General features: G+C 46.5%; 1 protein-coding gene across 1 annotated transcript; it reads left to right on the forward strand.

Moving 5' to 3' along the window:
• The first annotated feature begins 28,873 nt into the window (after window positions 1-28,873).
• Window positions 28,874-47,347, forward strand: LOC130127655 (heparan sulfate glucosamine 3-O-sulfotransferase 2-like). The gene is made up of 2 exons (XM_056297359.1): window positions 28,874-29,361; window positions 46,729-47,347. Exons 1-2 carry the CDS (start codon window positions 28,874-28,876, stop codon window positions 47,345-47,347), a joined length of 1,107 nt encoding a protein of 368 aa, XP_056153334.1.
• The last annotated feature ends 24,742 nt before the right edge of the window (window positions 47,348-72,089 follow it).

Below are 72,089 nucleotides of genomic sequence, written 5' to 3' on the forward strand. Positions count from 1 at the left end.
ACGTTTTGAGTTACAAGCATTAAATCAATGGTGGCTTTATTCCCTTGGAGCTTTCAACACGTTCTTAAGGTTTTAAATCACCTGTAATTCTCCTCAGCATCAGCCGAGAGATATAGGACCAAAGGTGGAGCGTAAGGCGTGAACACAAATTGTATTATCAGCACATAATGGTGTATCGTCTTAATTATCTGCACATATAGAGTTTATTCATTTACACTCTCTAATTCTCCAGTGCCCGCCTACCTATATTATTACAATTTAACCTTCCTCACCCTCAACCTTTCTTTACTGCTGGTATTGTCGTGTATTGTGTGTGTCCTGCGTATCGTCTAGTGTTGATCCACGTGAGCCAAATCCACGCAAAGCTGTGTGTGGAAACATACCTTGCCTATAAATATAATTCCGATTCTGATTTAAGTGTGGGAATGAAATTCGACATTCACATCAACCCAAGTGATGACCCTGAACGTCAGAAGGTTGCGTAAATCAGGACGCGCGCTTTCCGCCAACCAGGGGGGTCCGGGGACATTGAAACGGGTCCAAAAAAACAACAACAGTTGCACGCTAAGCTTGAACATTGTCGCTCGTTTTAACAACAATGGGGACAAATGCAGCGTGAATCTTAATATGTACGCAGGCTGAGGATTGGGTCAGCCTCTGCCTTTATTAAAACATAGCTCTGGGAACTCTTGAAGCAGCCATTAAGAAAACTCATGAGGGAACGCGTTCTAAATATAGACTTTTTAAAATGCTCCACCCCGCACAACTCCCCCCCCCCCCAACACACACACACACCAATACATGCATATTCGCTGCAACTGCACAGATTGAAACAGCCTTCGTCGGATATGAAAAAAAAAGTTAAAATTTAAATGATAAAACTGTACAGGGTTTATCATTATGGAGTTTCTTAAACACACCAAATGTCCTTCCTTTAAGGCTCTCCTTTGCCAACCCATGCATTATGGGTAATGAGGCATCACATCAGTGTTGCTTTATCAGAGTTATGGCTTCTGGTTGTGGGTCTCTCCCAGAGCACACAGAGCGGCGTCTCCATGAGAGTTTATGATCCAGACACATGATTTGACAGCCCAAATGATTAGGTCAGGGGAAAAAACATGTACTTTAGGAGGCCTCGACGCACCAGCAGACAACACCGACGCATGCCTCAGCCTCAGACACACCACGGAGCTCAGAAAAACCACGGAGCTCAGACACACCACGGAGCTCAGACACACCACGGAGCTCAGACACACCACAGAGCTCAGACACAACACAGAGCTCAGACACACCACAGAACTCAGACACACCACTGAGCTCAGACACACCACGGAGCTCAGACACACCACTGAGCTCAGACACACCACGGAGCTCAGACACACCACAGAGCTCAGACACACCACAGAGCTCAGACACACCACAGAACTCAGACACACCACAGAGCTCAGACACACCACTGAGCTCAGACACACCATGGAGCTCAGACACACCACGGAGCTCAGACACACCACGGAGCTCCGCCACACCACAGAGCTCAGACACACCACGGAGCTCAGACACACCACGGAGCTCAGACACACCACGGAGCTCAGACACACCACAGAGCTCAGACACACCACGGAGCTCAGACACACCACGGAGCTCAGACACACCATGGAGCTCAGACACACCACGGAGCTCAGACACACCACGGAGCTCCGCCACACCACGGAGCTCAGACACACCACGGAGCTCAGACACACCACGGAGCTCCGCCACACCACGGAGCTCCGCCACACCACGGAGCTCAGACACACCACTGAGCTCAGACACACCATGGAGCTCAGACACACCACAGAGCTCAGACACACCACGGAGCTCAGACACACCACGGAGCTCAGACACACCACTGAGCTCAGACACACCACGGAGCTCAGACACACCACAGAGCTCAGACACACCACTGAGCTCAGACACACCACGGAGCTCAGACACACCACGGAGCTCAGACACACCACGGAGCTCAGACACACCACGGAGCTCGGACACACCACGGAGCTCAGACACACCACGGAGCTCAGACACACCACGGAGCTCAGACACACCACGGAGCTCAGACACACCACAGAGCTCAGACACACCACGGAGCCCAGACACACCACGGAGCTCAGACACACCACAGAGCTCAGAACAGGGAGATTTTTTTTCTGGATTTTCAGCTTATTTGAACAAACTTGTTGGACTTGTGTCCTGTCATTTCATAACCGCAAACCACCATACACAAAGCCCACGGGACTTTTCTGTCTCTCGCTTCACATCATATCCTGTTTATGCCGATGCTTTGAAACAATTTTTGCCATATCCGTGACCCTTGACCTATGAATGACAATGGGTTTTATTTGATGCAGGGTGGGGGTTGTCTACATTGAAATGACTAGAATGCAAATCAGTGGCTTTAATTTCACCGATTGTGATACGTCATCCCAGTAGCGCCACAAAGAAGTTATCCAGGAGAAGGTAAAAAGCATTGCTTTTGCGGGGCGTCCGGGTAGCGGATGGTCTATTGCGTTGCCTACCAACATGGGGACTGCGAGTTCGAATCCCCGTGTTACCTCCGGCTTGATCGGGCGTCACTACAGACACAATTGGCCGTGTCTGCGGGTGGGAAGCCAGATGTGGCTGTGTGTCCTGGTTGCTGCACTAGCGCCTCCTCTGGTTGGTTAGGGCGCCTGTTTGGAGGGGAGGGGGAACTGGGGGGAATAGCGCGATGCTCTCACGCACTCCCCCTGGTGAAAGTCCTCAGTGTCAGGTGAAAAGAAGCGGCTGGCGACTCCGCATGTATCAGAGGAGGCAGGTGGTAGTCTGCAGCCCTCCCCGGATCGGCAGAGGGGGTGGAGCAGCGACCGGGATGACTCGGAAGAGTGGGGTAATTGGCCGGATACAATTGGGGAGAAAAAGGTGGAACATTCCAAAAAAAAAAGCATTGCTTTTGCAAATTTATTCTAGATATATGCAAATAACCTTGTATAACCTCATGAATAACCAATCCTTGATTACATTGAAGGCTTGGATATTTGTGAAATGGAACTGTTACGATAAAGTGCCTCCTTGAAAGTTGTTCAGAACCATGTTGTTTTGCCATAGGATGGTGAAGCTCACCTAAAACCGACAGGGGTTATGATGTTGAACCAATGCACGACAAAAAAATTCTCTGTTCTAGAACACAAAACGATTCCCATGTGGCGACTGCTTGAATCTGCCAAAAAAGGCCTCTGGTTGCCTTGACCCTTCACCCCCCCCCCCCGTTCTAGTCCTTGATCTCATCGCTACGACAGCCAAACAGCAATATAGCAAACAGTTTACCGCCTGTATCTGTGACAGTGTGCTGCATCTTGACTCGTTGGATAACCACTTCCATTTCTTGTGATCGTCAGCGTGTTTTCCTGTTTTTGTTTGCTTTCTCGGCAGGTGGGTTAAAAGCATGACTTCACCACTCATTTTTCCAAACCATTTCACTTGAGTATCATTCCCCTCCAAAAAAAAAAAATTTTTTTTTTAAAAATCCAAGTCCTCTGCTCGTATCCAGAGCTGGTTGCAGCCATGTAGATATTGATTACTCAATCAGGCCTGAGAGAAAAGCGCTCAGTCGTGAAAAGACAAATTAGCTGCAAGCTGCTGACCAATTGCCACAAACCAATCACATCATTGTATTGGCACGATTCTATCAGTGCCCCTTTCCCCACAGCCGAGTCACTTGTGTTTACGTGGGGGTGGTGGGGGGGGGCAGGAATAGCGGGTTATTTTTTTGGATAAACACATGGGGGGGGGGCTTTGGGGGGCCAGGGCTTTGCGTGGCTTGCACAAGGCCCAGTGAGACCTCATGTATTTTGCAGCTGGTCTGGACGAACGCGACGCGACCCAGGTGCAGCAGGGCTAACGTTATCTACTGTAACTATGACAACGCTGCATGGCTCCAGGACGTGGGGCTCGGGGTCGCGCGGCGGCGCCGGTATAGCGGAAAGCCCGCGTGTCGGGGGTGGGGGGTAAAATGTTAAGCCTCGAGCTCAGAGAAGTCCTCTAAATGAGACCCCAACCGGTGGCCCGGTCAAAATACGCGTTGTGCAAAAGGTGCCAACCTGCCTCACGAGAGCTGCGCCGTGTCGTCAGCGAGGCAGCCCCTCTAGCCAGATGTCGCTAATAACAGAATGGCCTTATTCAGCTATGCAGCTGCGCGCGCCACGGCGCACCTTCTCCGGGGCGCGATTGAAATTCTGAATAGGCCCCAATTCTGCACATGCTGCATTACAAGATGGCTTGCGTCCATCCTCTCCCCGTCCGGGCTAATGACAACACGACTCGGCCACACATGCAGCCTCGGTCTGCCTTTGTGGGGATGGTGGTGATGATGATGATGATGATGAAGATGATGATGTCTACGGAAACGTGTTATCGCTATTCCTTAAGATAACGGGCCGGGGGGGGGGTTTCTTTCTCTCCCCCCCCCCGACACCTTTTCACGGACTGTCGCGAAAAAGAGGAAAATAAAGAAATCAGCCGACCTCATATCGAGCCGGGCCGGGCCGAGCCGAGCCGGGCCGGGCCGGGCCGGGCCGGGTCCGGTAACCGCCGTTAAAGCGCATTAAACGTGTCGCTCGCTCGTCTTTCTGTTTCCTCTTGTGATATTTTGCAATCTCATCACATTCATCTGTGCAAACCGTCGTCGTCCCCCCCCCGTCCCCCTCCCTCCTTTCCCCCCCTCAAGTCTAATTGATTTCAGCGTTCTTAGGCAAACGCAATTATTACGACGGCCATTTCAGCCGCTTCCCCACCTGTATGTCCTGCAGAGATGGACGCTCGTACCCACCTCGGCGCTCCGGCGGCGTGCGGTCGACGTTTCCTCCAGTGTGCGCTCCCTTCGCCTCTCGTCGGTTTTCCAGCCTCGCTGTCTATCTCTCTATCTATCCATCCATCTATCTATCTATCTCTCTATCCGTCCGTCTGTCTGTCTGTCTCCCCCGTTTTCTCTCCCCTACATCGACTCGCTCGTTTCCAGGGTGAGCAGCCTCTTGTTCTTGTATTCCGCAGCGCCAACGCAACGAAGGGGGGCTATGGCGATGTAGCAGGTGAGGGATGAACCCGATCCACAGACGAGAGGAGGGAGGGGGGGGGAGGGAGGGAGGGAGGGGGGGGAGAGAAAATGAAGGGGAGAGAAGAAGAAGAAGAAGAAAAAAAAAGATATATATATATTTATACGCTCCTAACTCGGACGGTAGTCTTGGAGGACCGTGAGAATACGGGGGTTTCTCCCGGGGAGGGAGGGAGGGGGGGGCGCGAGCGTCTGGAGGGAGGTTGCGTCCGAGCGCGCCTGCTCATCCGCGGAGAGGCGCGTGCAGGCGGCAAACGCGACGGCGGCGCCCGCTGGGCAGAGCAAGCGAGCGAGCGGCGTCCGGCAGAAGCGGCTCTTTACGCACTTTCCGTATGTGCCGACCTGAATCCCACTAAATGAGCGCTGGGATGGGAGACGGGATGTAGCGGACCGGCTGCTCGTGGATGCGCCTGAGTTGGCTGTGGATGGTTGGTTGGTTGGTTGATCGGTTGGTTGGTTTGGCCCTGCATTTTGGCTTGTTAGGTGTGTGTTTCTTGCTCTGGTGACGTGTGCAGTCTTCACTCAGACTCTGCTGGATTTGGTGGCGGTGGGGTCCAAATTGTTGCGTATGGAAACGTACAAGTGACGACAAGTCACACAAAGTGGTTGGGTTAACGTACCCTTCCGTAATCAGCAGTTAAAAGGAACATAAATAAATAAAATGTCAAAGGCAACTCTCGCCCCAATTTCACGACTTCTTACTTTGGCCATTTATTGGTGGCAAGTGCATGCCGGATCACGGGTCAGCATGTTTCCATCAGCCCAAAATGTCTGCGAATGTGTTTGCAGGTCCAACATGATTAAATTACAGATGAACCTGTAGTTGAGGACGGCCGGTCAGAACTTGTTTTAACCCTGATTTACCCCCAACAAGGGTTAGAACCTGTATTGGCTGGTGTTAACCATATCCAAACATGACCGTCTGTAACCTAGCCCCTCATCATAGCCATCTCCAACATAACAGTACTAAAGCAGCTGATCTGAGGGGATGTCCTCAACAACGCCCTCATTCAGTGATATGTTGAAATGCATGGGACCGAACGTCATCTGATGGATGAACGTGTAGTCTTGCGAGGTCAGACGTATATATTTATGCGCCTGTACTGTCGTCACTCAGTGGCGTAGTCGCATGTGGCCCCACGACACTAGCTGCCATGCATCACATGCATGTGATGCGTGTGAACGAAATGGGGAGATTTCCGACCATGACGACATCAAGTTTAAATGGTCTCCAAAGCTGAAACTTTATTTTTGAGTATTTACCGCTTTGCATATTTCTAATTGCACTGCCCAATGCCAGCACGGGCATTTTGGTAATGACCACGAGCTAACGGAGAGTCTGGCAAGACCGATGAGGCTATAACCATTTTCTGCAGACTTTGCAACCATAGCTGAGGATTTAGTTGAACTCAGAGAGGCTCTTGGTGACAGACGGAAGTCTATGGGGATGGCAGCCGTCTTAATCCAAAGTTTTTTTTTTGGGGGGCTCCAGGAGAAAGTCTGGTGGAGCCCTGGAAAACTTTCCTCGGAAAATTGCTGAAGAAATATTGGCTGGTTATTGTAATAAAATAATGTGGGAGAAAAGGCTCTGGGACTTCAGCAGCTGTAGACTGCTCCATGTTATCCATTCGTTAACTGGGATGAATGCATGGTTCGCCAGACAGTGCTGGGCGGTGAAGATGCCCACCTCTTTTTCATCCGGCCTCTCCATGTCGATATTTGCCTTCTTTTACGTGTGTGTCCACATGCAGTATGGCAAGTCCTGTCTCTCCTCTTTTTACTGTTATTAGTTTTACTCAGCGGGTGAGAGAATGTCCCACCACAGTGTTGGAAACTGATGGGAAATTGGTCTTATTTAGTATTCTGTGCCAAACCAACCAGGCAACAAAACAAAAAAAATCCTCTGAATTACTCCTTCATTCTGTTTCAGCCTATAGTGTGTGTGTGTGTGTGTGTGTGTGTGTGTGTGTGTGTGTGTGTGTGTGTGTGTGTGTGTGTGTGTGTGTGTGTGTGTGTGTGTGTGTGTGTGTGTGTTAGTGTGTGTGGGTGGACAGGCAGAGTGATTCTGCTCTAAAATGACCCTTAAGATACTGTCTCCCCTTCATGCGTTCGGTATCTCCCTCGCTCCCCTCAGCTCCTCCCCTCCCATCCCGTGAATGCCGTAGTGAGCATTGTTCACTACCGCTCGCGTTTGCTGAAAGCCGCACAGCAATGAGGTCTCTGTGCCTTTTTGCCTCCCTCTTCCTCTCTCCCTCCGCCTCTCTCACTCTCTCCTCCACCCATCCCTTTATCTCTTCTTCTCTCGCCCCTTCTCTCTCTCTCTCTCTCTCTCTCTCTCTCTCTCTCTCTCTCTCTCTCTCTCTCTCTCTCTCTCTCTCTATTAAATTTCCAGTCACACAGTGGTGCAGAGGATATTCCTCCTTTCCCCCTGTCTCCTTCTTCCCCTGCTCCTCCTACCCACCCCCCACCCCCCACCCCTTCCCACTGAAATCTCAGCCGTCATCCCATCTCTACCATCCTGGCTCTCTCTCTCTCTCTCTCTCTCTCTCTCTCTTTGCTGCCTCCTCTCTCTTTTGCTCCTCTTCCCCCGGTAGATCTTTTCTCCCCGCAACCCCCGCGCCATTTAAAACGGTTCCTCGCAGCCGATGCCAAACCCACCTCCCGTCTCAGCTCCTCTTTTCCCCCCTTCTTCCCACACTCTGTCCTCACTGTGTCATTGCACGCTGCATGTGTATGTGCGTGGACTAATATGGGTGGGGGTTGGAGTGGTGATGGTGGGTCGGTAATCACAGAGACACACACACACACACACACACGCATGCATTCATGCTGATGTTAGAACGACGTGTCAGCACATGCATGTGCCCTGCTATTATGCAAGCGTGCAACATATGTAGCATGTGTGCATGCATACCTGAGTGTGTTTGTGTGCGAGCATGCGTCCATTGTGCGTGCGTGCGTGAGCGTGATTGTGTGTGTGTGTATATGTGTGCATCGATGTAGGGAAGAGAAGGAGGGGGCCGGCATGCATTTGTGCACAGTGCTCATCACTGTGTTTGCCTGTGGCATCATGGCTCCACGGGGCAGAAACACACGCGGTGGGGTACTAATCTCGATACCTATCTATTTACCCCAAGCTCCCAACCCCCCCACCCCACCCCAACACCCTCAGCGCTGTGTTAGGGGAGCGGAAGGAGAGGCAGAGATGAGAATTTGGCAGCGATGTGCTATCGCAGAGACATATGTGGCATGTTGATAGCGCAGGAGAGCTGTGGCTCACGCTGCGAAGAAGCACAAGATCGCTTCTGAAACGCATCCGCGGCATATCAGGGATGCTGCATGAAGGCCCCAGCAGGCCGATGGTGGGTGGCTGTTGTCGCGGTAAAATGTTCAAATCAGCAATTAAGAATAGGGCCGTTTTTGTTTTCTACTACCGGCAGCGCCAATCGTAGGTTTTGGTGAAGGGACTCGATCACCTCTTTGGTATCCCGGGGCATCAAATCCAGCTTGCTAACAAAACCCCATTTGAGGCAGTTATTTTTAGAATTGGGACTAAAAAGTTGGGACTAGTGCTCAGTGCCATCTGTGCTAGAGACTGAGCGATACTTGGTAAGAGTTTAAAGTTATTCATGGTTACAACTGTATGTGTGTGTGTGTGTGTGTGTGCGCGTGCACAAGTGCATGCATACATGTACACGCACACGTGTGTTTTAGCGATGGCGAGAGAGCAGGAGCAAGTAGAGAAAGAGAGGAAAAAGAGCAAGAAAGAGAGAGAAAGCCTAGTGTCACTGTATCTTAGCAACTGCCTCCATCTCCTTGGAGACAAGACCTGACATCATTTCCCGTCTGCGAGAAATCGCTTTTGGTTTGTTCCCTGTGTGTTTTGTGCTCATGTACTCGTGAATATACGTGTGCATGTGTTGGGGGGGCGGGGGTGGAGGGGCTATTACATGTGCACAATTTCATGTTGGCGTGCTCACATGTTGAAGTGCAGATGTGGGTCTGCAGTGTGTGTGTGTGTGTGTGCGACGATGCGGACAGGATGCGATTCGGTGTAACATGGATGTCACTCAAGCTGGGGTCTTCAAACACAACGTGGTATCGAAACATGACAATGTGATAAAGTATAGATGACGACAACGGCAGAAATGAAATCCCTCACCCTGCATGGACGAGCTCGTATTAAAGAAAGACGATTTCAGTGACATTGCTCTAATGTCATAGGCGATCACTAGACTTACTCATGATTATATTTGATCACATGAACACCATAAATACATTAGAAAGTACTTACTGAAATTAGAAAATACTTACTGACTGGTTATTTAAAACCTTTTAGGGACATTTTATAAATTGTTTGCTTGGTATAAAGTTGTGTCTTTCGGCACAGCTTCTAACCTTAAGTCCAGTATGAGCATCGTCCGGTCTGTAGGACCGCAGGGATATTGACTCCAGGCTGGAATGTGTGCTTGTACTCTGCCTACAGAGCTGAAAGGCAACTGACCCTGTGAGCACTGAAACTGAGAAGAAGAAGAAGACAAAAAAAGACGTCATACTTTATCCTGTCACACCGAAATTAACTTTGCTAAATCCCGTGTTGTATGTGATTTTGGTTGATGTAAGAGCTGTAGCCAAACGTGGCTCCGACCTATGACCTTTAAAACACACACGCACACACTCTCTAGATGCGCCGGTCTGCCTCTTCAGGGCAGATCGGGCCCGCTTGGTGCTCTCATAACGAGCATCACACATCTGGTGCTGGGAAGCTGTCGACATCAGGGTTATCTGGAGTCCAGGGCTGGTCGCTGTTGCGAGGGAGAGGAAAACGCTGTCCTCTGCTGCCATCTCATGAGAAGACTGCCAAATTAAAACCTTAGAAAGGTCCCATTCGTGGAGGAAAATGTGCCGGTTCGCTAAGTTGAAACTGGGTTAGGGTTCGCCTGTCAGTTTGTCGGGGTGAATCTGTAACTTTGTTTTCTTCCAACGACATCCTGCCCTGTACAGGTTTCTCTTCAGGAGTACCGTCCCCTCATTCTCAGCCTTGGGACTCCCCCTGGCATTTCTAATTTTGAGTTGGTGGTAGCCCTTAACTTTATGTAAAGTTGTCAATGGATTCATCGCTTGAGGAGAGCCGATGTGGAGATGGAGAGTCTTTAAAATAAATGATAAAGTCTTCACAGCACTAGTAACAATGTGATTGGTGCATCGCTATAGTATCAAAGAAGGTTGAATCAGTTCAGCTGGATACAAATTTTACTGACAGATACATTTCATCACTCATGTGACCTCTTCAGTCTAAACTGACTGCAGGTAACCCCACCCTTATAAACAGTGACATGATGACCGAAACCAACGACCAGTTTCATATGTGAATATGGGTGTGACCATTAACTAGAGTTTCAATGGCCATGTGTACTATTCACAGAGGATTTAGGGAATATTTGCAATAACAGCATTGTAAAATGGCGACAGATGTACTCTTAGCCACCACCCCCCCTCGGTTCAGGGATGGTCGTTCCCTATTCACATAGATGGCCTCTTTGAAACGTTCCCAAAACCACTCACTGCAGCTATCTCTGCAGAGCTCAAGTCTATGCTGCACCTCCATTCCTCCAACCCACACCATGAATCTGGTTGGAGTCGTGTTACCAAGGATGCAGGGATGGTAGTCAAGGTCATGGCAGCAGTAGAGACCAACCCGTTCACGGCAGCCACACCATCCCTGATCAGCATATCAACTGGACAGTGTGCAGATTCCACAGTCAAGGACAACCTGACGAGCGTGAAAGTACTGGGTCTGAAGGCACTGTCTGAGTCACTGTCCAGTGATCAGAAGAAGACAAGTATTGTGAAGGTTAACACCTTACACACACAAAACACGAAACCAAAGAAGTCTGGGGGAAAAACGTCTGCACCTGGCAAGAGCAATGAAGTTATTGCCCTTCTGTGCATGACACAGATCATGGCCAGTAGTGGAGAGCTCAACATTGTTGACTTCATAGGCAACCACGAGTGCAGGGACTTTCCCCCATCTCTCTTCCAGGAAGATGGCAGTATGAGAACTGGTACCAAGGCAAGCCGAGTGAAGATCCTGAAAGCAGCATAAACTCGGTCAGGTACAACATTGCCAAACATATAGCCAATATCTTGACCCCTTTAGAGGGCGAAACACCTCACCATATCCAAAACTCCATTGACTTCGTGGACAAGGTCCAAGGTGTAAAACTGGAACCGGATGAAACCATGGTATCCTACGACGTGACCTCGTTATTCACCTGCATCCCAACCATGGAGGCTTTGGAAACTGTGAGGCAACTTTTGCTACGGGACGACACCCTCCACAATAGGACCAACCTCAGCCCAGACCAGATTTGCCAAGTACTGGACCTTTGCCTGAACACTACATATTTCCAATTCAGGGGCCAGTATTACAGACAGAAACACGGCTGTGCAATGGGCTCACCAGTATCGCCCATTGTGGCCAACTTATATATGGAAGAGGTAGAACACAGGGCCCTGAACTCCTTCAGAGGAACACCTCCGAGCCACTGGTTCAGATATTTGGACGACACATGGGTCAAAACCCAAACACACGAGATGCAAGCGTTTACCAAACACATCAACTCAGTGGACAAGAACATTAGTTCACAAGGGAAGATGTAAAGAACAACAGTTTACCCTTCTTGGACTGTGATGTCCACATTAAGGAAGACAGGAGCCTCCACATTGGGGTTTACAGGAAACCTACACACACAGACCAATATCTACTTTTCGACTCACACCACCCACTGGAACACAAACTGAGTGTCATCAGAACTTTGCAACACAGAGCTGACAATGTGCCCAGCAGCACTCAGGCCCAACGAGAAGAACACAAACACCTGAGGGGAGCTTTAAAAACCTGCGGCTACCCCAGTCAGACCTTTGTGAAAACTGCAACAGTTCCCAAAAGACGAACTAGGTGAGCAACAAGGAGAAAAGGAACAGAAGGAATAGCACAGTCATCCCGTATGTTTCTGGGTCTCCAAGAAACTCGGGAGAATTTTCTGCAAACACCGCATCCCGGTATACTTCAAACCCAGCAACACACTCCGACAAAGACTGGTTCATCCCAAAGACCGTGTACCACACACCCGGAAAAGCAATCTGGTGTATGCCGTACAATGCAATCAGGATTGCACTGACCTATACATAGGAGAAACCAAACAACCACTACACAAATGGATGGCCCAACACAGAAGGCCAAACTCCTCAGGACAAGACTCAGCAGTCTATCTACACCTAAAGGAGAAGACACGCTCCTTCGAGGACAGCAACGTACACATTTTGGACAGGGAAGATAGATGGTTTGAAAGAGGGGTGAAGGAAGCCATCTATGCGAAACTGGAAAAACCATCCCTCAACAGAGCAGGAGGTCTGCGACACCACCTATCTCCCACTTACAATGCCGTCCTTTCATCTCCACCCAGGAGACTCAAGAAGCCTAGCCTCCAAGACAACAGTCGGTCACTAACGGCTCCAACGACTCTCATGACCACTGAATAATGAAGTCGAAACTTACACCCCCAACGACCATCGCTGCTAAACAAATGCAAATCAATAGCTCCGATGGCGACGGGCGCAGCTGGACATGTACCGACTTTTCCAGGTTCCTCGTGACCGTAGAAACCTAGATATGAATAAGTGCGTTGATGGGCTGTGCTCATGAAGGGCAAGAACCAGTTTTGGGTAAGGAAGGGGGTCGGTGTTGGGGTCGACCGACACCCAGCAGTCTTATTAAGGCTATAGGGTTACTATAGGCTTACTGTGAGACTGATGTTGGGAAAATATTAATAAAAGGTGTAGATATTAAATTATGAATATTGTAGTTGAGCATTTGGCAACATATGGTAATGTCATGTGAATGTTTGGAAATTGACGGTTGAAAGTGACACCAAGTATTTGTGAATTATTTTTTTCTGTCCATTTCATTCCCTGGTTTCATTCTAATGTGTAAATCAAGCTTTTTGGTTAAAAAAAGAAAAAAATGAAAAAAGGTTCTACTCAATATAAAAACAACGTTCTGTACTCACCAGTTGTCTGGGATGCGTCTTCACCTATCAGTGTCTGAAACGCAGGGCTCCAGACTAACTTTTCCCTACCAACTTTCTCAGTTGGTCGCACCGGTACATAATTTGGTCGCACCATTTCTCTCTCTCGGTAAAGCACAGTATTACTCAATGACCTTGCATGCTGATGAATAGTTGTGTTAATTTGCATACCACAGTGACTCCAGACTTGATATTTGCAAAAATATTTTAATCTGAACATGAAGTTGCTCTGCCACAAGCAGTGGCTGACAAAATAGGTCATCTTCTAATAGAATTTTAAAAGAAAACAACAAAAACTTTATCAAATAAAAGCAAAGCACAACAACAGCATGAACGTTTCTACATCATGCACTCTATGTTGTATTTAAATGTCTTGGCGTTTGTCTTGTGTAATTTACTGCTGCACAACTAATTTCCCCTCTGGAGACAAATAACAATAACAAATAATTTAACTTCAATTAACAGCTGCAGCATTCTTTCGCTAGGTTATAGGCAGTGTTGAGCTTTATCACTGTTACGAGGTGACAACACTGTGTTAATCTTACTTATCTAGGATCTACTAGATAGCAGAAGTAGGGTGATTGTGCCAACGTACAAGGCGGGTTCTGTACTGTATGTCCCAGAGTTATAAGTAAAGCTTCATAAACCTCCGCATCTGCATGATCATGTCAACATGGTGTCAGAACTGGACTCAGCGGCAACCAACAGAAGAAGAAAATAGTAAATTCGAGGACGGAAAACTTCCACGTTGAGATAGCTAGATAACGTTGCTGCTGAGAAGGACCGCGCTAGCTACAACGGCAGAAGCAAAAGCTAATTTCCCGGCGATTCCAGTGCCGGGACGGATGGACATGAAAGAAGACGTATTCAACAACTGGACAAAGGGAAAACTGGGAGATTGTAACTGGACTGAATGAAAAGGATGACAAAATCCGTGTGGCTACTCTGCTAACCGTGATGGGCAAGGAATGCCATATGCCGCAACGCCACCCCCAGTTCCCCCTCCCCCCCAGAACAGGCACCCCGACTGACCAGAGGAGGTGCCAGTGCAGCGATCAGGACGCATGCCCACATCCGGCTCCCCCCCGCAGACACGGCCAACCGTGCATGTAGAGACGCCCGATCAAGCTGCAGGTAACACAGGGATTCGAACCGGAGATCCCCATGTTGGTATGCAACAGAAAGGTGAATCAGTTCGTCTGGACACAACGGTTATTGACAGAAACGTTTCATCACTCATCTAGTATCAACTGACTGCAGGTATCCCCACCCTTACAAACAGTACCACTGGCGTAAATATAGGTGGTGCAGCCGGTGCAGTGGCACCAGGGCCCGTCGCTAGGGGGGGCCCATCAATATTTCTGCATGCATTGTCCTAGTCCAATGTTACGTGTCTGTTTTGAGCATGTGACGATAGCTTGTTTAGCGCGCGCAATATCATTTACCTATCTAGCCTACCTAAGTAACGTTAGAAGAATAAAATCAAGCAAGCAAGCAAGCATGAGTTACACACATAAAAGTGGATGTAAAAAGAGGAAGGAGAGCAAGGAAAAAAAGGAAAGCTGCAGTGTGTGCTGCGTGCGTGCCAAACCATGCAATCTAGCAGGTTTTGAGTCTGATGTGTGCTCCCCTGTTACTGTCGAATGACAAGGCTGTTAGCTATATTACAGCCTAGTTGCTTTGTTGACTTGTTTCATCGCCTTGTCGACTGATTTGATTTAGAGACCGTCTGTTTAGGTTTCCGAACTCGGTCCGTGGTGCGTCCGCTCTCCGTGGTTCTGAAGTGTAGCCAATCTTTGACGTACTGACCTTTACAATAACTAATCTGTGTAAACTTTGTCTGTTACTTTGATATTTCTATTTTATTTGTTATATTTTATGCTGTGAAGCACTTTGTGATTGTAGATCTGTGAAAGGTGCTATACAAATAAATTACTAAAATTACTTACTAAACCCACCTATGGTGGTGGTGGTGGTGTGTGTGTGTGAGCGAGTGAGAGCGAGACGGGTGGGGGGGGGGGGTCTACGAGGGTTGCTTGCACCAGGGCCCATAATAAATATGTTACGCCAGTGAACAGTACAGTGGCATAACGACCGAAAACAACCATCAGTTTCATATGCAAATTGCCGGGACTCAGGGGATTGGGGAATGGTTGCAATCGCAGCACTGTAAAATGACAACAGATGTACCCCCCCCCCCCCCGTTCAGGGATTTTCATTCCTTCTTTACATATAATCACACACATCTGTTGCCATATTACAATGTTCTTCTTTTTCTTCTTTCAGCTTAGTCCTTGTTTTGTTTCTCAGGGGTCACCACAGTGGATTTTACAGTTTCAGTTGGTGTCCTGTGAGAGTACAGCATCAATGGCGGCTTTTGTTAACCCAGGCCTCGACCGATCCAGTATGGAGCCTCGACAATCGCATACTGATTTGGCAAAATTTTACATCGGATGCCCTTCCTGACACAACCACTAACCCGATGGATGGTGGCACAGGTAAAGCGCTGGTTGCCACCCCAGTATACACGGATTTACGCCCAATGCCTGTCACTACCATTTTACAATGCTCTGATTGCAACTATCCCCTAATCCTCTGTCAATAGGATTGACAGAGGATTACAAGGCCATAGAAACTCTAGTCAATTGTCACAGCGATTTGCATATGAAACTGATCGTTGGTTTCGCTCTTTATGCCACTGTATTGTTTATAAGGGTGGGGGCACCTGTAGTCAGTCGAGACTGAAGAGGTCACTTAGATGAGTGATGAAACATTTCGCTCAATAAACGTTGTGTCCAGATGAACTGATTCAACTTTCTGTGATTTCCTTACCTGGATTATAGAGCATGCACAAAGACATTTGTTCCAGTAGTTGATCCTTTTCCACCAATGTTCTCTTCAATTGTGTTATCTCATCATCTTTCACGTTTAACTCAGCGGATTCTGTTTGTCTTTTTCAAAGTCTGATTCCTTGGACGAGCTGGAAGACTTTAAAAAGCTGGGACGGCGCAGAATGCTGCTTGCAACAGGTAGAACTGAAAATAATGAATAAAAAATATTGATAAAGGTCGTGATGAAATGCATGAAAAGAGTTATGTTGTCACACAAGACTGAACAAATAAATGCAGTCGCCCATGGTGCGGGGAACCCAGGTTCGATTCCCGGCTGTGACAGATTCCTGGCTGCCCCCAAATTCTTGCTACATTGGCTAACGGGTCGGGCCCTTTAGCTGGCTGGTTAGCGCAGTCTCCTGTGGTGCGGGCTATCCGGGTTCGGTTCCCAGCTGCGGCAGATTTCCGGTTGCCCCTGAATTTGCTACATGTACTATTCACAGAAGATTAGGGAATGTTTGCAATCACAGCATTGTAAGATGGCAGCAGATTCATAACGACCGAAACAACGACCAGTTTCATGTGCAAATATGGGTGTGAACATTAGTTAGAGTTTCAGTAGCCATAAGTACTATTCGCAGAGAATTTGAGATTGTTTGAAAGCTCCAAATCCTCCATGAATAGTACTCATGGGCATTGAAACTCTAGTTAGTGGTCACACCCATATTTGGATACTGGTCGTTGGTTTCAGTCGTTATGCAGCTGCGTTGTTTATAAGGGGTGGGGATACCTGCAGTCAGTTTAGACTGAAGATGTCACTTACCTAACATATGTCAGGATGCTTTTTATTGACTTCAGCTCCGCTTTCAATACGATAATCCCCTATAAATTGGTACACCAACTCAGCACCCTAGGATTAACCACCTCACTCTGTTCATGGATTATGGACTTCCTCACTCACAGACCACAAAATGTCAGGATAGGTAACCATACATCTTTAACCCTCATCCTGAACACAGATGTGCCGCAGGGCTGTGTGCTCAGTCCAGCCCTCTTCACCCTTTTCACCCATGATTGTGTACCCCCATTCACTCCTCCAACACTATATTGGAGTTTGCTGATGACACCACTATAGTAGGACTCATAACCAACAACAAGGAGACGCACTACAGAGACGAGGTCCAACATCTGGCTGGGTGGTGTTCAGACAATAACCTGGTCCTGAACACCAGTAAAACAAAGGAGATTATTGTGGACTTCGGGAGATCAAGGAAGACCAACCCACCCCCAGTGCACATAAACGGTGACAAGGTGCATATTGTGGATAACATCAAATTCCTGGGAATCCACATAACCAAAGAACTCACATGGTCACTCAACACCCCCCCCCCCCACCTGGTGAAGAAAGCACAACAGAGGCTTTTCTTCCTCAGGAGACTTAAACAAACCGGTCTCCCTTCTCAGCTGCCGGTCAACTTTTACAGAAGTACAATAGAATGCACCCTCTGTCACCGTGTCACAGTGTGGTATGCCAGCTGCACAGCAGAGAACAGGAAGGACTTGACCCGGGTGGTAAAAACAGCACAGAGAATTGTGGGAGCTACAGTTAGGTCCATAAGTATTTGGACAGTGACACAATATTTGTAATTTTGCCCCTGCACACCATCACAGTGGATTTGAAATGAAGTAACCAATATGTGATTGAAGTGTGGACTTTCAGCTTTAATTTAAGGAGTTCGACAAAAATATTGCATTGACCGTTAAGGAAGTACAGCCAGTTTTATATATGGTCACCCCATTTTCAGAGGATCAAAAGTAATTGGACACTTGACTAACAGGTGGTTTCATGGGCAAGTAAGACCTTTTCCATCATTATTCCATGACAAATTAAGCAGATAAAAGGTCTGGAGTTCATTCCAAGTATTTACATTTGCGTTTGGTAGCTGTTCATCGGAACTCTCAACATGAAGTCCATAGAGGTGTCTATACAAGTGATGGAGGCCATCATTAGGCTGAAAAAGCAAAGCAAGTCTATCAGATGGATAGTAAACACTTCAGGAGTGGCCAAATCAACATTTCGGTACATTCTTAAAAAGAAAGAATGCACTGGCAAGCTCAGCAACACCAAAAGGCTTGGAAGACCACGGGACACAACTACAGTGGATGATGGCAGAATTCTTTCCCTAGTGAAGACAAACACATTCACAACATCTAGTGAAGTCAGGAATACTCTTGAGAGGTAGGGGTATCATTGTCCAAGTCTACAATCAAGAGACGCCTACATGAAAATAAATACGGAGGGTTTACGACAAGGTGAAAACCACTGGTGTCACTTAAGAACAGGAAGGCCAGATTAGACTGTGTTTAAAAACATCTAAAAACCTACCCAGTTCTGGAACAAGGTTCTTTGGACAGATGAAGCAATGATTAACTTGTACCAGAAGGATGGGAAGAGGAAAAGTGTGGAGAACAGAAGGAACAGCTCATGATTCTCAGCATACCATATCATCTGTCAGACATGGTGGAGGTAGTGTTATGGAATGGGCATGTATGGTTGCCAGTGGAACTTGGCTATTGGTGTTTATTGATGATGTGACTACTGACAGAAGTAGCAGGATGGATTGTGATGTTTATAAGGATATACCATTTGCTCAGATTTAGCCAAATGTCACAAAACTGAGAGGACGGCGTTTCACACTGCAGATGGATAATGACACAAAACAAACTGAGAAAGAAACCCAAGAGTCTCTCAAGGCAGAAAAGTGGAATATTCATCAGTGACCAAGTCAGTCGCCTGACCTCAACCCAAGTGAGCATGCTTTTCACTTGCTGAAGATCAAACTAACGGCCAAAAGACCCACAAACAACCAGCAACTGAAGGCAGCTGCCGTTAAGTCTTGGCAGAGCACTTCAAAGGAGGAAACTCAGAATTTGAAGATGTCGATGGGTTCCAGACTTCAGGCAGTCGTTGACTGCAAAGGATTTTCCTGCAAACATTAAATATAATTGTTATAATCATAGTTATGTTTGTTTGTCCAATTACTTTTGAGCCTCTGAAAATGGGGTGACCCTGTATATCCATGGCTGTAATTCCTGAACAGTTAACGCCATATTTTTATCCAACCCCTTAAATTAAAGCTGAAAAAGTCTACTCTTCAATCACATCTCAAATACTTAATGTCAAATCCACTGTGGTGGTGTACAGGGGCAAAATTGCAAATATTGTGTAACTGTCGAAATACTTACGGACCTAACTGTATGCTCCCAGACCTGGATGCTGTGTATGCTGGCCGCCTACAGAGGAAAGCCAGCAACATCAGCAAAGACGCAACACACTCAGGTCACTGTCTGTCTGTTCCCTTGCCATCAGCGAAAAGATACCACACCATCAAAACCCGGACTAACAGGCTGAGGAACAGCTTCTTCCCCAGAGCTGTAGCCTCCATCGCCCCTCCATAACTAATATTTTCTGTTGAAGGAATGAAGAAAACAAAGAACTCAGCAAACCAATGACCACTAGTAGGCAGGCTTCTTCGGTAGACCGTAGGCATGAAAAAGTGCCATGGATCTCACTGAAGGAAAGAAGAGGGGGAGATAGTATCTGTCACTGAATATCTCTCATTCCATCGTTTTAACTAATCCGTTGTCTCTTCTGTACAGGCGAGGTTTCGTTTCAAATCAGAATGCTTAAAGCAGCACCAGGTTGCCTTTTTGCGTCAATATATCAACATTAAATTCACTTTGCTGGCGCAGTGTGATTGCTATGGGAAAATGACGCAGTCGCTGTTCACATCTGCTTCCTGCAAGTCTTGTTTTCACTGCACATATAGTCACCAGACCACCGGTCACCAAACCACACAGGAAGTTCAACAATTTGACTTTGTCCTCTGTGAACACAGCTGCTCCTCTTCTGCGATAGTCTTTGGAGCTACAGCTTGTAAATAAATGCAAATGTGGTGTTGCTACACTATGAGGAAAAAAAATCCCCCGGGTTGTCTTGATGTATTTATTAATATTATCCTTTATTTATTTTGCCAAAATCCAAAAGGTTATCCAGTACCTCTGTGAAATCCAGAATATCCATTTTAGGGGATGATAACTACGTTCCAGAACTTACAAATCTATATATTGAAGAACATCAAAACTCTTCTTTTTAAAAAAAAAAAACAACAACATTTTAAATGTTTACTTGGTAACATGAATCCTAACTACTAACCCCACCTGACACTGGGCCGGATCCGCCCACAGACCGGCAGATCGTTACAGCGATCAGGCCCGCTCCCAGACCGCCCGCGCCCCAGGCCAGAGTGTGGCCTCCTAAAGTCAAAAAGACACTGGGGCGGATCCACGCCAGTTGCTGTGATGCAGCCGGCCCGGATCTGGCCCAGTTTCAGTTTGCTGTCTGGGTTTTGTTTCCTTTAGTAATCATGTTGTAAGAGTATTCAAGTCTTTTTTTTCCATATTTACCAAAACAACACAACAACAGCCTACTCACGTTTTTTCCACACAAGGTGCAACATGACAAGACTTTTGTGTGGCGTTTTTCCTCATCTTCGACGATATCAGGCTGGGGATGTTACGCAGAATATATGATGTGATTTTCAAGTCCTCTGGGGGGGGGGGGGTTAAACTAATGTAAAGCTATACAAATAAATCCGACTTAAGTATAAGGACTGAAGTGCAAAGGCTTTATAGCAACCTAAAGCTGGTTTATTCGTCATAAAACAATATAATCTACTACTACTTTTGGCTGCTCCCGTTAGGGGGCGCCACAGCGGATCATCCGTTTCCATCTCTTCCTGTCCTCTGCATCTTCCTCTTTCACACCAGCCACCTGCATGTCCTCCCTCATCACATCCATAACCCTCCTCTTTGGCCTTCCTCTTCTCCTCTTGCCTGGCAGCTCCATGTTCAGCATCCTTCTCCCAGTATACCCAGCATCTCTCCTCCACACATGTCCAAGCCATCTCAATCTCGCCTCTCTTGCTTTGTCTCCAAACCGTCCAACCTGAGCTGTCCCTCTAATATACTCGTTCCTACTCCTGTCCTTCTTCTAGAAAAATGTTATAGCTTAATATTGCAGTATACCCAAAACTCACCTTGGCTATTTTTCTGTACCTTTTCCGGCAGTCTCGCTGTCCTCTGCTTTATAGGGGAATGCTTGCAAATGAAGCAGGCACGGGAAGTCGTCTCGGTGAAGCCTCTTAACTTTGTCACTTCTGAGAAGCTCCACGTGTCTTAGCTCGCGTACACTGCCACAAGCTGACCGCTCGGTGTCGCTGTGTGTTTAATGTTCCAAGCGCCCCAACTGTCGCTGGCAGTGGTGCGCTGAGAGCAAGCGCAAATCACTCGGGGTTACAGTAATTCTTCAAAATGCCACGTTTTCATGGCTGCAGGGCGATTTTACAGAACAGTTAAAACAACTGAAATAACTGAAGTGACAAAATCTGTTTTCTAGACACGGAAAATTAATCGAAATTTCAATTAATCACTCAGCACTAGATCACTCTTTAAGGTGCCATTGAACGCATTTACCTGTTTGTGAACTGCACCGGTTGCCTCTCCATTGCGAGGGCATTGAAGGAGCCCCATTGGAAGAGACGGGCCACGGTCAGTACGGCTGCACCAGCTTTCACCATACGGCTGCTCTCCACAACACTATAGTCGGCATCGAAGGTGTGGTGCAGCACCACCAGGATCACTGGATCAAATTTGTGTTCTGAAAAGTTGTTTCAAGACAAACAATTTAGGGTAGGATCTCCATTTTAGAATAAAAACCTAAATAAATCCCTTCAAATAGACTTGTGTTAAAATATGTGACGGGTTGTGTGTAGCGTGACTGAGGATAACATCTGTATTTGTTGATACTTTATTACCGGAAATGATGCTTAACGCTTCCTTAATGTTGATTCCAACATGGCTGCTAATGGGACAGATGAGAGGGTCTAAGGACAGGATGTTGTGTTGCTGTTAAGCCCACTGAGGCAAATTTGTAATTTGTGATATTGGGCTATACAAATAAAATTGATTTGATTTGATTTGATTTGACAGGAGGCGATGACGACATTACTCTCACCTGGTGCGTCCACCTCTTGAAAAGCTCACCAAAGGAGCAACTAAGGCTTTATGACGATCAAAGGTGCGTCCAGTAAGAAATCAATAAAACTGCTCCACCCTTGCTTTCCTGAAAATGAATGATTAAAATGCACATTCTCACACAGTTAGGAGAGCAGAGATGGTTGCCACTATGTGTAAGAGTGTAATTGGTGGTTAATAAAACGTTTTCTTATCAAGACAGAAGGATAAAAGGGGATCTCCATTTTAACCAAGACCTAAGGCTTTTCACTGATGTCGAAATGCGTTATGCAGACGACACGCTCAAGAAATACACAAGAGTAAGAAATGTGACAACCATATCCAACCTCCCCAACACAAAGGAAGAAAGAATATCTGTTATACTCTTAATGACCACCAGGGGCCCTTCTTCAGCACATCAGATTAGATACCATGACACACATACCCCTTTAGCAAAGGCTAAGAGAGAAGGTCAGGAATCTCAGGTAAGAGGAGGGGGAATATCCATCACTCAGTCGTTTCTTACCATCACTTTGCCATTATTTACGGGAGGGGTTTCAGTTTAACTCAAACTGCTGAATATCCAGATTTAGGGCAGAATAAGTTTAAGTTAAGTTTAAGTTTCAGTGGCTCCATATCCACATTTCGGTAACACTTTAGTATGGGGAACATAGATGTCACTTTAGCATGGGGAACATATTCTAAGTAACAAAAACTTAATTTAGAGTAACGTAACACTATTAACACTTGTACTTTTGTCTTTTGTGATGTAAGAACAGACCATATTCATTACGTGTTAGTAAGGGAGAATAACTCGTCTTGTGGTACTACCACCTTATAAAGTACGCACCTACTTAATGGTGTATATGTTCCCCATACTAAAGTGTTACCCAAATTTCTTCTAAATATATTAAGCGACATATGTACCAGGTTTGACACTTTTATCACAAAATACACAGTTTTTATGCTAAGCTGCCCCACTACACCCCTGATTTAGGAGAAATCGCCTTAGTACAGCCTTTAACATCTTCACTTTCACAGCTCTGAGTGGCTGTTGCAGCTAGAGAAGGCGCTGTAAAAAATGCATCTTGATTGATTGACATTAGAAAAGCCCCTCGAACGCAATGACGTAACGACGGTCAGTTTGTGACGTTTGCACTGTCACAAACTGACCGCTAGATGTCAGTGTTACCTAGACCTACAAAGCACTCTGGCAACCGGCAGTAGGGCATTATGTTGCTATTTAACAGAGCAAGTAGGCGCAAATCAGTTAGGATTAAAAAAATTTCTCAACATCCAGAGCAAGGATTTTCAGATACTGTTGATGGAAGTGATCGTTTTTTGTTATCACATATTTAAAGATCCCCCTTTGCAGAGCTCCTCCTGCAGTAAGAGTATACACCCAGGGAGAACCCTGCCACTCAGTAGTCCACATTTCGAAACGCGTCTGCCCAGACAGCATCCGGATGTGGGTGTCCCAGACAGCATCCGGATGTGGGCCACTTCAGGCAATGATGCGGCACTGATGGCCTTCTTCTGGCCCTGACAAAACGGATGTGAGCCTGAAGTGGCCCACGTGTACAACAGCAAATATGGTCCAAATATGCCAAATCAAATGTGGGCCTTTTTTGGCAAAGACGTGGTGCTCTTAGCAACATGTGATCTGGATGTGACCCTGAAGTGGCCCGTGGGGTAAATGGTGAATATGGCCCAAATATCACAAAACAAATATGGGCCACCTTTGGCAAATATGTGGCACATGCGGCATTGCTATGACTTGGTTCTGGCCCAGATCTGGCAAACGGGAGCGGCCCACCCAAGTGCCATCATTCTACGTGGTATGTGGGCCGGATGAAAGTGTCGGGTGTGGGACGGGTCTGGGCCACAGCAGTTTTGCTATCTAGGTGTGGCGAGACGCTCTGACAAATAAAAAATAAAAATCGGATCATGCAAAGTGCGGCCTTTTCCTGCTTTACTGAGTTACAGTTTGGGTTTAGGTAATCTGACTGTAATACAAGAAGAACTGCTTCAGGGTAGAGAGAGTCTAAGGTATTTGACATTCAATATAACGTCTCACAGTATGGAAAGAAATTATGGGTTTGGTTGCTTTATATCTGTGACATTTTAGCCACGGCGTGATCCACCTTCAGTTAGCCACCTTCATTGAGCCACCTTCAGTGATCCACCTTCAATGAGCCACCTTCAATGATCCACCTTCGGTGATCCACCTTCAGTGATCCACCTTTAGTGATCCACCTTCAGTGATCCACCTTCCCCTCCATGTGGATTTTTGATGACTCTACATGAGTTGGTGGGTAGACGGAAGGTGCTACAGGAGTGGACAGCGTGGCTTTCCACGCAACATTGAACGACATGAGGCAACATGCGACTTGTACCTCCTTACTAGCCCAGTCTGCCATCTTTTATATAACCCTAAAGCAGGAGTTTTAGTGGTCACGCTTTATATAAAAGAAAACAAAGGCAGCTTATCAGCTCTTACAACACACTTAATATTATGAGATTGCTTAAAAATACAAATAACCGTTTCATTAATGTGGCTTGGAATGGGTTTTTTTTTCTTCCTTTTTTATTTCTAAAGCTACCAGACTACACTAGAGTAAAACATCTGTCTTAACCTGAATCATTTAGGACTCGGTGTCTAAACTTAACCTTCAAGTTCAGAAACGTCAGGTCCAAATCCAATTTCCTTTTGTCTCTGAATGCTCACGCGCTTCTCTTGTAACGACGTCATCTAAAAGATTATAAGATGGTTAATAATATTTCCATGTGGCCTGCTAATGTTGATTAGTGTGTTTATGTGTACCGTATTACTCATTACAGCTCCTCATTATACAGCGTGGCCATGTCACAACAGACAGCCAGTATCCACGCCGGTAAAGAGAATAGCTAATGTCACGTCGTAAATAATTGGGAGCGAGGAGTGTTTCCCGTCCTGCTGGCGGTTCAGAAGTGGGACAGTACGCGAGACAGGATCCGTCAGTCGTGATGAAACATTTCACTTTTCCGGGTTCACTTGATGGATAATCATAATAATCATAATTAGCTGGTTTGATGCTGATGACCACATGAGCAGAGGGACCCATCATATCACAGCCCACACCGACTCGAAGGTCTCGCTCCTGAATATTTATGAGGACAATTTTTGACCAATGAGATTGATTGTGAAAGCCTGCAGATAGATGTTGCAGCGTCCAAACGGCAGAATCAGCACCATGGACTCTTCTGTCTTTCCGGAGGTGGGTTTTTTTTTTTTTTTTTGTGGTGGTGGGATGGTGGTGTGATTGACAGCTGGAGGGGGGTGGGTCAATCCTTTTGCTCTCAGGATGAAAGATGCAAACTGAGACAAGCCGAAGGAGAAAAGGAAAACTCCCCAGACTGCGAGAGAGAATGGTGGGGAGGAGTTGGACTGTCAGCGGCCCTCCCGTGGGTGTCTGTGCCCAATCTCAGAGCCCTCTGATTAAAGAATGATTTATAGGGCCCGGTCGGAGGGGCCCGCTTGGCAATCCGTCTAGTGAATGAGATTTCCCCCACCCCACTCCACCCCACCCCCTGGAAAGAGGGCGGGTAAATCAAACGTGGGGGCGAGAGAGCCTGCCCGGGCGGCGTGGTGATGGGGGGCCGGTGATTAAACGTTATAATCACCTCTGCTGAGTGCGCAGCTTGTTGCTGCGGCGGCTCCAAACATTTGTCAGGCGCCAGTCAGGCCCGGTGGGTTTGATCTCTTGTTTGATCAGCTCGTCCCGGATGTAATCAGATGTGGTTCAGGTGTAGACCACAGGCACAGGCTTACACATTCATAATACGGGAGATCCGTCCGTCCACAACATCCGCTGGCCGTGTCCAGCCTCTCTACCTCAGACATACGAACCGACGATGCGGCGCACTAAGAAGCGCCACGCAGGTCGGTGCAGGTTATGACCTCAACACGTGCTCGGTCACGCTGTAGCTCTACTGTAATGATCACGGAGGGATCGGCTCGGTAGCCCTCGGCTAACGGCTCGGACCCTTTAGTCCAGTGGTTCTCAACCTTTTTGGGGTCCTGGACCCCCTGCGTATTTTTGATCTACCCTGAGGACCCCTCCACCTGATCTTGGGGGAGGGGGGTTGAAATTTGATAGAAACAGTAGAAACTGCATTTTAAATTGCATTATAGCATTTATTCACTCTTTGGGGCAAAAATAAGAGCTTTCAGTTGTAACTTAGATATAGTTAACAAAACAGAATTCTTATGCAGTAACTTTCAGATATATGTAACAAAACAGAATATGTATTCAGTGACTTTCAGATATATGTAACAAAACAGAATATGTATTCAGTAACTTTCAGATATATGTAACAAAACAGAATATGTATTCAGTAACTTTCAGATATATGTAACAACAGGATTTTTATGCAGTAACTTTTAACAATGCAAACGGGAGCGAGATCTCTTATTAAAATACAATAAATTACACTTGTGAAACAGATGTAATTAGAGAAAAAAGTCCTGTTACCCTTTATAGTTTAGGTAGATAAAGGTCTCAGTCACATTTGAGTAAAATAATCCTATTTCTATAAATGTCATAGGATCTTTTTTTAAAGATATTTTATTTTCACGGACCCCTTGCAATTACACCACGGACCACTAGGGGTCCGCGGACCCCCGGTTGAGAAACACTGCTTTAGTCGACTGGTTAAGGGTGTCGCTTGTGGGGTGGTGAAGGACCGTGAGGCCATCAGAAGCGTTTCCCGAAGGGGGGGATAGTGTACCAAGACACGTCAGCCGTTGGTTGACGAGTCGGACCCTTTGGTCGAGCGGTTAGCGACGTCTCCCGCGGTGCGGGACATACGGGTTCGCGTCCCGGCTGCGGCGGTTCCTGCCCCCCCCCCCCCCGAATCCGCTACAATACTGTCCTCCAACCAGTGTAAGGGACGGCAAGTGGGTACGGCTTGCGCAACCAGTATCTCCATGGTAACCACGCAAAGTCGCCGTTTTCTGCCGGTGCTGTGTCGTATCAATACACGTCAGATTTTACGCTAAAAAACACATAGTACAGATGCTGACTTCTTAGGATACTAACAATGAATACTATATAGTATGTAGTAGCTCAGGGTCGTGGAGGGGGGGGGGGCGTTGGAGTCTATCCCGGCATGCTTTGGCCGGAGACACCTTGGACAGGTCACCGGTCTAGCACGGAGCCCTGCGATAGACCGGCTTGTGTCTCTAACACTGGTGTGCGACCTGGACACTATGAACGGTTATAGCCACACCACAGCAGCCCCTTAATGTGCTCTCGTAAAGCAGGACTGTGGCGTCAAGTAGGCCCAGGTGTTTTTCAGCGGAAGGTTACATTACTTACCGGGATCATCAGTCCCTAAAACAAAACCCGTACTGCTGCCAAGCATCGATCCTGGGTGCTCTGGCGATTTGTCCTGCCTTCTAAACCGGACCCTAAGCACGTGCAACACCACTTGGTAGGGACCACCCGGTAGTCAGGGGGGGGGGACTGTAAGAGTACTGGGTTCCGCATTACAAAGGCAAACAGATGAGGGTATATTCTGCGGGGGTTCAAAGGTAAAAGGTCATGAATAGACCATGTCTCGCGTGAGATAGACGCTACACAACTCCCTTCCATTCAGCTGGAACCGTCAAGAGGCTCTGCGCGGGTTTAGTCCCGACCCCTGCCCACGTAACTCACGTGACCCAGGGTTGCCTAGACTCTCACAACATGGTACTAATAATAATAATAATAACAATAATAATAATGATAATTCTTCGCTTCTGCATGGTGAGATGAGAAAATGTGGTGCGACACTTTTCAATATGCGGTTGCCCAAAGAGAGGCAGTGTAAAGAAAAAGGAAGAAGTTTTAGGTAATTAAAGGAGGTTGGAGATAAATAAGTACCCCCACCACCCCCACCTTTCATCACCCCAAGATAACTGTTAAGCGTGCAGCAGTTCCTCTGCTTTGGTGGGTCGGTGAAGTACTTGGTGAGGGGAAAGGAGAGAGGGGGCAGGAAGAGAGAGCGAGAAGGGACGCGGGATGAAGATGGAGAGAGGAGAAAAGAAAGGACACAAGCCAAGGAGAAAGACGGAGACGGCGAAATGACAGGGGGGGGGGAGGACACCAACACCAACCACACCAACACCAACCAAGACAAAGAAAAGGAGACGAAGAGTGCACTTAACTTGCATTTTTGGAAAAGGGGGGGGGGGTTAAAATTAGGCATCATTTGCTGTTTCGTTTCGTTTCTCCACCGTGTGGTAAAAACAAAACGACGGCCGAATCCAAAGTGGAGTGGGTGAAGCGAGGAGGGGTGGAGGAGCTGCCGCTGCGTGACGTCGGAGGGCTGAAATAGTTCTCCCCTCGCTCATGCGCCGGAACCGACAGTCTCGAGAAGTTGTCCGAGCGTGCGCGTCTCTCGTCTTCTTACCCGTGCACGGAGGCCATCACGAGAGGAGGGGGAGGGGGAGGAGGGAGGAGGAGGAGGGAGGACCTCCAAAACCACCGTGTGCTCAAGATTGTCTCTTTATCGATGAGGAAGGAGGCAACACCGCCTGCCTGCTGCGCCGCGTGCGTGCCGAGTGGGAGTCGGGGGACGTGCGGTCGGTCCGCCGACCCCAACATGCGCAGACTCGCAGCTTTCCCGGAGTGTTTTGCGCACCAGGTGGATTAAAGGCGACCAGCAAAAAGCGAAGGGACGTCAACCCAACTAGGGGAGAAACATGCACCACCCGTTCTCCTGGCGAGATGGCATGCGTGCTCCTCCTCTGCCGAGTTGCGCCGTCCTCCCACCGGCTCGCGAGAGCGTGCGTCTGCCTGCTCTCCCTCTCCGTCACCTACCTGTGTTACTGCCTGCTGCTTTACTCCGACTACAGCGCGCAAAAGTCAGGTGATGTGACCCGCAGCTGCCTGCGCGTCTCGGCGGACGGCGGCAGGAGGCGCCTGCACAAGTCTCCCTCCTGCGCGCCGTCCGTGGATGCCGGAGGCAGGAGGAGCGGCGCGTCTCGGACGCCTCCTCCTCCTCCGCATCCCGCCCGGAGTAACACGCAGCTTCCCTGGATGGCCAACGGGAAATTCGGGAATAAAAAGTTGCCGAACGCAATCATAGTGGGTGTGAAAAAGGGCGGCACGCGGGCCGTTTTGGAGTTCATAAGAATCCACCCGGACGTGCGCGCGGTTGGCACGGAGACGCACTTTTTCGACCGAAACTATGACAGGGGTCTGGACTGGTACAGGTACGAACACGGCTTATTACACGCCTTATTACGTGTTTTATTACACAGCCCATCACAGCGGGGTTCGGGCTTATAACGCATGTTACTCAGGTTAACCGTGGATTAAACATTCATAAGCACTGAAACGTATATGCACTGAATGCTATCTCTATATCTATCTCTATATACAGCATATATCTATATATATCTATATATATATATAGATATATATAGATATCCTGCGTATCTAAATTGTGGATATGTATGTACAGCCGACTGCTGTTTTAATGACACTTGAATAAGAGTTTCATACCAGTTACAGTCATTATTATTATTACCTATACTCACCTCTTTCTTTCATTTTTTTCCTATCTTCTATACACAAAATGCCAAAAAATGTCACGTGAGCAACAATCAAAGAAGCAACATGGCAGTAGAAAATCAATCACAAACATGTACAAAGCACAAGACAAACAGACACTCCAGAAAGCAGGGCTGAACCTTGTCAAGGGAACATTGATATGGGCTCACACTGTGCAAAACGCCTACATCCATCCATCCATCCATCCGTCCATCCATCCATCCATCCGTTACCCGAACCGCTTATCCTGCTCTCAGGCTCGCGGGGATGCTGCAGCCTATCCCAGCAGTCACTGGGTGGGCCTACACTCATTTCTTATCTTATTCTAATTCAGTTCAATTCAATTGTATTGCCATTAAACAGAGCCAAGGCGTACATGTAACGAAACAAGACTTGGACCTCACCAGGAGCGGTACAACAACAAAAAGAAAGAGGGGGGGGGCACACATTGGAATACAGCAAAAAGATGGCATTAAATAAGAATAAGACAAAAATAAGAATAAGGCATAACACAAGGATCGAACATGATTGTTCAAACAGTAATGGGGTTATGTACTGGGCCAGCTCGCTGCATAGGCAGTTCTTTTTCTGCGTTTAACCCATCCCAGCGGTGTAGCTAGGAGCAGTGGGCAGCCGCTAGTGCAACGCCCCGGGACCAACTCCAGGTCGCCTTGCCATGCCTCGGTCAGGGCCACAGACGGGAGTAGTAACCCTAACATGCACGTTTCTTTTTGATGGTGGGGGGGAAACCGGAGCACCCGGAGGAAACCCAGCGCAGACACGGGGAGAACATGCAAACTCCACACAGGGGACGAGCTGGGATGCCCGCTGTTACGGCTGAACTAAGACCAAAAGATCCAAAAAGTGCTGCAAGAGCCGTACCATAAGAAAGCCACTAAAGAAAACAGAGTCACTATTACCATAAAATGATGGGTTTATTACAACTTGGCCATTATTGCAACTTGAACACGTGTGTCCCAACACACACACCAAATACAACAACTGTGCACAAAGAACCAAACAGCAAACTCGTGAATAACTAAGGAAGGCAGGGCGGTGATAAGGGCAAACTATGATGACTGAAGATGAAGAAACTAAACACAAACAGACAAGGGTAACAATACTCACCGCCCTGCCTGGCAAAGCCAAATAAAAATGAAAATGAAAGGGGGGGGGGTACCAACCCCCAAAATCAAAAAGAGATCTTATCGCCACCCTAAACTACCTGCCCTGACTGACTGACTTCTGCCGTCAATGTCGATGACGGTGAAATGTCTAAAAAGCCAAAATTATCTGGTGCCCAGGGGAGAGAAAGAAAGAAAGAGGAAGATACACTTGAAAAAGATAAAGGCAGCGAACAGGCTTCAGAATTGTAAGTTTCTGAACTTGCCATCAAGTAACATGACCACTGTGCAACTTCTGACTTTCCTATATGAGAAGAAGCTGGCAGAAATCTATCCTAACATGTGGGCAGCTTTGAAAATGTCTGCCACTCTCTCCATAACAGTGGCTGCTGCAGAGAGGAGCTTCTCTACGCTGAAACTGATAAAAACACCATGGGGGAAAGAGCTTCTAACTGGACTTTCTATAATAAGCATAAACTACCAGGTTTCAGAACTGCTATCAAAGGATGACATAATAGATGATTTTATTATTAGTATTATTATTATTAAATAAAACTTTTTGTTATTGCGTTTCATTGATTAATTTTTCATTTATTTACCAATTGCATATTGTGTTCACACACCAGATTGTATTGAAAGGCTTTTTAAAAAAACCTTATTTCTTGTTCATTTTAACCTTAGTTAAAACTGGGGCTTGTAAAGCTTTTTTTTTCTTTTCTAAATGATGTGCAATATTTCGATCTGATTTTTGTTTTAATTTACTAATTTATATAGCTTTTTTTTATTTTGCATTTATACATTTTAGTTGTGTTGACTGGACAAATAAAGGTTGAATAACAAAACAACAGTCTTTGACATTATTTATTAGGTGCGCTTCTTCCTAAAGTTTTTTTTTTAGTCTAACCAAGGAAATTACTAGTGGTGAATTAAATGCACCAATTTCTAGTCACAATGGGGCGCCACAGACAATCTTGCCTTGGGCGCCAGGTTAGCTAGGGCTGGCTCTGGTTGTGTGTGTGTGTGTGTGTGTATATATATATATATATATATATATATATATATGGTGGGGGAATATGCAATGTCCTGCTGAGAGAAAAAATGCAAACAGTCTCTGAGGTAGAAAAAGGCAATAGTGTAAATGATTCACAAAAAGTGCAATGATCGGGTGGCCAGGTTCAGCTGGGTGAAGACACTGTTTTTGCCTTGTGGTTTGGGCTCAGAGGCTCTTGTAGTACCTCTCAGAGGGCAGGAGGGAGAACAGTCTGTGGTTGGGTTGGGTAGGGTCTCTGCTGATGCTCAGACCTCTGCACAGACAGTGTTTGCTGTAGATGTCCTGTATAGCCGGCAGCTGGGTGCCGGTGATGTGCTGGGCAGTCTTGATCACCCGCCGCAGGGCTTTTGGCAGGTCAGCTATTGTACAGTTGCCATACTACACTGAGATGTAGTTGGTGAAGATGCTCTAAGCGGTAAAGCGATAAAAGTGCACGAGGATCTTGGGTGACAGGCGGGCCCTCCTCAGCCTCCTGAAGAAGTAGAGGTGGTTTTAAGCCTTTTTGATCAGGGAGCGGGTATTAATTGTCCGGGTGATCTCGTCAGAGATGTGTACTCCTAGGAATTTAAAACTGGAGACACACTCAACCTCGGCCCTGTTGGTGTAAATGAGGGAGAGTCTGCCACTTTTGGTCTCCCTGAAGTCTATGATCAGTTCTTTGGTCTTTTGGACATTAAGAACGAGGTTGTTAGAGGAGCACCATTGCGCCACCTTGTCCCTGTATGTAGGCTGTCTCATCATTGTTGGTGATTCAGCCCACAACTGTTGTGTCATCTGCAAATTTAATAATGGTATTGAAAGAATGGATAGGTAGGCAGTCATGGGTGAAAAGGGAATGGAGGACAGGGCTCGGAAAACAAAGCCCTGTGGGGTACCTCTGCTAATAGTCAAGGTGGAGGAGATGTGTTTACCTAATCAAACAGATTGTGGTCTTTTGGACAGGAAGTCCAGGGTCCAGTTGCAGAGGGCAGAGCCAAGGCCAAGTGGAGTTAAGTGGTTGGTTTGGAGGGGATGATTGTGTTAGACACTTAACTAAAGTCTACAAACAGCATACAGATTTAAGTGTCTTTATCGTAGTATTCATTTACCCTTACTCTGCTATATTCATGTTTGGTGCTTGCTGTCCATCAGAAGCTCTGTCAAAATTGACATTTTTATCCAGTTTTTAAGCCATGTTTTTGTGTCACACATCTAGATCCTGGTTGTTTTACCTATTTGTTTTAACAAGGTAAAAGATTTTAAGTCATGGGTCTTTTGGATATAAGATATAAATGTTTTTAAGTTGGCTGTCAACTGGATGTAGCCTAAAGAACTGCCCCGGCTGATGCTAGCTTAGCTAATCCTAGGTTTGTTTTTAACCTGGTGGCTAGGCTAGCCATTCACTTTTACTGAGTTTTTAAGCAATCTTTATCTTTGGATTTTACTCCTCTATCCCAGGTTGAGGGGCTTGTGGGACATGGGTTGAGTATTGAATACAGGAGAGTTTAAATGGACTTCACCACTTGAGAGACTGGACTGCTGCGGGTCTCATCATGACGGCTGTAGCATATGAAATCTCCAATATTGTGACTGAGCTCTCCTCCAATACAGCTCTCATGAATGATCTCCTCCAGCAGCAGTCACTGCTCCAAGACCACTTGGCCTCCTTTGAACTACATGATGATGGGGCTCCAGATGCCGGTAGCCTTCCACTGGCTCTTGGAGAAGCTGCCTCCTGGGTCTCAGTTGCAAAAGGTAAACACCGAAGAATTTTGCTTCCCATCTTTGAGCAATATGTATCTGGTGACTGTGACTTCACTGATGATCTACTATGCTCCGACTTCTACGCGCCACTCCAAGAATTAGTGGATAGAGTGCCCTCCTTGCCTCTACCTGGGCTCGCTACCCCATAGGGATGGCACAGGTGTCTACGGTGCTGCTCTGGGAAGCGGTCTGGCCCTGGCTCTTCATCCAGCTCCTCGACCGACTCCTTCACCTCATCTCCCAAAGCCATTTGTTCTTGGAGCAAGCGGTGTCACCTGTCCCCCAGTGTAGTCACCTCAGCTGCTCCCTGTTTGCCTCAGGCTGCCGGGACCACTGCCTCCAGTTGGGTGCCACAACCCCCTGCTTCGCGGAGGTCAGCGATTTCTGTCACAGGCTCTCTTCCAACCCTGCAGTTTACACCGATGGGGGTAGCTCTGTGCCTGAAATCTTGGTGTTGGGTGACTCTATCGTAAGGTTTGTTAAACTCCCGTCCGCCATCACATGTTGTCTCAGTGGCAGTAAAGTGCTTTAAAGTAAAGTAAAGATTTTGTTGAACTTATTCCAACGCTCATTGACCTTCACCCCTCAGTCCACATTGTAATAGTACACACCGGAACTAATAACACCATGTCTAGACAATCAGCCAAGCTGCAACAGGATATTGAATCACTATGCTGCACAAATGAGAGTATGGGAAAATGCTGAGTAATGTCTGGCCGCATCCCTACTCTTTCAAAGGGGTGTTGAACGTTTTAGTCACCTTTTTAACTTCAACCAGTGGCTGTGAAATTTCTGTTCAGCAGCAGGATATAATTTTATCAGCAATTTTGATTATTTCTGGTCTAAGCAGGACTTCTACAGAATGGACGGCCTCCACCCAAATACGAAAGGAGCCAAGCAACTGGTTTCTAATTTTATCCATTTTATAGCTTTTAATTGTTTTTGACACACACCTCAGCATGGCCCTCTCCACATATTAACCTCTCCTCAGAAAAGCCCGTTTTAGAGCAGTGAGGGTCCTGCTGGCCTTTTCCGTGATGTTAAGAATAACAATTCCCGTTGTGACCAAGGGCAGAAGGAACATGTATTCAGCCAGCCATTTCTCCCCCTGTATGGTCACCCCATCAAATCTCGTTCACATTCCCTGCCAGCCTACGTCTTCTCCACTGCCCCATGCCAAAAGGCAAGGCAACACAAATTATTTATATGGCACATTTCATCAACAAGGCAATTCAAAAGGCTTTACATAAAACATAAAAGGCATTAAGAGAAGCAACATAGGGCAATAAAAAGACACTTAAAAACAAATAAAAATAGTAAAAGTTACAGTGCATTGTAAAATGAAAAGCTTAACGTTTTATTTAACAAAGGGCAGCGTAAAAGAGGAAAGTCTTCAACCTAGATTTAAAAGAACTGAGAGTTGTAGCAGACCTGCAGTTTGCTGGGAGAAAGTTCCAGATATGTGGAGCACAGAAACTGAAAGCTGCCTCTCAATGTTTAGTTTTGACGCTAGGGACTGAAAGCAGACCTGTCCCAGACCATCTGAGTGGTCTGGGTGGTTCATCGTGTAATAGTAGATCAGAAATGTATTTTGGCCCTAAACCATTCAGTGCTTTATAAACCAAGAGCAGAGTTTTAAAATCAATTCTTTGATGGACAGGAAGCCAATGTAGTGACCTCAGGACTGGAGTGACGTGATCCACTCTTTTGGTCTTAGTAAGGACTCGCACAGCAGTGTTCTGAATCAGCTGCAGCTGTTTGATTGATTTTTTTTTTTTTTTTTTTTAGAAAGACCTGCGAAGACACTGTTACAGTAATCGAGTCGACTGAAGATAAATGCATGGACAAGTTTTTCCAAATCCAGCTGAGACATTAATCCTTTAATTCTTGATACATTCTTCAGGTGAGAGTAGGCTGACTTGGTAATTGTCTTAATGTGGCTCTCTAAATTCAGTTCTGAGTCCATGACTACACCAAGATTTCTAGCTTGGTTTGTGGTTCGTAACATTACTGATTGTAGCTGAGTGCTGACTTTTAATTGTTCTTCCTTGGCTCCAAAGACAATTACTTCAGTTTTATCTCTGTTTAATTGAAGAACATTCTGAGACATCCAATCATTGATCTGTTCAATGCACTTACTTGGTGCTTGTATAGGATTATAGCCCCCTGGTGATGTGGTTATGTACATAAATCTAGTTGTCGTCTGCATAATTATGGTAACATATTTTGTTGTAATCCATAATCTGGACTAGTGGGAGCATATAGATGTTAAACAGAAGCGGCCCCAGAAAGGAGCCTTGGAACTCCACAGGTCATTTTTGTACGCTCAGATTTATAATTACCTATAGACACAAAGTAGTCCCTGTCCTTTGAGTAGGATTTAAACCAATTTAGTGCTGTGCCAGAAAGTCCCACCCAGTTTTCCAATCAGTCTAATATGTTGTAGTCAACTGTGTCAAATGCTGCACTGAGATCCAATTACATCAGGACTGAGATTCTGCCACTGTCTGTGTTTGCCAAATATATTTAAGACAGGACTACTCAATGTAAGATCTCTGTTAAATAAGTCTTGTGTGGAATGATTTCATTTGATCACTAAATCTGGGTGCAACCTGAGGACTTTATTCCCCTAATTCAGTGTTTCTAGTAAAGATTTTAATACTATCCCTTGTGAGATAGAGCCCTTATTATTAGTGGATTAGCATTGAACTAATTTCAATATTATCTGCAATTCCATCTTTGATGAAACTGCACCATTTAAAACCAGGAAAACTAAACACATGTCCCAGCCCTGGATACATGAAACATTCATGTTTTAAAACGCATATGTCAAGAAGTACAGCCTCAGTGGAAGGCCTCTAAGCTCCTTGGCCACCACAAGGTCCTTCAGGCTCTGATGAAGCTCTTCAATGCAGAGGTTAAAAACTCTAGACATGCCTACTACTTTTCCCCTCTCATTGAATCCAATATTTCTAATACCAAGATTCTTTTTAACATTGTAAGCTGTGCCACTGATGCGCCCCCTGTTGCTTCTGTAGACACTTCTCTTGAAACCTGAAATGAGTTTTTTAACCTTTTTACTCAAAAGATCTCCCTCATTTGTCAGAGTATTGCCTCACCCATAGATCCCGTGTCAGTTTGTCTACCCACTAGGCCTAGTATCTGTTTTGATCTCTTCAACCTTGTCCCTCAACCTACACTGTTCGATATTGTCAACAAAATGAACCCCTCCTCCTGCCCTCTGGACATTCTTCCCCCCTCAAATTTTTAAATATGTTTTTCACACAATTTGCCCTTTTATACAGAACATTTTTAATAGCTCTCTTTCTTCTGGCACTGAGCCTCACTATTTCAAAAAATGCTCTTGTTCAACCCGTTAAAGAAACCTGGACTCAATTCAAATGATTTCAACAATTGTAGACCTATCTCTAACTTCCTTTTTCTTTTTTCTTTTTTTAGCCAAAGTCCTGGAGAAGATTGTTGTGAATAAAAGTTTAGCCTTTATGAACGATAACTCTATGTTTGAATCCTTCCAATCAGGTTTTAGAGCTCACCACATTAAAGAAACTGCCCTTCTTAAGGTCATGAATGACTCGCTTTTAGCTGCTGATGCTGCACGTCCCTCCATTTTAGTACTCCTAGAGCTCAGTGCAGTGTTTGACACAGTTGATCACGCTATCCTTTTGTCCCATTTACAGCGTTGGTTGGGCATCAGTGGCACGGCCCTTGAATGGTTTAAATCATACCTCACAGACAGGACTTTCTGTGTTGGTATTTCTGAGTCTAGGTCTTCCACTTTTATGCTGCACTGTGGGGTTTCTCAGGATTCTGTGCTTGGCCCAATTCTGTTTACCATTTACACGCTACCATTGGAACATCTCATAAGATCACACAACATCAGTTTCCATTTTTACGCAGATGATACAAAGGTTTACCTCAGCTTTGACCCTAATAAGTAAAAAAATTTCGTTTATAAACTGTCCCAAGAATATTCATAAATAGATGGCTCAAAATTTCCTTCAACTCAAACTCAAAAAAAGGACTGAGATACTTCTTTTTGGTACTGACTCCTCCAACACTCAATTACAAACTTGGGTTCATACTCTCATCTTATTACTCCGCAGTGTAGAAACCTTGTCATTTTAATTGACAGCAACCTCACTTAAAATAGCCACATCAAATCTGTCAAAAAGTCATCCTTTTTTCAACTTGGGAAAATTTCTAAAATGACTGTTTCAATGTTTTTGATAGACAGAAATGGCTTGATTTTAAACTCTAAAATCAAGCAATTTCTATCTACCAAAAACCTGGAAACAGTCATTCATGCTTTTATTTCATCATGGCTAGATTATTGCAACTCACTTTCCTCTGTTTGCAGCAAAAAGTCTCTCCCCTCACTACAATTAATCCAAAATGCAGCCGCCAGGATTTTAATAGGTACCAGAAAATGAGAGCACACCTATCCTTTCATCTTTGCACTGGCTGCCTGTTAGTTTTTAATGTTGATTTTAACATTTTATTCATCACTTTTAGGGCCCGGAATGGTTTGGTCCCAAGCTATATTTCTGACCTTTTAACTCCCCATGTGCCGTCACAGGCTTTGAGGTCCTCAAATGCTGCTCTCCTTGTGGTTCCTAAATCCAGGTTAAAAAACAAAGGTGACAGAGCATTTGCCATCCAGGCCCCCAAGCTTTAAAACAACCTTCCAGCGATTAGGATGGCTAAGTTGATCTCTTCTTTTGAGTCTTTTCGTAAAACACATTTTTATAGTCTAGCATTTTTATTTTTTATTTTTATAGTCTAGCATTTTCAAAGTCCGTGAGCCTTTTATTTTATCCTCTCACACCATTTGTTTTATTGTTTTAATTTTTTACATTTTCATTGTTAAGTTTTATTACTAAGAACATGTATATTAGAGGGACTGCTCAGGTTGGACGGTTTGGAGACAAAGCAAGAGAGACAAGATTGAGATGGTTTGGACATGTGTGGAGTAAAGTTGCTGGGTATATTGGGAGAAGGATGCTGAATATGGAGCTGCCAGGGAAGAGGAGAAGAGGAAGGCCAAAGAGGAGGTTTATGGATGTGGTGAGGGAGGACATGCAGGTGGCTGGTGTGACAGAGGAAGATGCCGAGGACAGGAAGAGATGGAAACGGATGATCCGCTGTGGTGACCCCTAACGGGAGCAGCCAAAAGTAGTAATAGTAGTAGTAGTAGTTCTATGTTTTATTACTTTATTTTATTTACTGTTTTATTGATCTTGCTATTCTCTTGTTTTTATGATTACACTTCATTGATTCCTGTTGTTTTTATCCTGTAAAGAACCTTGTAAACCTTGTTTTGGAAAGGTGCTATTAAAACGAAGTTTATTATTATTATACATTGCCCAGGTGGGTCAGGGCAGAGTGTAATACAGTGGAGATGGCATCCTCAGCAGACCTTTTGGGTCTGTAGGCGAATTGGTGTTGGTTGAGAGTGGAGGGGGGGGTAATATCCTTGATATCCTAGTCTTTCGAAGCATATCATGGAAATGGGGGGTGAGTCCAATCGGCCGATAAACATTTAGACATTTCACTGAGGAGTGTTTGGGTACAGGGATGATGGTGGAGGTTTTAAGACATGTGGGGACTAGGAACTGGGACAGTGACAGGTTGAATAGCATGGTGAAGACCTCAGCCAGCTGGTCGGCACATTGTCGGAGAACCCGACCAGGTATGCCATCCGGGACAGCAGCTGTGTGCTCACTCTGTATAGTGATCCTCTGACCTCAGCAGTGAACAGAGGGAGCACCTGGTCTTTTTTGAGTTTTGGAATATTTTCGGTATTTTGAATTCCTCTGTTATTAGACACACAGCTGTGGAGCAAGGCGTTCATTTGGTGAGTAATCCCCCTAGAAACCAACACAAATGAGGGATGCATTAAAATAAAAACAGTAATATAAACCAAAAAAGTGGTCACCTTAACTCCCATCACAACAGCAGAATCACTCACTTAATTGAAAAAAGGCCTAAAAACTTCTTCTGCAGGCTTATCGTGACCCATAGATGGCCCCCAAGCATGACTGTAACATTGACTCATGGCGTTGTCCAGTTAATGTCTAATATGAATTCCATTGTAATACTTTTAGTGACCATTTTACGCACTTACACTGTTTGCATTTGACATGACATGTACTCTTAGCTATGATATGATTACTCTTCCTATTATTTTACTGCTATTTGATAGCCATAATTATTCTTAGAGTTATGCTTGCATATTCCTCATGTAAAATTGTGATGCATCTTGCATGCGAGTAATAAATAAACTCCAAATTCAGCTTCATTCAGGAATCTAAGGTGCGTGCAGATGGACACACAAGTACACTTGCTGATTTCTGTCTCTTGTTAGAATAAAAGCGTCTTCTAAATAAGTTTTTAAAAAATCCATCCATCCATCCATCCATCCATTATTCAAACCGCTTACCCTGCTCTCAGGGTTGCGGGGATGCTGGAGCCTATCCCAGCAGTCACTGGGCGGCAGTCGGGGAGACACCCTGGACAGGCCGCCAGGCCCTGTGATGAAAAAATATATGTAATGTAAATCAGTGTAATGCTCATATCGGCCAAAACAGAAACACTATCTCTAATGTATCATTCACAATAATTTCTTCAAAACAGCTTAAAGCAATCATCATTCCTGAACTACTACTACCACTACTTTTGGTTGCTCCTATTAGGGGGCGCCACAGTGGATCGTCTGTTTCCATCTCTTCCTGGCCTCTGCATCTTCCTCTGTAACACCAGCCACCTGCATGTCTTCCCTCACCACATCCATAAACCTCCTCTAGCCATCCTCTTTTCCTCTTCCCTGGCAGCTCCATATTCAGTATCCTTCTCCCAATATACCCAGCATCTCTCCTCCACACATGTCCAAACCATCTCAGTCTCGCCTCTCTTGCTTTGTGTCCAAACCGTCCAACCTGAGCTGTCCCTCTAATATACTCGTTCCCAATCCTGTCCTTCTTTGTCACTCCCACAAAAATCTTAGCATCTTCAACTCTGCCACCTCCAGCACCACCTCCTGTCTTTTCATCAATGCCACTGTCTCCAAGGGGCGACGCGGTGACACAGTGGTTAGCGCAGTCACCCTCACAGCAAGAAGGTCCTGAGTTTGAGCCCCGGGGTCGTCCAACCTTGGTGGGTCATCCCAGGTCGTCTTCTGTGTGGAGTTTGCATATTCTCCCTGTGTCTGCGTGGGTTACGGTTTCCTCCCACAGTCCAAAGACATGTAAGTCAGGTGAATTAGCCATACTAAATTGTCCCTAGGTATGAATGTGTGTGCGTGCGTGTGTGTGTGTGTGTGTGTGTGTGTGTGTGTGTGTGTGTGTGTGGGCCCTGTGTTGGCCTGGCGACCTCTCCAGGGTGTCTCCCCGCCTGCCACCCAATGACTGTTGGAAAAGGTTCCAGAATCCCCGCAACCCTGAGAGCAGGATAAGCAGTTCGGATAATGGATGGATGGCACTGTCTCCAAATCATACAACATAGCTGGTATCACTACCAACTTGTAGACCTTCCCTTTAACTCTTGGGGGTACCATTCCGTTGCAAATCACACCTGACACTCTTCTCCACCCACTCCACCCTGCCTGCACTCTCTTCTTAACCTCTCTTTCGCACTCCCCATTACTTTGAACAGTTGACCCCAAGTATTTAAACTCATCTACCTTCATCACCTCTACTCCTTGTGTCCTCACCATTCCGCTGTCCTCCCTCTTGTTCACGCATATGTATTCTGTCTTGCTCCTACTTTCATTCCTGTTCTCGCCAGTGCATACCTCCACCTCTCCGGGCTCTCCTCACCTACTCCCTACTCTCGCTTGACAGTGTCATCCACAAACATGATAGTCCACAGAGACTCCTGTCTGATCTCGTCCATTAACCTGTCAATCACCATTGCAAACAAGAAAAGGCTAAGAGCTGATCCTTGATGTTATCCCACCTCCACCTTGAACCATCGTCATTCCTACCGCACACCTCACCACTGCCACACTGCCCTCATACGTATCCTGCACCACTCCTACATACTTCCCTGCAACTCCCAACTTCCTCATACAATACTACACCTCCTCTCTCGGCTCCCTGTCGTATGCTTTCTCTTAATCTACAAAGACACAATGTAACTCCTTCTGGCCTCCTCTATACTTCTCCATCAACATTCTCAAAGCAAACATCACATCGGTGGTGCTCTTTCATGGCATGAAACCGTACTGCTGCTCGCTGATCATCACCTCTCCTCTTAACCTAGCTTCTATTACTCTTTACCAAATCTTCATGCTGTGGCTGATCAACTTTACACCTCTGTAATTACTACAGTTCTGCACATCACACTTATTCTTGAAAATCAGTACCAGTATGCTTCTTCTCCACTCCCCAGGTATCCTCTCACTTTCCAAGATTGTGTTAAACAATCTAGTTAAAAACCCCACTGCCATCTCTCCCAAATACCTCCATGCCTCCACAGGTATGTCATCTGCACCATCTGCCTTTCCACTCTTCATCCTTTTCATAGCTGCCCTCACTTCCTCCTTGCTAATCCACCGCATTTCCTGATTCACTATCCTCACATCATCCAACCTTCTATCAACCCCTCAAATACTCATTCCACTCTCTAAACACACTCTCTTCATTTGCCAGCACATTTCTATCGCTATCCTTCATCGCTCTAACCTGCTGCACATCCTTCCCAGCTCGTTCCACCTGTTTAGCCAATCGGTACAAGTTCTTTTTTTCTTCCTTAGTGTCTAACCTCTCATACAACTCACCATACACCTTTTCCTTTGCGTTTGCCACCTCTGTCTTCACTTTACACTGCATCTCCTTGTACTCCTGTCTACTTTCTTCATCTCTCTGACTATCCCACTTCTTCTTTGCCTATCTCTTCTTCTGTATACATTCCTGTACTTCCTCATTCCACCACCAAGTCTCCATGTCTTCCTTCCTCTGTCCTGATGACACACCAAGTACCTTCCTAGCTGTCTCCCTCTCTATTTCTGCAGTGGTTGCCCAGCCATCCAGCAACTCTTCACTACCACCCAGTGCCTGTCTTAACTCCTCCCTGAACACCACACAACAGTTTTCCTTCTTTCACTTTCACCATTTGATCCTTGGCTCTGGCTTCACTCCCTTCCTCTTCTTGGTCCTCAAAGTCATCCTACATACCACCATCCAATGCTGCCTAGCTACGTTCCCCCCTTTCACCACCTTGCAGTCTCCAAATCCTTTCAGATCGCACCTCCTACATAAGATATTGTCCACCTGTGTGCACTTTCCTCCACTCTTATACCTCACCCTGTGTTCCTCCCCCTTCTTGAAATATGTATTCACCACAGCCATTTCCATCCTTTTCAGAAAATCCACCACCATCTTTCTTTCCACATTTCTTTCCTTGACACCATACCTACCCATCACCTCTATTCCCTTCACCGACATGCCCATTGAAGTCCACTGCAATCACCACTCTCTCCCCCTTGGGTACAGTCCCCACCACATCATCCAACTCATTCCAGAATTCTTCTTTTCTCTTCCATCTCACACCCAACTTGCTAGGCATATGTGCTGACAACATTCATCATCACATCTTCGGTTTCCAGCTTCATACTCACCACTGTGTCCTACCCTCTATTCACCTCCAACACACTCTTGGCATTCTCTTCCTTCAGAATTACCCCTACCCCATTTCTCCTCCTATCCGCACCATGGTAAGAGTTTGAACCCACCGCTGATGTTCCCGGCCTTACTCCCCTTCCACCTGGTCTCTTGCACACACAGTATATCGACTTTCCTTCTCTCCATCATATCAGCCAACTCTCTCCCTTTACCAGTAATAATATCAACATTCAAAGTTCTGACTCTCACCTCGCCATTCCTACCCTTGCGTCTGGGTATGCCTTCCCCCTCCCCTTCTCTTTCAGCCAACAACAGCATAGTTTCCACCGGCACCCTGCTGCCCAATAGTACCGGTGGCGGTCGTTGGTAACCCGGGCTTCGACCGATCCGGTACAAAAATCTGATTTATGATCCGCATATTTGATTCGGTTACATTTTTTTATCCAGGCTTGGGACCGGCACAAAGAATGCACTGGCTTGTGTATCCTCAGCGGCTGAGTTTATCTTGTGTAGATAAGGAAAGTAATCCAGAGGCTAGAATAGGGGGATTTCTTTCAAAATAACCATCTCCTTCACCTTGAACAATTACCAACAACATTGACCCAGTGGTGTTTTGCATAGCCAGGGCGTTCTTTGTTGTTACCTTACACTCAGTAAAAGAGGTCTCCATGAGAATAAAGCATTTAACAGTAGCGGTTAACATTTAAAGCGGTGCATTGGGCATATATGTTGTATTAAAATACTGTGTGGCGATACCTTTTGTCACGTACAGATAACGTCATTGTGTCACTTTCAAGGACTTTTATTGAAAAGTTAAACATCATCTGCGAAAAGCTGCATCCTCTCTCAGTGCAGTTTCTCCCCTATTAGTATTATGAGGGAAGTTGGTAAAGAACCTTGACGAAAGAAAACACAAATTTGAATTAAAAATGTACTCAAACATCTCAGTATAGCTTAAGTTTGAATATTATACGCTCTCAAATGTTGAATGGTGTTTTTCTGTTAAATAAAGGCCAACTGAGAAACAGTGGTGTTAATACTTTCACAAGTCAGAGCGGCAAGATTGAGAGGGCTTGGACGGGCGCCGGGTGCTGTGGCAGTCTATTCCATTGCCTACCAACATGGGGATTGTCAGTTCGAATCCCTGCGTTACCTCCGGCTTGGTCGGGCGTCCCTACAGACACAATTGGCCGTGTCTGCGGGTGGGAAGCCGGATGTGGGTATGTGTCCTGGTCGCTGCAGTAGCGCCTGCTCTGGTTGGTCGGGGCGCCCGTTCGAGGGGGGAGGGGGAACTGGGGGGCCGTCCCCCGGGTGAAACTCCTCACTGTCAGGTGAAAAGAAGTGGCTGACAACTTCACATGTAGGGGGTGGAGCAGTGACTGGGACAGCTCGGGAGAGTGGGGTAATTGGCTGGATACAATTGGGGAGAAAAAGGGGGGGAAATCCCCCCCCCCAAAAAAAGAGATGGTTTGGACATGTGTGGAGGAGAGATGCTGGGTATATTGGGAGAAGGATGCTGAATATGGAGCTGCCAGGTAAGAGGAAAAGAGGAAGGCCAAAGAGGAGGTTTATGGATGTGGTGAAGGAGGCCATGCAGGTGGCTGGTATGACAGAGGAAGATGCAGAGGACAGGAAGACGTGGAAACAGATGATCCGCTGTGGCGCCCCCTAATGGGAGCAGCCGAAAGTAGTAGCAGTAGTTCTCTTGAAATTTCATCCTAAGGAAGTGGGTTTCTTTCTTCTCGTCAGCGTACGAGAGACGACGCTTAAATCTAATAAAGCCTGCTTCAGAAGATGTTCAACATTAGAAATCATATTTTTGGTTATTGCGTGGTGATCACTCAGGTTCTTTAGTAAATGAAGATGTCTGTGAAATATGGAACAGTAAAGTCATTATTTTTGGTATTTGTAATGGCAGACAGGTGACTACGTTAAAGGATGTGGTGCATATCTACATTATCCTTGTCTGAATGGGTCTCTCATCATATGCTGTGGATTAGACATGAGTATTATCATTTGTACACGGCTCCGTAGACCCCTCTTAAAGCAGCCTGACTCAGCTTCTGCACAAGTTTGCAAACTTTCGCATAACACTGCTTTTCTTTTTTCCATCCGAGTGCGCGTGCATAAAGTATACATCTTTCAAAGAGTACAACGGCCCAGTTTTTGGAACCAAGTGACCCGACAGAGTCACTCCCCGCCTCATGTTCTGCATGACTTGAAGGTGATTTATTACTCCTGAACCCACGGCCGGGCTGACGCACAGGAGCGAGATCTCCTGTGATGGCGTATGACTGTGACTTCGCTGTCTCACAGGGGAAACTGGGAACGTAGTCAAGCCAAGCGTCCCTCATGTGGGTGGCTTCGTGTCTTCGCAACCGGCGGGTGCCATGCCGGCCTGAATACAGATCTGCTGTACACATGAGACACCTACACATCTTATCATCTGTACACCTACGCACAACCTCCGCGTTTTACATGTCTAAATCCATGAAGTCGGTGACTTCACTCAGGTTATTCTCCATGCGATGAATCCACGAAGACTTCGTTACACATGAATAATCATCCTGCACAAAGATCCACATTCAGGTCCATACTTATGGAGCGTTGATTAAATTTAATCATACAAGGAGGTTGTTTTGGTGGGATGCTCAACAAAGACGTACGAACACTAAAAGTGTTTTTTCACGTTGAAAACTAAAAAATATGAAAATCCAGCATTAACAGAAAAACGTGAAAATATTAAAGAGCCAATCTGTAATTCTTTCAACCATATAAACTGGAGGTATATTTACATACATAACTGAATCTATAGCCTAAACTCTTCAGTTATACATAACTGAAGAGTTTAGGCTATAGATTGAAAATAAGCGTCTGGTGTCTTTCTCAACGGATGAGAAATGAAAATAATGTTTTACTCCAATTTTACAAATATTACCAGTGTAAACAAACCTTTTGCAGCATCAGAAAACATTAAAAACTCCGATTTAGTTGGCGTTTAGTGTCAGTCCTTGTATTAAGAGGACTGTCAAATCAATTTGGGATTGATAGCATCTTTCAATCCTGTGTTTTGTATTTGGTAGCAGAGCGACACTTTTGTTTACCTTAGAGTTAAGGATTGTACCTTTAACTTATCCATTTTGCAGCTAAGAAAGGCGGGTCATTTCTGTGCATAGTGGTAGTCTTATTTTGCAGTATTGTGGTAGTAGCACTTTGTGATATCAATTTGGACTTCAACTATCTGCAAAAAATGTGTGATGATTTTTTTTTATTATTTTGTGTGGTCAAATCACTTTAATCATTTGGTGTTTTTAAATATTGGAGCTTTCACTTTGACTCAGACTCTTCATATTTTGGGAAGTTTCACTATCTACGAACGACTTGAACTAATATGAATGCAAAGTGGTTTTCCAAGTCAAGCATGCATCTCAATTCAGCTTTCTGTTATATGTGTTTCATTTCATTCAGAGGCTTGATGCCAAGGACCCTGGACAGCCAGATCACCATGGAGAAGACACCGAGCTACTTTGTGACGCGGGAAACGCCTCACCGCATCGCTACCATGTCTTGGGAAACCAAGCTCATAGTGGTGGTCCGAGACCCCGTCACCCGCGCCATATCAGACTACACCCAGACTTTATCCAAGACCCCTGACCTGCCCAGTTTCCAGGAGCTGGCCTTCAGGAACCAGACCTTGGGCCTGGTGGACACATCCTGGAACGCCATCCGGATCGGCCTTTACGCCCTGCACCTGGAAAACTGGCTGCGCTACTTCCCCCTAGCTCAGATCCACTTTGTCAGCGGAGAGCGGCTAATTACTGACCCAGCGGGGGAGCTGGCGCGCATGCAGGACTTCCTAGGGCTGAAACGCATCGTCACCGACAAGCACTTCTACTTCAACCGGACCAAAGGCTTCCCCTGCCTCAAGAAGCCCGAGAGCAGCGGCTCGCCGCGCTGCCTGGGCAAATCCAAGGGGAGAACTCATGTGCAGATCGACCGAGACGCCATCGAGCAGCTGCGAGACTTCTACAGACCTCACAATGTCAAATTTTACGAGATGGTGGGCCATGATTTTAGGTGGGACTGAAGTGGTTTGAGGAGGGTTTACTCTGTCAAGGCAGCAGACCATTAGATGCATCAAGTCTTTCAGAGACACTTCCCCCTGCAGGTGAAGGAGTCACACCCGTCATGACAATGAAGGCCATACTGTAGTATTTGGAGAATTTTGATGAAAAAGATGCGAGGACAGCCACAATTTTACGGAGTGACAGTCAAAACGCCAGAACGCATCGCTCTCTAAAAGCACACCTGACTTCCTCGGTTTCCAGGCGGCGTCAGTCGCTGTCACACGCAACCGTCATGCGGGCTGCCGAGTGTTATGATTTGCGTCCTTGCAGTATTCTTGCTGACTGCCTTCCAACCGTTTGCTGACTGGTACATTTATGAAAGAAAACTCCGTGGAACGGGATTAGTCCCTCTTTAAACCTGCTTCACTAATCAAGGCAGGGATTAAAAGGAGAGACCTTGGAAAATATCAGCGGTGTCTTCAGGGAGGGACCGTATCAAGCTCCTGCGCCGCGGTGTGATATCTGAAATCCAAAGCCATAACACAAACACGGAGGCGCACACATCTGCGGAGGCATCGCTCGCTCTTTACTGGCCCGTGGAAAATTGTTTTAACTTAAACAGCATGAATAGGACAACTCGCGTAGTAGCGACAGGCAGCACTCGGCACAAACACAAGCGTTTATCGTGCGACATTCATGCTTCTGCTTCTGCTCCGCGGGTGTAGATCCTCTCTGCATCTCAGCTCTCATGCTGTCCCACCTGAGCCCCATACGAGCAAATCAAAGCACAACTAAACCCGGTGACGCTATCTGACAACTTGCTGTCTTTGAAAGTAACTTTAATGCACACCTTGACCTTGCTTTATTGCATTTTTTTTTTCAAAATCACATTTTCCAACTACTTTGTTTTGTCCCCGTTCCCCAAGGCGTCTCACCTGCCCCTACTGCTTTTGCAATTCCACGCGCCGACTCAGACATCAGTCTCTTCTAAGTCGAAAATTGGTGTCACGATTGAAAATTGAACCTCCCCTGAAAGCTGTCAAGCTGTATACCCTTCTTTCCATCTGGGTTCAAACGCAGTTGTGCGATTTGGGGTTTTCGGCGCACCGCAGCGCACGAGAGCGGCTTGCCTTGCTGTCGGCCTCGCCGCCGGCATGAAAAACATATCCTCACTTTTACAAGGCATGCTGTATTCAAGGACCTTAAACCCTACTGTGACAAGAAGATGGAGGCACCAGGGATCGTGGAAGGGATCGGTGGGGTGGGCATGGGGGGAGTGGGGGGTGGGGGGTGGGGGGCTGAAGAATTCCAATCACTTATTAAAGAAAAAGGAGGGGTCGGCCGGTTCTGGCAGGTTATTGCATATATTCTGGGACAGCATGTCACATGGTTGCAGTGGAAAGTTTAGATTTGCAGACATGTTATGAATACTAATACCACCTCGCCTCAGCTTCAGCCAAACATCCAATTGGAGGGGCAAAAAAAAAAAAAAAAAACAACAAACTTGGAGGTGAGAGGAATCTGCTGATACATGATGAAGAGAAATAGCGACGGGTCCAATCAGCCGGAACGGCCTGTATACTGGAATGGTGTGCATGGAACGACGGAATAAACAAATAGGAGGATGTGTGGTGCTTCATTTTATGGTTTTAAAATGAAATTCAGTTCGCGTACAGGGAAGCGGTGAAAATGCCGGGGTCATCACACACACACAGTCTCTGTTGTGACATTCACAGATGTACCGAGGCCATGATGCTCATGGTGACGCAGTCAAGGACATTTTACAGGGCGTCTGTACGTCGGTGAGCAACATCTTTAAAAGCACTCACAAGCTTACAACATTTATACTTAAAAGTTCCTGGCCACAGAAGTGTGAGAACATCTTATATGACTGGTATCTTACTAGTAAAAAGTAGATAATATGCCCCCGACCGGGGGATGAACCTGAGGGCACGCCTCCCCATTAAACCACCACAGAGTTTAACCATTAACCCCCTCCCCCTTTTTTTCTCCCTAACTGTATCTGGCCAATTACCCCACTCTTCTGAGCCGTCCCGGTCTCTGCTCCACCCTCTCTGCCGATCTGGGGAGGGCTGCAGACTACCGCGTCTCCTCCGATACATGTGCCAGCCGCTTTTTTCACCTGACAGTGAGGAGTTTCACCAGGGGGGACGTAGCGCGTGGGAGGCTCACGCTATTCCCCCCAGTCCCCCCCGCCCCGAACAGGCGCCCCGACCGACCAGAGGAGGCGCTAGTGCAGCCACCAGGACAGCGCCGTGTATAGAGAGAGTCTGGCCAACTGGCTGCACGGGTGCCATATTGCCTTGGTAGGCAGCCACATGCGGGCGCTGTTCAAAATCGCGCTCACTTCATGATCTCTCAAGCTGCACTTTCAACGAAATAAGGGCGAACAGAGACGGGGTGCCGGGCGAGGTTCTCAGGCACGGCCACAGGTCAAGTGCAGTAATAGGAATCAGGAGGACGATGGAAGCACTCCATATAATAGGATAAGCTATGAGCCCTGTTATGTCACGTGACCAGCTTAATGAGTTGTTATGTCAAGTGACCAGCTTAATGAGTTATGTTATGTGACCAGCTTAATGAGTTGTTATGTCACGTGACCAGCTTAATGCGTTGTTATGTCATGTGACCAGCTTAATGAGTTATGTCATGTGACCAGCTTAATGAGTTGTTATGTCACGTGACCAGCTTAATGAGTTGTTATGTCATGTGACCAGCTTAATGAGTTGTTATGTCACGTGACCAGCTTAATGAGTTGTTATGTCATGTGACCAGCTTAATGAGATAACTGACCGGAAGTCGCCTCACTTCTGACTACTGTTAAATAAGAATGTAACACGACTGTTGTGTCTGTCGCCTTATTAACTGGTCACATGGCAGAATGAGGCTCACAGCTCACCCTGTTCTGTGGGTGTCATGCAGCATGAACGGATCACTCTGTTAACTTCTATTACTGGACTCTGACCCCAACTTAGAGGAAACAAGAATTTATTAGATTAAACATTCAGACAACATATTGAAGCTAGTGAGGAAGGGGTTTGGCCTTTTAAGACCACACCGCTGCGTACATAGTTTTGAGAGGCACTTTATGTATTTCACATCATCCAGTACCAGTACTTGGACTTCCAGAGATGATGGATTTTCCATCATTTCAATCCCGGTTTCAGAGAACCAGGAATGTTTTCCTCATTGCGTCCCAGTAGTCAGAGTAGGAGGTTTAACACCAGACCAGGATCAGAGGCTGTGGTAATAACGGGTTTCACTTCTTCAGTCCATGATGGAGGTGACGAGATCAGGAAGAAACCCACCAGCGGCCATAACACAGTCGCAGGCCCTGAGCAGGGGCCTCTGCTGCAGACATGTAGATTTCAACCCAGAGACTTTAGTTTTTACCCACTACCCTACTGGTGTGGTGGGTAACCTGGGGACCAGTACCAGTATCACATGTGTTGCAGCGCTCAGTAGGCTACTAGTGGATGATAATGAGCAATAATATCAGGGACACTTGAGAAATACTAGGCCGACCTGTTTCCAGGTTTAGCCAGTGCGGCGTCAGTTGTGTATCGGGGCTCTTGTCTAGTTTATCTCAACACTGCCCACACACTGCCCCGGCCCAGGACCAGGCCTGTCACTCAACCCATCTGACACCGTTCACATTTGACTGATTCCTGTCAGCGGTTACACATGGCTTGGCTTGGATGTGCTGCACAACTGATTTCCACACACCAGCACCTGACAGACTCTCGGGTTGCTGCAGGGAAGTCAGTTTATCCAAACATTGTCAACACTGACATGAACTCACCGAGCACGAGCAGGACTAAGCTGAGGGGGACCAGCCCGGCCGGCCAATCTTCACGGTCCAAACCGCCCTCCTTTGTGCATCCTGTGGAAATCGATGCATCGTACGGCCTCGTCCCGGCCGAACGGAGCAGCCCCGAGCCGCACAACACGCCACGTCTCCTTCAACTGCTGCAAGCCGGCGAGAAATGAGCCGGAAACGCAGGAACAACCATTGAAACGTCATGATGACAGAGCCAGACGGCGGTAGGCAACATGGCGCCCGTCAAGCACGTGACAGGCTCTCGGCCAATCACAGCGCATGCTGCAAAGATCAAAGGATGGCCAGACTCTATAGACTCAGCGCTGGACCAGGACACACACCCACATCCGGCTTCCCTCCCGCAGACACGGCCAAACGTGTCTGTAGGGACGCCCGACCAAGCCGGTGGTAACACGGGGATTCGAACTGCTGTCCCCATGTTGGTAGGCAACGGGATAGACCGCCACGCCACCTGGATGCAACCATTAACTTTTTTAATGTTGTACAGTTTTATTGGTAAAATCCTCATAGAAGAAAATCTACATTGTTTATCAAACTAAATTGTTAATATATGAAGATCCTTTAATGGAAAAAGTTTTAAGATAAAATTTTTAAAAAAAGCATGGGCGTCCAGGTAGCGTGGCGGTCTATTCCGTTGCCTACCAACACGGGGATCACCGGTTCGAATCCCCGTGTTACCTCCGGCTTGGTTGGGTGTCCCTACAGACACAATTGGCCGTGTTAGCGGGTGGGAAGCCGGATGTGGGTATGTGTCCTGGTTGCTGCACTAGCGCCTCCTCTGGTCGGTCGGGGCGCCTGTTCAAAAACACATATATCCAACATATCCAATAAATAAATAAATTTCACTGTCCAAGACAGCGAACGCCAGGATAACTGTTGGAACTGCTGGTCTGCATGGGCTAGCAGGTAGCTTAGCCTGCCCCGCTTCTGCGTCCTGTCAGACCAACCGCAGTCAGTGTTTCCCCCGCGGGTGCAGCTCCAGGCAGGGCCGTGGTCCCTGGGCCCACCGGACGCAGCAGACCAGGCTCCCCCAGCTGATCCAATGCCAGCTCTCCCAGCCAGACACCTTCGACACACCTCCCCACACTCCACACGATGACACCAAAAACCACAGCCAGCGCTAGGCAAGGCCGCCGCCAGACCGCCCTGTTATCGGAAGTGCCGGTCTGCATGGGCTAGCAGTTAGCTTAGCCTGCCCCTCTTCCGTGTCCTGTCAGACCGCCCTTGGTGTTTCCTCTTCGGGCGCCACTCCAGGCAGGGCCATGGTCCCTGGGCCCACAGGATGCAGCAGACCAAGCTCTCCCAGCCATCAAATGAAGACACAAACTTAGACGCAGTTTGGCTCACCTGCATCTTGTTACCATGGAGACGACAAAAACCCTTCGCCAAAGCCATATATCATAATTACATCCATTTCGGTGTTATTGTGTGATGGCTATGGGAGAATGACAGCTGCGTTCGCCATGTTTTCACTCTGCATTTTGCTTTGACGCCGGACACCAAACCTGCCAGGAAATATAGGGACTGCTTTACGACACGCCTATATAGCAATATGACGTTTCCTTGTCTGTGAACATAGCTCCTCTTATTCCACAGTAGTCTTTTGAGCTACGACTTGTAAACAAATGCACATAGCTTGCTGGTACTACGCTGTGAAGGGGTTGTCCTTGCTGCAGCGATGAGAAATAAATTGCCAAAATGTAAAATGTTAGCCTACCTGGTGCTGCTTTAAATGTTAAATGTGGTTCGACATGTTCATTTTTGCAGTTTCAAAAGTGTTGAGCTTAAATTAATGGTAACAACCAAATAGCATGTTGGTGGTAGTTTGCCTTTACCCTACCGTGCGACATGAAATATTCCACTCAATATGAAGTGGAGGGCTGCAGCAGTTCACCCTGCTGGAATCTGATTCGTCAACGCACGTCTTCCGTTGGGAAGTGAGAGTTCAAGAGTCTTAGACTAGACTTTAGTTTTAACATCCAGTGAAATGTAGGGCGCCCAGCTCCCCTCCCTTATCTACGTGAGTTACTTCACAACTCCACCGCTTTTATCTGGAGAGGGAGTCTCCTTCAAATTGCTTTTCGGTGTTTAACGCACTATCCCTTACAGACTAGCATCACTGGCTGATGCAGTACTGAGACGTGCAGATTTTTACTTGAGCTCAGACATTGGTAGCTGTCCTAACCCCCCCCCCCCACTCTCTCTCTCTCCTCCTCCCCCTCCACTGTGTTTACACGTGAAACAGCTCATAAACTTGGCTTTCAACTCAGCCACTCACGTGTGGCTTTGATTTCAGGATTAGTTGTAGCATCTGTGTAGATTTGGCGGGGTTGGTTTGACCCCTCAAAAATGTTTGTTAGTGGGCGTCCGGATAGCGTGGTGGTCTATTCCGTTGCCTATCAACGGGGATCGGCGGTTCGAATCCCCGTGTTACCTCCGGCTTGGTCGGGCGTCCCTACAGACACAATTGGCTGTGTCTGCGGGTGGGAAGCCGGATGTGGGTATGTGTCCTTGTCGCTGCATTAGCGCCTCCTCTGGTCGGCCAGGGCGCCTGTTCGGGGGGGGGGGGGGATAGCATCCTCCTGGCGAAACGCCTCACTGTAAGGTGAAAAGAAGCGGCTGGCGACTCCACATGTATGGGAGGAGGCATGCGGTAGTCTGCAGCCCTCCCCGGCTCAGCAGAAGGGGTGGAGCAACAAACGGGACGGCTCGGAAGAGTGGGGTAATTGGCCGGGTACGATTGGGTAGAAAAAGCGGGAAAATTCAACAACAAAAGTTTTTTAGTGAGTGCGTCACCGTTATAGGATATTAAGGGAAAAATTGCCAAAATATGTTGTATCCCCCCCCCCCACCCAACCCCCCCGCTAGTGTCTCTTAGCTTCTCCCTCGTATTTATTCTTTCCCTTGGTATCCCCCGTCCACGTGGTTTCATTCGAGGTAGGATTTCACAGAAACGCCACTGACAAGAGATGTAAGTAAGACGTCCTCTTGTCACTTTTAACCTGCTCAAACAAACCAGCCTCTAGATAAAAGGTTTGAAGTGTTTCTCATGAGTCGGCTTGCTTTTTGGGGTTGTCGGTTAACTGAAACGTGAATCAGACAAGCGAACTTGGGCTTTGTTTAACCTCTGCTCATGCATCTCCATGTATTTTACAAAGTCAGTGTTAAGCGTCCGGTCACGATATGATGTGAATAATATGTAATGTCAGCTATTCAACTGAAAATGTTCAGTCAGTACTAGACCTACTTCAATTACAAACGTAACACAATGGTCCTGTGTCGTTCTGTTCAAAACAAAGTCGCACAACAGTGTTGATCCACATCCATGACTCTGTGTATCCTCAAGGGGTTTTTTTTTTTCCCGCCTTTGTCTCAGAATCCAAACAGTCTTTAGACCCGGCCACACTGTGTGCGCCGCTTTCTTCCGTCATGTCTCTTTTTGACAATTCTTCCCTTTGGTCGCCTCCCTACCCCCCCCCCCCCCGTCTCTCCTCCTGCCCTAGCATTCATTAAATCGGTAGGACCTCCGGGTTCAGCGGTGGGAGGTGTGACCCCCCTCCACCTCCGATGCCCTTTGCTTGTCATCTTTCTTGCCAGCAGCTCATTTCTGCGGCCTGTTGAGCACACGCAGGTGAGTAGTCGGTGTGAGCGGAAGCTCTCCGCGCCGTACACATGGGTCCTAATTAAACCTGCAGGCTGGAGAGGAGCAATCCCCCAGAAAACACAGCAGCCCGAGTCTGATTAGACTCCCCCAGAAAGAATCTCCAGAGACTGCTTGCAGGTCAGACTCTCTCTCTTTCTCGTCTCTCTCCATCTCTCCCTCTCCATCGGTCCTTCTGTCTCTCTCATTCTCTTTCTGCCTTTCCCTTCCTCTATCTCTCGCTCAATCTATCTAGGGCTCTCTCTCCATCTGCCCCATTCTCTTTGTCTCCCTCTCTCTCTCTCTCTTTCTCGTCTCTCCATCTGTCCCTCTCTATCTGTCCTGTCTCTCTAGCTCTCTCTCTCTTTCTAGGTCTCTCTCTTCATCTGCCCCGTTCGCTATCGCTGTCCCTCCCTCTCTCTCTAGCTGTCTCTCCCACTCTCTCCCTCTTCCTTCTTCTTGCTCTCACAGATATAAAACCCCAAAGGAACACATGCAAATAATGGAATCTGGTGCATTTCGGAGCACAGTGACGAGACCTATTTGCATCTTGTAGGAAATGTAATGAGTCATAATGACTATGAGTTTTTATTTACATCCGTCAGAAACTGAATCATTTATTTTAATCAGTCTTGATGATTTACTCAGCTCCTTGAATTCTTACAGTCAGTTGATTTCTGGGCTAACCAATGGGCCGCACGGTGGCCCAGCGGTTAGCCCTGCAGCCTCACTGCAAGAAGGTCCTGTGTTCGAACCCCAGGCCATCCCAGGTTATTTCTGTGTGGACTTTGCATGTTCTCCCCGTGTCTGCGTGGGTTTCTGCCAGGTGCTCCGGTTTCCTCCCACCATCAAAAAGACATGCATGGCGTCTGGGTGGCGCGGTGGCCTATTCCATTGCCTACCAACACGGAGATCGCTGGTTCGAGTCCCCGTGTTACCTCCATCTTGGTTGGGCGTCCCTACAGACACAATTGGCCGTGTCTGCGGGTGGGAAGCCGGATGTGGGTATGTGTCATCATCGCTGCACTAGCGCCTCCTCTGGTCGGTCGGGGCGCCTGTTCGGGGGGAGAGGGAACTGGGGGGAATAGCGTGATCCTCCCACACACTACGTCCCCCTGGTGAAACTCCTCACTGTCAGGTGAAAAGAAGCGGCTGGCGACTCCACATGTATCGGAGGAGGCATGTGGTAGTCTGCAGCCCTCCGTGGATCGGCAGAGGGGGTGGAGCAGCGACGTGACGGCTCGGAAGAGTGGGGTAATTGGCCGGATACAATTGGGGAGAAAAGGGGGAGAAAATCAAAAAAGAAAGAAAGACATGCATGTTAGGGTAAATACTCCTGTCTGTGCCCCTTAGCAAGGCAATGGAAAGAAGAACTGGAGTTGGTCCCCGGGTGCTGCAGGGCAGCTGCCCACTGCTTCTACCCTAGGATGAGGCAAATGCGGCGGATGAATTTCACTGTGTGCTTGCTTACAATGACAAATAAAGTGTCTTTCTTTCTTTCAAATATTTAATGGAAACATGGGCGGATCCAGGGGCGCGGCCAGAGGGGCACTGGCCCTAGCTGAAATCTGATTGGCCCCTGAAGTGGCCCTGTCCTGTCAATTTTCACTTGACTCTTTACAGATGAGTAAATGTCACAATCTTTGGCACCTCAAACATTTCTTGTGAGAGAAGGTAATAATGGGGAAGAGTCACATGTTTAGGACATGGATGCAGCTTGGATGTTAATGAGAATCGTATGTGTAAGTGGGAACCGGTGATTCCGATGTGACATGAACGCGGCATGAGACTGCACGGAGAGCTGAAACGAACATTTGCGCGCAGCTTCGCCTCCACCGCAGAAACTTCGTGGTAAGTTACGACTCCCCACATTAGTTTGTGTTCACGTGTGAAAGAGCGTTTACTTGCTTCAGTCACTGAACTTAGGTTTGTCCAACATTAGGTAGCAGCAAGCTACTACGTCACTAGTTAGCCAACTACTCTATTGCTGGAATGCAACATAGCTATAAAATTAAGTTCAAACTGCTATTTTATGTCTGTATATGCTGTTCTACTATACATTACCTGTTTTTTATTTTATGTAATACATATTGAAAAAAAAGTGTTTCATGTGTTGTTTTCTATGCACCCTAGTTTAAAATGAAATAAATATGAAAATTAAGAATGTTTATTTTCTAAACTTTTTTGAAGTAGCTTGAACAAGGCACCATTTGCAAAATATATTCAGTGATGTGCCTCTTTGCTGAAAGCTATAGAGCCAACAGCAAGCCAGGATTGACCGGTGAAATTTCTATACACCTTACTGAAGAAGGAATTGTGCATGGATGTTGGACATATTCTTGGCCCCGCTGTGTAAAACGTGGCCCCTTTATGGCCCCTGCTTTAGAAAAATCCTAGATCCGCCCCTGAATGGAAAGGATCGTCACAAATCTTCAAGCCTTAAGCTGAAAAGTCGTGTTTTCCCTAGTCTAGATTGTTGTCCTCCAGTTGTACCTACAATATAACTTACAGCACTTCAACTCTATCAAGTGGAAGGGTTATTACCATATCATAAACAGAAGAAGAAGAAGAAAAAAAAACAGCTGAAGAAGGTATCAGCCAGTGATGGCAGCCATTATGGGCACAAGTTATTGCTGAAACACAGTACTGTGCACATATAATAAGACTTCAAGGACACAGAGGCATACCGCTTTGTTCTTGCATTCCTCAGAGACGTATTGGTCTTATATTTCACGCAATGTGACCTGATGTGGACTCTATTCTCTCTGGTGGTGGTGCTGGCAGCCAGCTGGGTTATAAGGACTTCTGGAAATGAAAGCAATTGTGTTGTTTAGCTTTTCAAAGTGGGTTAGCAAAACGCCAAAACGGAGAAACCAAATTAATACACGACACAGATTGGAGACTGCTGTTGCTTTGTTGTCAAAGCAATATTTTGCCATCATATTTATTATAGCAGCGTGTCCCTCTATTATTTCTTCTCTCCTACATTATACCTATACTCGTGTACTAGCAGATAAATTAGATCTAGAAATAAAATTACAACTGCAAATGCCACTGAATGATTTACTGTCCTCTGCCGATAAAACTTTTGATAAGACGAAAAATACCATTTGAGGTCCTTTGCCTTCATTTAACTACTAACACGGCTGCTACCCTTTGGTTCAGTAGGCTGTATAACCAAGCCCGTGAACACAGCAGCACATATTCTTTCAAATATTCATTTCTTCCATTACTACATCTGTGATGTGAATGAATACTGTATGAAAAGTAGAATGGTGGAGACCCACTATCCCATATTTCTTTTGCAGGGACGAACTCGAATGTAGACGGTACATAGGCCCGTTGAAATTTACTTGCACATGGACTCGCATACAGTAGAATTATCTTTTAATGCAGAGAATTTCAAAGTCGTTTCAATCCGTCCATATGTGTGGCCTGTTACCTGTCTAACACTCCCATTCGGGCAGCCCATTAAGCCAGACTACATGTATGAGAACCCTTGTCTGACAAATGAAACGGATTCTAATCCCGACGTGCAGACTCGCAGCTGGTTTCACGTTGCTTTAAACTGTCACTGTCATGCATTTCTAATGCGGTCTGAAGTGCAAGCTCAAAGGGATCTTGAAACAAAACTCCTTTTCGCCACAAAACCTGTGTATCGCAGCCATTGCTGGTGCCATAACTACATGGAGAGGGGAGTGTATTAAAGTTAGCGTGTTTTAAATTGGTGCACAGTTTCCGCGTTTCCTCCCTCCCTCTGCTCGGGACATTTGGGGGAGGATGGGATGAGGTGCCTGGCTATCTGAGCCAGACAGCGGCTGACAGCACAAAGACAGAGATTCAGCACTGCAACTCGCACACTCCCGATGCTTCAGAATAACTTAACTGCCGCAGCCGACAGGATATCCCAGTGGTCGAAAATCACCAGTGGCTTTGGAGCCAAATTAAAATGAAGCGCTGACAAGTGCGGCCCAGTCTCCGGCACCTGGTGATGCATGTTCCTCATCCCTTATTGCTGCGCCAATGTTACGCCTGGAAAAAAAATCTGCTGGGACGACCTTCTTTTTTTTTGAGAGAGAGAGAGAGAGAGCCTGTTAATGAGAGTGACCCCTGTTGAGCGTATCAGAAATATCGAGTGAGATATGGCAGACACTCCCCGTGTCTGTGTGGGTTTCCTCTCGGTGCTCCAGTTTCCTCCCACAGTCCAAAGACATGTAGGTCAGGTGAATCGGCCGTAGTAAATTGTCCCAAGGAATGAATGGGTGTGTGTATGTGTGTCGGCCCTGTGATGGCCTGGCGGCCTGTCCAGGGTGTCTCCCCACCTGCTGCCCAATGACTGTTGGGATAGGCTCCAGGATTTCCGCAACCCTGAGAGCAGGATAAGCGGTTTGGATAATGGATGGATAGATGGGGGCGGCATGGTGGCGCAGTGGTTAGCACGGTCGCCTCATAGCAAGAAGGTCCTGGGTTCGAGCCCCGGGGTAGTCCAACCTTGGTGGGTCATCCTGGGTCGTCCTCTGTGTGGAGTTTGCATGTTCTCCCCGTGTCTGTGCAGGTTTCCTCCGGGGGCTCCGCTTTCCTCCCACAGTCCAAATTCATGTAGGTCAGGTGAATTGGCCGTAGTAAATTGTCCCAAGGAATGAATGGGTGTGTGTATGTGTGTCGGCCCTGTGATGGCCTGGCGGCCTGTTCAGGGTGTCTTCCGCCTGCCGCCCAATGACTGCTGGGATAGGCTCCAGCATCCCCGCGACCCTGAGAGCAGGATAAGGGGTTTGGATAATGGATGGATGGATGGGTGGCAGTGTGTTGCTTGCTTGATGACTCGGTGAGCAGAACAACAGCAGCAGTCATTTTCAGGTACGCTCAAATCTCTAGATCCTTCAAAAATGACCAGCCAGCTGCATCCCTTTTTACACTTGCCTCCAGCAGAGAAGATGGCAGCTAGATAGAGAGAGGGGGGGGGGGTTGTAGAGAGACAATGCAAGGCATGGAACTTATCAAAAATTCTGCAAAGGCCTCCAAATTAGAAACAGTTGCTCAATGCCGTTGCCTTGTTGTAATCCATTTGTCAGAGTGGCGGGAGTCTGTTTTCTGTGGAGTTGCTAAAGTGAGCTTGAAGTCTGATTAGAGAACAGTGAAGCATCTAGAGCTTGGCAGCTTGCTCACCGGGAGACTCGCTCTAATTAGAGAACATACTGAGGAGAGTAACCAGCCTCATCCAAAGCTTTCTTCAAGTCCAATCTTGCTGCTACAGCCACAGAGAATCCAACAACAACAAAAAAAAAGTCAAAACACAGTCTACCAACAACTCTAGTATGGCAGACCACACTTTAGTCAACATCGACGTGATTTACCTCATTTGGCAGGCATCTCCTCGACAGGAAGCCTTCATAGACTGTGGGAACAATACGGTGTGTAGAATAGAGGACGCCATTTGTATTTTAAGAATCAACAGAATTGAGACTTCGTCTTGCAGCTACACACTAGAACACACACATGCATGCAGGGAGTAGTGGCTGAAGAAATGTTCCTTCTGCATGTTTCCCAGCAGTAGGCAGCCCTTTCCTTCAGCGCACAGGGACCAGTTCCAGGTGGACATCCATGTTGTGGTCAGGGACAGGACAGGAGAGCGTTCTGCATGTTTTTATTGGGGTTCTTTGTGATGCTGGAGTAAGCTAGCGCTCCTAGCCAGAGAAACGTATTGGCTAAGTGTCCGCAACAGTAGATAAGCTTCAGCTACTTAATCACCGACATGATAAGCAACCAGAAAGAATATTTACTAAAGAGTTCGAGTATTTTACTGACACTATTAAGAGAATCCTGAGTATCAAGAGAGTATTTAGAGTATCTAAAGGGTATTGTGTTCACCTAGTATCCAGGAAGTATTAAAGAGAATCCAAAGTATCCGGAGTATCCAGCACTATAATGTGAGCAATACCGACATCATCAACATTATAGCTGTGAACAGGAAAAAAGCCCAGGGCTAGATCTGCAGATACCCTATAGATAGTATATAGATGGGTTATGTATAGGCTAGCCATAAAATGCAACTTGATTGACTGAGTGATCTTTTTGCCGTTGTATGAGGGGCCGTACAAGCCATAATTCATTCTGGCCCTCTCATATTTTCATTCTCCTTTCACATACATTTATTTTTATTCTCATATTTATATATTCTAACTTACACATTCAATATATTTTCACTCACACATTCATACATTTTCACTGTCATATATATATATTTTTTTCTCTCACACATTTATATATTTGCTCTCATATTCATGTATTTTTCACACATACATTTTGCTCTCATGCACACGCAGTCAATGTATACATTTAATTTTATAAATGTAAATTCATATGTACATTTAATGTAAATTTAAAGAAATTAAAAGGGATGTCAACTTAAAGACAATTTAAGTGTCTTCTCCACATAGATCCAAATTTCCGACACTACAACCGTAAAATGAGGGGAGAGCAAATGGCAAACATTATTATCGTCGTAAAGACATGTTCTGTGCTCTTATCCCCCCCCCCCAATTAAACAGCCGAGGAGGGTGTGTTGGTGTCGCACATAACGGACCTCCTGAAAGAACATTTAGACCCTTTGTGGAGACGATAAGGAGGCACAACCTTGGCCCAGACCACCTGCTCTGGGCTCTGAGAGTTCACACGCCTCGAGAAGTTCGAGTGCTGCTAAATGGAGCTGCACAGCCATCTTCATTTCACTGTGTCTCGAAACTGCCCCAACACTCCTTTTTCCATCATCATCATCATCATCATCATTGTAAAGGGAAAGAGGGAATATAAAAGCATAGTACATCATTCTCATGTGCATCGGTGCCCTGTACTGCTTTCTGAAGTGCTGCTCAAAGCGGGACCTCCAGTCGGTCTATTTCCGCCCTACAATGTGGTGGTGTACCAGATCCTTACACCCGGAAAGCATCCTTCCAGACTGTGAACATTTTAGATCATCAACTTGATTTGTTGATACACTAGTCTGCCAGCTCTGATAGACACATTGGCAGCTTCCTCGCATTCACCATTTTCTGTAGACACGACGGTGGTCTAGCCCCTTCCAAAAAAACCAAGCCTCGTGAACTTCATTTGCATTCTTGTTATAAATCTCCACCGAATCTTACATTAACGGGGCATTTAGCAGAATACCGTCACCCCCCCCCCACCCCCGTCACCCCCACCCCCCACCCCCATGTTATTTACACTGCGTCAAAAAGTAAATTACTCGGTTTCTGGTTTATGTGGGAGCAAGCATGGATGCATACACGTGAGAACACACACACACACACACACACACACACACACACACACACACACACACACACACACACACACACACACACACACACACACACTCCCCTGGCGGCTTGTCTCATGCCGGATGTCGGATACAGGAGACAGCTGCGCTCATCACAGCTTTTTATGAATACATTACCTTTTATGTTCATCCAAACACTAATTTATCTTCGTCGGAAAATCAAACAGGGCAGAGATTCACCCACCTCGTCTGTGGGAATCAGAAAGTTTCACAAACTGGGACGTATGTGAGCCAGAATAACTGCGAACGTTTCAGCCGGTTGTAAACATTCGGTGTGCGCGTGCACGTGCGCAGGCCTATCTCCGTTCGTGTGTGTGTGTGTGTGTGTGTCAGAGAGTGTGCGCAGAGGCAGCTTATGAAATATCAAAGTGTGTTATTTGCCTTCATGATACTCCGCAACATCAAAGAGCTTCTTCCCCCAATCCCCCAAGACCCCAAGAATCAACAGGTTTTTTAATTTCATACCTCCGCCCGCCTGTCTTCCACTCCGGCACCACCCCGCTCACACAAGCCAGGGCGTCGAACCATATTAGATACCCAACACACGGTGAATGCCGCCAGCCGCAAGCATGTGAAGGGGGGGTGGGGGTCGGGATAAAACGGGGCGACAAAAAAGAAGACGCGACGTCACGTTGACAAGCAACACCTTTGGGTTTTGATTGACATCTCCGCGTCTTTTTCTCCCCCTCGTTATTCCTGTGATGTTGGCCCAGACACATCCGATTGCCACAGACGGCCTCACACTTCGGCTGATGCAGCAATCCGGTGATACGCGGCTGTCCCGCTGCCAACCACCTGGCCGAGACCAGCACAATCAACCCCGCAGTCCATCAGTCACTTCCCCCTCCGCCCACGCCGGCGCGTCACAGCAAGTGTGGTGGATGTGTCCTCGCTGCCAGTCCGGCTGGCTCGCCAGTGGCGCCCCCAGAAATTTTTCATAGGGGGGGGGGCCAAATGGGGCCACTGAAAATCTTGGGGTGGCACACCAAAACCAAAAGCCATGACTGAATTTCGGGAATTCTATGATGCTGTTGTAGTGTACTGTATAGGCTAGTGGAAAACTGTCAATATGAGAGTTAAGAAAAATATACATTATTGATTTAAATGAACAGCATCTAATGTAAAATATCAGATAGAAGCATATTGTGCATAATCAGAAGCATATTCTGCATATGCGACTCGTGGCTGGGGGGGGCCAGCGGGGGGGCCAGGGGGCGCCACTGTGGCTCGCTCTCGCTCTCCCCCCCCCTCTCTCTCTCTCGCATGTGGTTTGGATGGTTTTCTAATTACAGGTGGTTTCCAGGAAGTGAGAGTACAGTTTGATTTCAAATCGAGTCTTCCGCCACGTGAAAAAGAAAGACGCCTACTCTAACGAAACAACCAACGAGTTCTGGGAGATTTTTTTGAGAACGGTTGATTTCTGTAACGATTTCTCCCCCCTCCCCAATTGTACCTGGCCAATCACCCCGGTCTCTGAGCCGTCCCGGTCGCTGCTCCACCCCTCTGCCGATCCAGGGAGGGCTGCAGACTACCACATGCCTCCTCCGATACATGTGGAGTCGCCAGCCGCTTCTTTTCACCTGACAGTGAGGAGTTTCACCAGGGGGACGTAGCGTGTGGGAGGATCACGCTATTCCCCCCCCCCCAGGTCCCATTACCACCCAAACAGGCGTCCCAACCAACCAGAGGAGGCGCTAGTGCAGCGACCATGACACATACCCACATCCGGCTTCCTACCCGCAGACAAGGCCAATTGTGCCCAACCAAGCAGGGGGTAACACGGGCATTCGAAGCAGCAATCCCCGTGTTGGTAGGCAACGGAAGAGACCGCTAGGCTACCCGGACGCCCACATTTCTGTAATAAGTTCTTGGTTAACAAAGTAACAGGATAACTCTCCGACAGACCGTGTCACCTTTTCAGACTTGGTAATCGGTGGGCTTCCACTTGTGTCCTCGCCACAACCACAACAAACTTCAAAACTGAAATAAAATCCATCCCATCAAACACTGCACCACCTACGCCGGATCTACCATATGGACAACCTGGGCATGTGCCCCTAAGCGTAAAAGGGCCCTCCGCGATGGGAGGAAAAAAAATGTATGCGATTTTTTTTTTTATCGAGCACCACAGATTTAAGACACAAAGCTGGACCCATTTTCTTGATAATTATCCAATCAGAATGAAATAAAAGTTGTTTCCAAGAAAATTAAGTCTCATGATTGGTTATTATATTGGTGAGATGGCTGGGCAAGTGGTGGCTGGTGGGCAAGCGGCAGTACACGGTATAGACTGGCTGATGGTCACGGTGGGTGGGCACAGAGAGCAGGTGTCTTACGTTGCACAGATTCAAGATCAGTTTTTCTTAAGCCGAGTCAAGGTTAAAAACAGTGGAATTAATGTTTACCTGACCCACTATCAGTTAGGTCGTATCAGTGAGGAGTGTGCGGCAAAAACTGCCAAGCAGCAGACAATGGACGGCGTTAACCAAAAGCCCAGCGGGGCTGCTAAAAGAAAGAAAAGAAAGGAAAGGGGAGTGAAAGAAGCGGCCACAATAAAAAAAATGTCCCGCTAATAAGTAGTTTTTTCAAAAAAGCTAAACAAAGTGAAGAAGAGGGCGTTCCCAATGGAGGCTGTTGAGCTAGCGAGTAGTAGCGATAGCCTGGAAGCGTCTACCATCGGTTGCAGCAATGCACAGCCTCAGCTAGCTAGCAATGTAAACGTTAGCCTGGAAGTCTTTAGCTCCAGCAGCGACACACTACCTCAGCTAGGGGGCACAACAAGATAGGGAAAACGACGAAAAAATGGGAGAAGAAACGGACAGACATCAACACAAATATTGCCACAGTCTAGAGTCATACACTGCCTTGGGATGATTTAATCCATTGTTTCCTTCTCTTGTGATTTGTGAGTGAGATGGCAGTACTTGGTCTATCGAACTGTATAGGCATACCTGCTCGACTGGACTGGTTATTCAGCCTTTGACCAATAGGTGTGTGATTATGGTCTGGTCTGGCTGGGGTTTAATGGCTGGGGCGTGGAGTGGGTGTGGGTGTGTGTGTGTGGGGGGGGGGTATCAGCTTCAGTGCCCAGGAGCCCCTGGGGGTACTAATCCAGCCTTGAGCACCACCTTCACATTTAATAACAAATCACTTCCAGTCAACTCAGAATAGAAATTATCCAGTTAAAGCCATGGCATAATTCTGTTCTGTGTGTGTGTGTGTGTGTGTGTGTGTGTGTGTGTGTGTGTGTACACATGTTTGTGCATTTTGGTGAAGAGACGTTAAGGCAGTTCAGACGTAGCGTTTCCAGCACTTGCATTGGAAATGAAAAAAAAAAAAAAAAAGCTGACCCATCTAGATGTCGCTCTCTCTGAACATAATATTAAGTATAAGACATATGTATTACTCTACAGAGTGATGTATTAGCTGCTATCAGATCACTGCTAGGATTTTCTTATTACCAACCCGACCCTGTGAAGAGACAAAGCTCCGTGAAGGCAATGCACAACTAAAATGTGGGAGCTGTCCACGGATGATGAAAGACAACGGCTCACTTTTCTTTGTATCTAAAGTTGTTTTCTATGCAATTCTCAGTGCTTGGGGTTATGTAATTCAGCCGTGGGCACCAATTATTTATATTGCATTACCTAAAAAAACAATCTGGTTGGCTGCACTCAAGCTGGCTGGATTTTATTTTCCTTTTTTTTAAATCTTCAAAAAGGGAATTAAAGTAGTGCGTCACCACTGTAGTCGAGAGGAGAGGAATAATTGACATCCTCTCTCCTGAAGCAAATGAATTATTGACTTTGTTTTTCATTCGCTACAAAAAAATGCACTCACAGAGGGAATTCAGCAGCGACTGCGCGTGCTGCTAAACTTCAGGGTACTGGGATGATGAAGGGATGAAAAGGGAAAAAAGGAGGGGGGGGCGAGATATTTGGGAAACTACATCTTTCAAAGTACTCTCCCTAACCCTGGTGGAGATAGAAAAGCAAAGAAAGAGGAAAATAACACATAAAAAAATCAGGCGGTTTAAGATAAGAGGCTCGTCTGCTCCAATGAGAGGTTTGGTCTGTTGGAAGCCTTTAAAGTGGACAGGAAACTAAACAAAGCCTCAGGTAACCCATAAATAGTATTTATAATCTCTATAATCTCACTTCTGTTTTGGGTAGGGATGACTAGAACTTCACCAAACACATAAAGGCTCAACATAATCAAACAGTCTTTCATTAAAATTGTGGTTCTTTCTTTTGAAACATCTGTCTTATGTTCCCATTACTACTGTTTTAGTTACGAAGTCAATTTGCTGTGACATTGTCAAAAAGTGCCAAAGGGTGACACGTATTCCTCGACAAACCCGAGTGGGATCACCATGACCATGAACAGGATATTTACGCTAAACTATGCCAGATGGCCTTGCAAAATCAAATCACCAAACCATCGCTATACACATGAGAAATAGGAAACCAAAGCCTCATAGGTACGGTTCAAGGAAGCCAATCTCTCTGTACTCCAATGCAAATGAACATGATGCAAGAGTTTTCTGAAATGACAGAAAATTATTGTCAAGTCAAGTCAAACTTTATTTATCTAGCACACTTCATACACAGGACATATACACAATGTGCTTTACATAAAGTGACAATACAATCAAGTCAACTCAATTTTATTTATATAGCCCAAAATCACAAATTATAAATTTGCCTCAGTGGGCTTTATAGCAACACAGCATCCTCCCCTTACACCCTCGCATCTGATAAGGAACAACTCCCTAAAAAGAACTAACAGGGAGAAAAATTAGGAGGTAAAAGAGGAAGTAAAGAGACCTTCTACGCTGCTTAGACGAGATACTGTCAAGGATCCCCAAGGAGGATAACGTTATTCTCCACGGAGACTTCAACACCAGGGTCGGCTGGGATCAACACCTCTGGAATGGCACTATAGGAAAGGAAGGCATCGAGAACATCAATTCCAATGGAGTTCTGCTTCTTAGCAAATGTTCTCAGTATGACCACACCATCACTAACAATCTGTTTCACCAGAAAAACAAATTTAAGGCAGCTTGGGGACACCCCGCTCCAAACAGCGGCATCTTCTTGACTATGTCATTGTACAAACCAGGGACCGCCGTGACATGAACATCACGAGGGCCATGCTTGATGCAGATGACTGCTGGGCAGATCATCACTTCATCCACTCCACAATGTCCACCAAAATCAAGAGGAAGAGCAGGGTTCAAAAGACGTAGGTCCAGCCAAGACTGAACCAGCCATACTCCACCTTGTTGGTGAAGAGCTGCCAGGGGGGATCCTAATCCTATACAAAACTGACAGCAGGCTTTTCAACTTTAATAGGTTCAAGGCCAAGAGCAAAGTCTGCAATACCACCATCATGAAGCTTCCATATGCAGACAACAATACCATCGCAGCACACTCCACAGAAGACATCCAGGACATTTTGAATGCCTTTGCCAAGGCATATAGAGCCCTGGGTCTAGCATTAAACATCAAGAAAACCCAGGTCCTATATCAACCTCCACCCAACCAGCCATTTACCCAGCCCACCATAAAAGTGGACAATAAAATTCTTGACAACACTGATCATTTCCCCTACCTCTGCAACCTTCTCTACTCAAAAGCTGACATCAACTCTGAGGTCAACCATCGCCTGAGTTGTGCCAGTGGCGCTTATGCCAGACTCAGCAAAAGAGTCTTTGACGACCGAGACCTAATGGCCCAAATAAAACTCCGGGTCTACAAAGCCGTTGTTCTCCCACCCTGCTGTATGGAGCAGAGTCATAGACCACCTACAGCAGGTACCTGAGAACCCTAGAACAATACTACCAAAGATCCTTACGAAAGATCCCAAGAATCAGCTGAAAGGACAGACGCACCAACATCAGTGTTCTGGAAGAAGCCAACATCACTAGCATCACCACCACAATAATGCAGCACCAACACCGATGGACAGGCCATGTCATCCGCATGTCCAACAAACAGATCATGTACTCCCAGCTGAAGGAAGGTCAGCAAGCTCCCCACAAGCAAAAGAAACGTTTCAAGGAAAATATCAAGAACAGTCTGAAGAAATTCAACATCACATCAAGCAACTGGGAACACATTGCACTGGATAGGCACTCCTGGAAGAAATCCTGTTGTGTACACACTGTTTGAAGTATGACAGTATGGTAGCTGTTCGACACTATCGGGTAGTGTAGGTTGTTATGGTGACAACTGGTGGGGTTTTTAGGGTGTGTACATGCGTTGTGAGAATGTGTGGCAGAAGTTAGTGTTATAGCCCATAAGGGACAAACGCAGAGTCCAGGTACGGGTTTATATTTAACTTCTTTAATCACTAACAGGGAGGGTAAAAAAACACAGGTACAGGCATGCAGTCATGCTATCTCTCCCCTATTTCCTTGCTGCGCTACCTGGTAGTGCAATGTGGTCAATGAAGTCTAAAGCACCACTCAGCAGATAACCTGACTACATAATACCCCCCCCTTCACTTAAGATTTAACATGAGAATTGTAAACAATAATGATAACATAATAACATAACTAACAACATAATAATTTAGCATCAACTTCAACTTCTAATCAAACTTCAATTTTCCCCCATCCTGTTTCTTGTTTGTCAACGTCCTATAGTTTTTATAAGGCAAAGTCTTTCAGGTGGCTTGGCAGCTCTCTGAGCCTTGCAGACACTTAAGAGTGACGTTACTGTCCCCTTGCACAGTATCCACTGGCTGCCTCTGGGTACTGACCTGAGTTTGAATTTCTCCCACTGGGTTATGGTTGTACTGGAAAAACCTCTGGGTGTAATGACACAACGACAGAAGTACTGGGAGAGTGGTTGTTGTGCACATTGAGCACCTCTGGCACATCTGCTGTCTCTTCCCATCTAGACAGTATCTGGTCCACATGTCAGCAGACTACTCTACCATCTCCCAGCTTCACTGGCGTAACATATTTATTATGGGCCCTGGTGCAAGCAACCCTCGTAGACCCCCCCCCCGTCTCTCTCTCACTCGCTCACACACACACACCACCACCACCATAGGTGGGTTTAGTAAGTAATTTTAGTAATTTATTTGTATAGCACTTTTCACAGATATACAATCACAAAGTGCTTCACAGCATAAAATATAACAAATAAAATAGAAATATCAAAGTAACAGACAAAGTTTACACAGATTAGTTATTGTAAAGGTCAGTACGTCAAAGATTGGCTACACTTCAGAACCACGGAGAGCGGACGCACCACGGACAGAGTTCGGAAACCTAAACAGACGGTCTCTAAATCAAATCAATCAACAAGGCGATGAAACAAGTCAACAAAGCAACTAGGCTGTAATATAGCTAACAGCCTTGTCATTCGACAGTAACAGGGGAGCACACATCAGACTCAAAACCTGGTAGATTGCATGGTTTGGCACGCACACAGCACACATTGAGGCTTTCCTTTTTTTCCTTGCTCTCCTTCCTCTTTTTACATCCACTTTTATGTGTGTAACTCATGCTTGCTTGCTTGCTTGATTTTATTTTTCTAATGTTACTTAGGTAGGCTAGATAGGTAAATGATATTGCGCGCTAAACAAGCTATCGTCACATGCTCAAAACAGACATGAAACATTGGACTAGGACAATGCATGCAGAAATATTGATGGGCCCCCCCTAGCGACGGGCCCTGGTGCCACTGCACCGGCTGCACCACCTATATTTACGCCAGTGCCCAGCATGACCTTATATGAGACAGGACCTGTTTCTGTTACAATAAATCCAGGAATCCACTTCGGTCCATGGCTGAAATTCCTTGTCATAACAGCGTCTCCTTCCCCGAACCCTCTGCTCTTTGTTGTTTTGTCGTGGCTGTCTCTGTTTCCTTTGTCTGCCTTCTATTCTCCGGTTTAGGTCCGGATGTAGTAGGTCAAGAGTGGAACACTGCTTCCTCCTTAACAGCATCTCAGCAGGAGAGAGTCCTGTGGTGGACTGAGGTGTTATTCTGTAGACGAACAGGACATGTGATACCTTGGCTGACAAGCTTCCCTCAGCACTTTTTCATCATTTCCTTGAACGTTTGTACAGCCCGCTCAGCCAGCCCATTTGAAGATGGGGTGTAGTCAGGTGTAGTGTTCCGTTTTTCCTCATGAACTCTTTAGTTTCGGCACTAACGAAACATGTGGCAGTTTCACTCACCACCATTTCAGGAATGCCCTACTTGCCGAAGCTCTGTCGCAGGCAGTCTATGGTAGTGGTGGAAGTGGCACTGTTCACAGGATACACATCCATCCATTTGGAATGTGCATCGATGATTATGAGGAACATTTTCCCCATAAATGGTCCTGCATAACCCAAATGCAGTCTCCTTCATGGCTTGTCAGGGCACTCCGAAGGGTGGAGAGGAGCGGCGGCTGGTGCCTTTCTGTGTGCCTGACATGTGCTGCATGTTTTGACTACATTTTCTATGTCCTCATCTAGCTTTGGCCACCATATATAACTCCGTGCCAGGGCTTTCATACGGGAGACCCAAGGATGGCTTTGATGAAACTGCTCCAAAACAATTTTCCTGGTTGGAACACATACCCATCCGGAAAACTGAGTTCGGCCCCCCTCACCTTGTATGGTGCAAAGTCCCCCTCTGTTTGCTGCGGCACTCCCTTACCACATGTTCACGTACTCTGGACAGTATAGGGTCTTTATTCGTCAGTGCCTTTACTTGTTCCACTGTGACAGGTGTTGTGTCACCTGAGGAGATGCTGTTATGACAAGTTGGGCAGAAACCTGTTGTAATAGTTAAGCAGCCCAGGTATGCTTTCAACTGTCACATTAGTTGGTGCCGGTGCTGTTTGGATGGCTTCCACTTTGTTTTTTAATGGATGGAGTCCTGTTGCATCCACTCTGTGACCCGGAAATTCTGCCTGTGCTCCCATGAAGGTGCATTTCATCCTCTTTAGATGCAGGCCTGCAGTATATAGTCTTTGCAGCACTTCTGCCAATGTCTCCAGGTGTTGGTGATCATTGGAGCCTGTCAGGAGAATATCATCAAAATACACTGCCACATTTGGAACCCCCTGAAGCACTGTTTCGATAGTTCTCTGGAAGATAGCTGGGCTGGACGACACTCCGAAAGGTAAGCGTGTGTATGCAGGGGCGTAACAAATCAGCAACGGGCCCTATAGTAATAGGTCAGATCACCATAACGCGCACCTCTAAACACAGATGAAAACATAACGGTGACAGCACACCTCTAAACACAGATTAAAACATAATGGTGACAGCGCACAAACACATAGGCCTATATAAACATTATGGTGACAGTGCACCAACACATAGGCCTACATAAACACTATGGTGACAGTGCACCAACACATAGGCCTACATAAACACTATGGTGACAGCGCACCAACACGTATATAAGCACCACACATCGACAAGTCAAATAAATAATAAATAAGTTCTACTTACATCATAGGTGCACTCTCCTGGCTTTTCGCTGTGCAAAGTCATCAATTAAACCATTAAGATCCAGCTGGTGGGCAAAAGCATTCTCAATTGAGAGGGTGGCGAGTCCAGACAAACGGGCCTGTCCCGTTGCGCTCCTCAGATACGACTTGATGAGCTTCAGCACTCCATGCTGCTTGCTGTCAGTTTAGTTAACGTTACTGGTCTAATTTAAACTAGCTGTAGACTATCGTATAGTCTCGTCACATGATCAAATTGAGACTTGACATTAGACAACAACAACATGCATGCAGTATAGTTTATAGATTGCTACAGACTACTTCATGTAAAAACCATAACGGAGAATGCCTTTTTGCAGGTAAATATGGCTCGTTCCATGGGCCCATTCACCTCCGTGGGCGGGGCCCAGTGCAGCCACGCTGCCTGCCTTGGCCATATTCGGCCGTGCAGGGCGGGCCCCA

This window comes from Lampris incognitus, chromosome 17, assembly GCF_029633865.1.
Source record: "Lampris incognitus isolate fLamInc1 chromosome 17, fLamInc1.hap2, whole genome shotgun sequence".
Classification (NCBI taxonomy): domain Eukaryota; kingdom Metazoa; phylum Chordata; class Actinopteri; order Lampriformes; family Lampridae; genus Lampris; species Lampris incognitus.

Bases quoted from the DNA above. Each gene is read 5' to 3' on its own strand.
- LOC130127655 (XM_056297359.1), top strand. From the start codon at position 28,874: ATGGCATGCGTGCTCCTCCTCTGCCGAGTTGCGCCGTCCTCCCACCGG. The intron at 29,362-46,728 runs GTACGAACACGG...CATTTCATTCAG, and splicing joins AGGGGTCTGGACTGGTACAG to AGGCTTGATGCCAAGGACCC.